The sequence below is a fragment of the Macaca thibetana genome, chromosome 4 (assembly GCF_024542745.1).
Source record: "Macaca thibetana thibetana isolate TM-01 chromosome 4, ASM2454274v1, whole genome shotgun sequence".
NCBI lineage: Eukaryota > Metazoa > Chordata > Mammalia > Primates > Cercopithecidae > Macaca > Macaca thibetana.
The window spans coordinates 30554871-30609728 of record NC_065581.1 but is presented as its reverse complement, the minus strand read 5'-3'; the positions used below and the strand labels follow the sequence as shown (position 1 = coordinate 30609728).

The window sequence follows — 54858 nt, the reverse complement described above, 5'->3', positions numbered from 1 at the left end:
TGGGATTACAGGCACTTGCCACCACTCCCAGCTAATTTTTGTATTTTCAGTAGAGACGGGGTTTCACTATGTTGCCCAGGCTGGTCTTGAACTCCTGACCTCGTGATCCGCCTGCCTTGGCCTCCCAAAGTGCTGTGATTACAGGCGTGAGCCACTGCGCCCAGCCGATTTAATAATTTTTGAGAGGATCGATACCCTGGTCCCTGACCACAGGGCAGAGCACTTCCTCATTCATGAGATTAGCTTGGACAATGAGACCCAAATTCTGGTTAGGCGTGATGGCTCATGCCTATAATCCCAGCACTTTGGGAGGTCGAGGTAGGAAGACTGCTTGAGGTCAGGAGTTCAGGACCAGCCTTAAGAAACATAGCAAGACACTGTCTCTACTAAAAAATTTTTTTCAAAACATTAGTTGAGTGTGGTGGCACATGCCTGCAGTCCCAGCTACTCAGGAGGCTGAGGCGGAAGGGCTGCTTGAGCCCAGGAGGTTGAGGGTACAGTGCACTCTAGCCTGGGCAACAGAGCAAGACCTTGTCTAAAAAAAAAAAAAAAAGTTGGGCGCAGTGGCTCACCCCTATGATCCCAGCACTTTGAGAGGTCAAGACAGGTGAATTACTTGAGGTCAAGAGTTCGAGACCAGCCTGACCTACATGGTAAAACCCTGTCTCTTTTGTGTTTTTAATAAAACACAAAAATTAGCTGGGCCTGGTAGTGTGTGCCTGTAATCCCAGCTACTCGGGAGGCTGAGGCAGGAAAATTGCTTGAACCTGGGAAGTGGAGGCTGCAGTGAGCCAAGATCGTGCCACTGCACTCCAGCCTTAGTGAAAGGACAAGATTCTGTCAAAAAAAAAAAAAAAAGAGACCCAAGTTCCAAGACGGAAGGTATGAATCACTTTGCTTTTTCCTCACGTGAAGGGTTGGGGGAAAGGAATCCCATGATCCTCAAATAGCAAACACCGTCAGCAAGACTGCAAACAAGATCCATTTAGTGGGGATGAGGGGATTATCAAAAGCTGCTAGAAAACTGAATAAAGCAAATCAAGACTGAGAACAGTTCCAACACTCCCATCAATCTCCAAACAGTGACAGGTCGGCAGCAACTCCTTTCCTTTATTTCTTCCCCTTGTAAAGGGAAATTCAAGTTCAGCAGCATTCCTTTCCTGCCCCAAGTCCTCAACCAGACAAGAGGCTGCAGGCACCAAATCTTGGGTTGGATAATGGCAAAGGCCTCAGAAGCTCACCTCCAGCTCTGAGCTTCAACAACTGTTTGTACCAGTGACTCAGCATTAAATCCACCAGAAAAGAACAGCACCACCCAAAGACCGGGGGCAGCTGGGCCTGAAGCTGTAGGGTAAACCAGAGGCAGGCTTCTGAGTGATGACAGTCTTGAGACAATAGGCCACATAAACTTGGCTGGATGGAACCTCACAATAAGGTGGTCACCTCTTGTTTGTTTAGGGGGATGCCAAGGATAAGGCCAGCTCAGTTATATGAAGAAAAGCAGAACAAACAAGTCTTTCAGAGAAATGGATGCAGTCAGAGTGGGATCAAGGTCACACTCCGCTTTCATGTGCCTGAGTGGTTGCCAGGTCCGCTGCAGGCCAGAGGCAGTCTTCAGATGAGAAGGGGAGACCACAGGGGACTTCTAGGCCACACAAGTATGTCTCTCGGGAGACTTCTAGGAAGGAAAGCTCACTCTCGGGGCCGGCTGACCATGACTTCACCCAGGGCCTCCAACACCTCCCGCTTGTAGTCTTCGAAGTCACCATCGATTTGGCTAACACTCTGCTCCTCCACCACCCACAGCTGGCAGTTGGTTTCTGTGATGAGTCGGGCATCATGGCTCACAACGATCACAGCTTTGAAGAAAGATAGTAAGAACAGAGGGCAGGAAGAAAGGAGGAAGAGGGAAATCAGAACATGAAATAAGGGAGTCCTAGGCCCTGCTGCAGTGAAGGACACTACAGCTTGGTCCCCATGGAGCAGGGAGGAGGGCATACTCTCAGCTGACTTACCACCCTTGTATTCATTGATGGCCTCCCCTAGAGCATCAATAGACTCTATGTCCAGGTTATTGGTTGGCTCATCCTACAGAGAAGGAATTCCATGACTGAGCACTGCAACTCCCATCTTCCATACTGTTACCCTTATCCCTTCTCCTACAGCCCAGCTCACTCACCAAGATGAGGACATCAGGCTCCCGACAGGCCAGCTCGGCAAACACAACTCGTGCTTTCTGACCACCTGTGGCAAAGGAAGGGGAGGGCTGTCACACCTTCTAGCACCTCACAGTCTGAAGGCAAACCCTCAAGATAAGCCAGTTTGTGAACTGAGGCTCCCTCATTCCCAGTTCCTCTAGGTAGTTTGTAGACATGAATGATACGGTGAAGTGTGCCCTCCCCAGCCCCTGCAGTGGTACCAGAGAGTTTGCAGATCTGGATGGTGTGGGCGTGACTCTCCAGGCCGAACCGGCCCAGGCACTTGCGGGCATCCTGGTAGGGCAGGTTGAAGCCCCGCTGCAGGTACTCAGTGGGCGTCTCCTCCATACGCAGCTGCTCTGCATACTGCTGGTTGAAGAAGCCAATTTTCTGCCCGAGAAGAGAAGGAGGTGGTCAGTTAAAGTCACACTTCCTCCATCAGATTACCATAAATCCCAATACCAACTTACCAGCCGGTGGTTCTTTCTCATTTCCCCATGGGTCTGCAAGGGAAGAGAAAGTAGTTAAGAGGAGGGTAAGGGGAAAAGGCACTGCAGCTCCACATACCAACTTTTTTTTTTTGAGACGGAATCTAGCTCTGTCACTCAGGCTGGAGTGCAGTGGCGCAATCTCGGCTCACTGCAACCTCCGCCTCCTGGGTTCACACCATTCTCTTGCCTCAGCCTCCCGAGTAGCTGGGACTACAGGCGCCTGCCACCATGCCTGGCTAATTTTTTGTTTTTTTAGTAGAGATGGGGTTTCACCGTGTTAGCCAGGATGGTCTCAATGTCCTGACCTCAACCATACACCAACTTTTCTGAAGGGAAGACAAACATCAGAAATGGGCCAGGGACAAGTATGCATAAGAAAAGGAATAAGGGCTGGGTACAGTGGCTCATGCCTGTAATCCCAGCACTTTGGGAGGCCAGGGAGGGCAGGTCAGGAGGCACTTGAGGTCAGGAGTTCGAGACCAGGCTGGCCAACTCTGTCTCTACTGAAAATACAATAATTAGCTGGGCACAGTGGGACATGCCTGTAATCCCAGCTACTCAGGAGGTTGAGGCACAAGAATCGTTTTAACCCAGGAGGTTGAAGTTGCTGAGATTGCACCACTGCACTCTAGTCTCGAGGACAGGACAAAACTCCATCTCAAAAAAGAAAAAAAGAAAAGGAACAGGGATGTTCCCCTAATATGACAAAGGCATGGTGAGCAAAGTAAAAGAGTAAGGGGCAAAAGGGGAGTTAAGCAAAATAGAGGGAGGACGACAGGGACAAGCAGGAGGGACTAACCACAGCCAAAGAACACCTGCTCTCCACACAGGGAGACTCACGAATGGTACGTCGTAAGGGCCTCAGGTGACAAGTTTAGTGCTTTGGGGAGGATCTAATACCTTTCTAAAGATCTAATCTCTGGATGTGAGAATATGGCCTCTCAACACTTCGCTGGAGGGAGCAGAAATGGCTACAAACTTTCTAACACACTAGATGGCAATATATTACAAAAGTTCAAATAAAACGGTAGACTTGGCCAGGCGCGGTGGCTCACGCCTGTAATCCCAGCACTTTGGCAGGCCGAGGCAGGCAGATCATGAGGTCAGGGTATCGAGACCATCCTGGCTGATCTCAGTGCACTGCAACCTCTGCCTCCTGGGTTCAAGTGATTCTCCTGCCTCAGCCTCCCAAATAACTGGGATTACAGGCATGCGCAACCACACCTGGCTAATTCTGTATTTTCAGTAGAGATGGGGTTTCTCCATGTTGGTCTCGAACTCCCCACCTCAGGTGATCCACCCGCCTCGGATTCCCAAAGTGTTGGGATTATAGGTGTGTGCCACCGCATCGGGCTTGGACTGGTTTTTAACTCCTGAGCTCAAGTGATCCGCCACCCTCAGCCTCCCCCAAAGAGTTGGGATTAGAGGTGTGAGCCACCACACCAGGCCATTTTTTTTTTTTTTGGAGATGGAGTCTCGCTCTGTTGTCCAGACTACAGTGCAATGGTGCAATCTCAGCTCACTGCAACCTCCGCCTCCCAGGTTCCAGCAATTCTGCCTCAGCCTCCTGCTGGGATGTAGGTGCGTGCCATCACCCGCCTAATTTTTGTATTTTTAGGAGAGACGGGGTTCACCACATTGGCCAGGCTGGTCTGGAACTCTTGACCTCAAGTGATCCCTGCTGGGATTACAGGCGTGAGCCACTGTGCCCAGCCCGTTTATGCAATTTTTAATTGTTCTATAAAAGACATATATTTCTTGTATAACAAAAACACGTGGGTGTGCCCCCTAGTTCGATCCCAATTCTCTTAGCTCTCCTCCCTGAACTGATCTAAGCTCTTCTCCTCCTCTACTGCTCCTCTTAGGGAAATGAATCATCTATGATGAGTTCTGTATTTAACTCTACATTCTCGAGAAGCTCCCTGATTCCAGCTTCTGGCAAGCAGCTGTGCCTTCACATTTCTCATGCTCTCCCTTCTTGGCTCCAGGACTCACCGGCGTCAGCTTGCCAGTCAACAGCAGGAGCAGTGTACTCTTCCCCACACCATTAGGGCCCACAATGCAAACTGCAAGATGGAAGACAGGTGGTCAAAGAGGTCCCCAGAGACTCTCCCTGTGGCTCCTGCCACACATCCCTGAGCCAACCCCGCCAACTCACTCCTTGAATCCATGTCGATGCCAAAATCCAGGTTTTTAAAGAGTGGTTTCTGGCCCTCGTAGCCAAATGTCACACCTGAAAGCCAGGAAAAGCAGCAATTTATATTATTTTCAGTCCCTGTAAAGTTCCTTTGATGTGCTGGCCTTGGAGAACAGGAGCAATCTCAACCTTGGTGGAGAGTTTGGGGCGCACATACATGCTTCTGGTGCTTCCTGTGGAGCAGGAGAGGCCCGCGGCACTCACCATGCAGACCCAGCACAGGAGGGCTGAGTGGTGGGGGGTCTGGAAAAGTGAAGCGCACAGTGTACTCCTTAGGGCGCTTCAGGAGCTCAGGGGCCTCCTGGGATTCCTCATCCTGGTTTTTCCGTCGGCATTTCTGCTGCTTCCGAGTCAGGGCTTCCTTCGTTTGTTTTTCCTGGAGAGGAAGACGAAAAAAGAGAAATCTGTGTCCTGCACAGCAGTCCTCGAAATGTAGGCCAGCGTTCCAGAGTCTCCCTCTTCCTCCACTGTCAGGAGAGAACAGTGGTCCCCAGCCCAGAAGTCCCTCAGGTGCTCACCGCCTGCTTGGTGGACTTCCCGCCTGCCTTCAGCTCCTTCAGCTTTTTCTCTTGCTTCTCATACTGCTTCAGCAGTTCTTTCTGCTTCTGCTGGTACATCTTTTTGAAGGTCACTGGGGCAGAAGAGGGGACTGGGCATCAGTGGTTGCTCCTCTCCCCAGCAAAGGGACAACCAGGGATTGGTGGTGACGGGGTAGGCATCACTGTCTGGAATTCTGACAGGATTCAGTTTATCTAAATAGGCCGTCCCATTCAGACCTCTTTTCAAGGTTCTATCTCTTCCCTGCATCCACACACAATCCTACTTACTGTAATTGCCCCTATAGTAGTGGAGCCGCTGGGCATCGAGGTGGATGATATCAGTGCAGACATCATCCAAGAAACCCTGGTCATGGGAGACAATCAGCAAGGTCTTCCGCCAGCCCTGGAGGTAGCTGGGTTTCAGAGAACAGGGTGTAAGTGTCACAGCGGTCAAGTGAGAGAGAAGTCAGGGGAAGCAGCCAGACAATGGGGGCTGGGAGGGAAAGGGGGGGTCTGGATAGAGCTGTCACAGGCACAGTGGAGAACAGCTAAAGGAAAACAGGGCAGGAAGGGGAAGAAAGTGCAGAATGGGAACCAATGATGCAAAGGCCGTAACGCACTTATTGAGCCAGATGACAGCGTTGAGGTCCAGGTGGTTGGTGGGCTCATCCAGCATCAGCAGTGTGGGCTCCATGAACAGTGCCCTAGAGGGTGGGGAGCAGAGGGCAGGGTCAGGGAGAGAAAGATCCTTGCTCAGACAACCCCAGAGAAAATTCAGGGAGATAGAGCCTGAGACCATGAACACTCCTTCCCAAGCTCTCCTCAGAGAAGTTCTTGGGCAGGCTATGGTTTAAGTTTTTCTGAGACAGGGCCTTGCCCTGTTGCCCAGGTTGTCATGCAATGGCACAGTCAGGGCTCACTGTAGCCTCAATCTCCCAGGTCCAAGTGAACTTCTACTTCAGCCTCCAGAGTAGCTGTGACCACAAGCGTGCACCACCAAGTCCAGCTAATTTTTAAATTTTTTGTAGAGACAGTGTCTCCCTATGTTGCCCAGGCTAGGATATGCTTTTTTTCCCTTTCTGTGAAGATAGGGTCTCGCTATATTGCCCAGACTGGTCTCAAACTCCTGGGTTCAAGATAATCCTCCTGCCTCTGCCTTCCAGGCATGAAGGCGTGACCCACTGCGCCCAGCTGCAGCGTATGTTGGTGAGAACTCACCACCAGGTAGAGAGAAACAGAAGGACCCTAAGCTCTCACAACACAGATAGTAAGGAGGGAGAGGTAAGCCTTGAGCCTCCCTATTGCCTTGGAAGAATGAGAAGGGATAGAGGGAAAGGGCCCTGGTGGTCTGAGGTTGGAAGGGAGGGCAGTGAGGTGAATGGCCCACCTGGCCAGGGAGACACGCATGCGCCAGCCCCCTGAGAACTTCTGTGTGGGTCGATTCTGCATTTCAGGGTCAAAGCCGAGGCCAGCCAGGATTCGCCGTGCTTTGGCCTCTGCAGCTGCTGCCCCAGTGGCCCGCAATTCCTCATACACCTGGGAGGAGGGAGAAGAGGACACATGTCTGAGGGTCCCAGGAACCCCCGAGTCTTAGCCCGTGTCCCCTGCGCCATCTCCTCTACCTTCTCTAGCCTCTCAGCAGCTGTGTCATCTCCTTGTTCCAGCTGTCCCTGAAGCAGCCGCTCCTCTTCCAGCAGCTTTAATCGCTTGGTGTCAGCTCGAAGAACAGCCTGGACTGCTGGTGTCTCATCTGCTACCACCTCTGGGAGGCAGAGGGAGAACAGTCAGGCAGCCTCAAGAGCCAAGAGTCTCATCCTTCTTTCCCTTCAACTGCATTTCTGTTTTGCCTGACCCTGCCCAGCTTTTTGTACTCATTCCAAATGAAACAAGTTCCTCATTAACTCTCCCCTCCTTTCGTTAGCATCCCTTTCCCAGTCCCCAGTCTCGCTCCACATCCCTTCCAACACCATGGCCACAATTTCTTCTATTCTTGGCTGGCTTTTCTACCCAACTGCCCACCCCACCAAGCCCCTTGGCCTCACCCTGCTCACACAGCAACACATCAATGTTGGGAGGGATGCTCAGGGCTCGGTTGGCAATGTGCTTGAGGAGCGTGGTCTTGCCCTTGCTGGGGAATAAAAGCTATTAGGACCTGGCCACCACTGAGAAATCTCTTCTTATCTCTCCAGGCTCCTCCCCTTTTTGGCCTCCAGCTCCCTCCTCTTCTCACCCATTGGGCCCCACCAGCCCGTAGCGGCGGCCGGCTACAATGTACAGGTCTGCATTGACGAACAGCTCCTTGCCATGAGCGGAGATGCTGAACTTCTCCAGCTGCAGCCATCAGGAAAGAGGTGGCAGAGGGAAGGGATGATCACATGAAAATTCTCCCTTTGGGACAGGAGTGGTCACTTTCTCCCTGCAGGGAAGCCTCTGACAAACCGATACCTCCAGCATAATCCCCTTCCTCTCCCCACAGCCAGTCCCTGCCCTGTCCACTGCCTGTAATGGGAGTCCCATGCGTCCTCAGCTAGTGTAGTCTGTCCCACACTATTTTCTGCCGAGGGTGGACCCTACTTCTACTGGTTTTTCTATCTTCTTGCTCAAGTTGGCAGAACCCAAGGTGTGGAAAATGCCTCCAATCTTTCTTCCCACTAAACTAAGCCATTCACACACCATGGCCACTCAGGGAAGATGAGAGAACTGGCTCTTCCCTAGGCAAGTGGACTAGAAGGGGCCCCCTGAGACCTTACCTTGATGTCAGATGCATTTTCTAACATGGCTTGGCGGGAGGACATCTCTGCCTGGGACACGGAGAAGTCATTTTCAGCTGCATTGGCTGCTTTTAATGAAGCCACTTGGCGCTCATACTCCATCTGAGAAGGAAGGAAAAACTACATTTGAAGCCACGGTCTATCAGTTTTCCATCACCATGAAACAGCCCATGCTGGCTGGGCATGCTGGCTCACGCCTGTAATCCCAGCACTCTCGGAGGCTGAGGAAGGTGGATCTCTCGAGCTCAGGAGTCTGAGACCAGCCTGGGCAACATGGCAAAATCCCGTCTCTACAAAAAATACAAAATTTAGCCGGGCATGGTGGTGCCACCCATAGTCTCATCTATTCGGGAGGCTGAGGTGGGGGGATCACTTGGGCCTGGGAGGTTGAGGCTGCAGTGAGCAGAGATCACGTTACTGCACTCCAGCCTGAGGAACAGTGTGAGACCCTGTCTCAAAAAACAAACAAAAAACCCCAAAGTGAAACACCCCATGTCATCAGACATTGAGATAAGGCTCACAGAACACAATTATTTTCCTACTCCGATTGTTTTACCTGGAGTAGCCCCCAAAGCTGTCCTTCCTATTCCCAATCGCATGTCCCCTAGTTGAAGTATTTAAAAATCCCCTACTTTTGACCGCTAAGAACCAAGGTCTTACCTGTTTTTTCAGCTTTTTCTTCTCCTTTTTGCTAAGGTGAGCATAGGGATCATCTGCCTTAGACTCTCCTCCTTCCTCCTCCTCTTCTTCCCCTTCTTCTTCCTCTGAACCCTGTGAGAACCCAGGGATGGTCAAAAGTAGGGACCCCGGCTGGGTGCGGTGGCTCACGCCCATAATCCCAGCACTTCGGGAGGCCAAGGTGGGCAGATCCTGAGGTCAGGAGATCTAAGACCATCCTGGCTAACACAGTGAAACCCCATCTGTACTAAAAATTGCAAAAAATTAGCTGGACATGGTGGTGGGCACTTGTAGTCCCAGCTACTTGGGAGGCTGAGGCAGGAGAATGGTGTGAACCTGGGAGGTGGAGCTTGCAGTGAGTCGAGATTGTGCCACTGCACTCCAGCCTGGGTGACAGAGCGAGACTCCATATCAAAAACAAACAAACGAACAAACAAAAAAACCCAGGGACTCCTTCTAGAACTCAGATTTCATGTCATCTGCATCCTGTCCCTGCCCCAGTTCCGCAGTCAGCTCTTTCCTTCACTACTCAGAGTCCTAAAATATCTTGGGATCCTCTCTCATTCTCATATCCAGCCCCTAGTCTCCCTGTAGTCCTTTACCAATTTCTGCTACCAGGAATGGTACAAAACAAATGGTACGAATATATATGTATGAAATGTGACAACGCGTATGTCCCTATAAACGTAACTCCCAATATAAAGTAACTGAAGGTGGAGTAAGTGGATTTCAAGAGTTTCATTTGCATAAAATGAGTTTCTGTGGTTTCCCTGTTAACATGCAAAGAAAAGATCAGGTAGCCAGCTGGGTGCGGTGGCTTATGTCTGTAATCCCAACACTCTGGGAGGCCAAGACGAGCAGATCACAAGGTCAGGAGATTGAGACCATCCTGGCTAACATGGTGAAATCCTGTCTCTACTAAAAACACAAAAAATTAGACGGTCATGATGGCACGTGCCTGTAGTCCCAGCTACTTAGGCGGCTGAGGCAGAATTGCTTGAACCCAGGAGGCAGAGGTTGCAGTAAGCCGAGATTATGCCACTGCACTCCAGCCTGGGCAACGGAGTGAGACTCCATCTCAAAAAAAAAAAAAAAAAAAAAAAAAAAAAAAAAAAAAAAGAAAACAAAAGAAAAGAAAACATCAGGAATCTCTAGTGTACAGTTAGAGGAACCAAGCAGAATCACAGAACTAGGAAGTGCCGGAGGCATGGGGACCCTAGAGATCTCCAGATTCCTCCTTCTATCACACAAAGGAGACAAGTGAGACCCAAAGGGATGGGAAGATGTATTTAAGGTCATAGCCAGTGAACGCAGAGCCAGGACCCAGATCATCTGAGATAAATTCCAGGCCCTTTCCTCACTGGATCAGGTGTTGCAAACCACAGCCCATGGGCCAAGGCTGACCTCACACTTGTTTTTACATAGCTCCTGAACTTTATAAAAATAGTTTTTGTATTTTCAAAGAGTTGGTAAAAAAAAAAAAAGAATATGTAATAGAGATTATATGTGGCCTGCAAAGCCAGAAACATTTACTACAAGGCCCTTTATAGAAAAAGTTTGCTGGCCGGGCGCGGTGGCTCAAGCCTGTAATCCCAGCACTTTGGGAGGCCGAGACGGGCGGATCACAAGGTCAGGAGATCGAGACCATCCTGGCTAACACGGCAAAACCCCGTCTCTACTAAAAACACAAAAAATTAGCCGGGCGAGGTGGCGGCGCCTGTAGTCCCAGCTACTCGGGAGGCTGAGGCAGGAGAATGGCGGGAACCCGGGAGGCGGAGCTTGCAGTGAGCTGAGATCCGGCCACTGCACTCCAGCCTGGGCGACAGAGCGAGACTCCGTCTAAAAAAAAAAAAAAAAAAAAAAAAAAAAGAAAAAGTTTGCTAACTGGGCACACTGGCTCACACCTGTAAGCATTTTGGGAGGCTGAGGCAGAAGGACTGCTTGAGCCCAGAAGTTTAAGACCAGCCTGGGCAACATAGTGAGACCTCGTCTCTATACTAAAAATTAAAAAATTAGCCAGGGGTAGTGGTGCACACTTCTAGTTCCAGCTACTCAGGAGGCTGAGGCAGGAGAATCTGTTGAGCCCAGGAGGTTGAGGTTTCAGTGAGCCGTGTTCACACCCCTGCACTCCAGACTGGGTGACAGAGTAAGATCCTGTGTAAATAAAAACAAAAACAAAACAACAACCCCACCATTCCCCCTAGAAAAAGAAAAGAAAAAAGGTTTGCTGGGATAGTAACTATATCCCCAGATCGTGACTCTCCCATAAGAACCCTGGAGCCCTAGTCCCTCATTCTACCTTCCCCCAACACCAAATACACACACCTGCTCTGCCTTCCTGGCCTTCTCCTTCCCTTGTTTGGGAGGCTCCTTTTCCTTTATTATTTCTTCTTCTTCATCCTCCTCTTCATTGTCCAGAGCAGCGAATTTATTTTGAGGCTAATAGGGAAAAGACAGGTGGGATGAAATGCTTTAATTCCTGGGCCCCAATACCTCCTCCTGCTAGTTACTCTCTCACCTTAGCCTTCCCTTTTGACTTCTCTTCCTTTCCCTTTTTGCCCTTGAGCACAGGCTGCTGTTCCTCAGATACGGCCTGGAGGAGACACACATACACATTAAACACATATGTACAAATTATTGTGCTACTTTGCTGTGTAATAAGCATTTCTAGAGAGTCTCCTGTGTTACCCATACAGATGCTCCTCCATTTATGATCAGGTTGCATCCTGTCCCGATAAACCCACCAGAAACTGAAAGTATCATAAATCAAAAGTGATAGTTCCAATTTACTATAGGTTTATCTGGACATAACCCCATCATGAATTGAGGAGTATCCTAAATGAGTATGACCTTCACACTATCATAAAGTAGAAAAACCGTATGCCTAAGTATAAGTTGGAGACCATCTGTACTGAGTGCTGCTGACGAAAAATGAGACCCAGAAAAACCCTACCCTCCAGCTTGAGACTAGATAGTGAAGAGACAACTAGGGAACATCAGCAAGGTTAAGGATTATAAGTCAGGCAAGTGCGCAACCGGAGTGGATGGCACTAGCACTGGAGGCTTTCTTGAGAGGGCAAATGGACATGGACTAAGATGCACACGCAGAAGAGTCACAAGTAGAAGAGCAAGGACCTGGGGCTTTGTTTCAGGTTCTGTGCTTAAAGCAACAGAATCACTGAAGATGTCTGAGTGATAAAAAGGGCTTTTTTTTTTTTTTTTGAGATGGAGTCTTGCTCTGTTGCCCAGGCTGGAGTGCAGTGCCTCAATCTCGGCTCACTGCAAATTCCGCCTCCCAAGTTCAAGTGATTCTCCTGCCTCAGCCTTCCAAGTAGCTGGGATTACAGGCGCACACCACCATGACTGGCTAATTTTTGTATTTTTAATAGAGATGAGGTTTCACCATGTTGGTCAGGCTGGTTTCGATCTCTTGACCTCGTGATTTGCCCGCCTCGGCCTCCCAAAGTGCTGGGATTACAGGTGTGACCCACTGTGCCTGGCCTGGGCATGTATTTTAAAAAGATGATTTTAACAGTATAAGTAAGACAGATCGAGGAGAGCTAGTTTAAAAGCAGGAAATTACTCCACCATGGCCAGAAGGTGCTAAATGGAGTGAGAATGACTGATCGAGCCACCACTGTCACCTTATTGATCCGATTCTTCTCTGGCTTGGCAGGCTTAGGAGGATGTTTTTCTTCCTCATCCTCTTCCTCACTCTGATCCTGAATCAGGGCTGCAAAAACATTACCACCCTAGAGAATGAAAGGGCCACAGAAGTCAGTAGGATGGTCAAGATTGCATCCTTGGGGTCTGTTTACCACACAGATGGCTTACCTTGGTTTTCTTCCCTCCGCGGGGTTTTGGGGCAGGTACTGAAATGACAAGGGGAGAACATGAGATAGGAAACAATTACAATGTCTGGCCCTCCAGTTTAATCCAACTTGAAGATCAAGGTATGAGGCATCACTCTCCATGACTCATGGATTCCAGGTACCCATTCCCCCTCAGGTCATTTACCCTCATCCTCCTCATCACTGGCTGGCACTGAGAGCTTCTTAAGACGCTCCATGAGCTCTTTCTCCTCCCCATCATCATCCACATCCTTCTTCCGCCTGCCTTTTCGGGTATCTCGCTTCTTTTTTTGCTGCTGAGAGCAAAAGAAGAATGAGAAAATGAAGCCCAGGCCCCTGCTGTATTTCTGCCTCACAGAAGGTTCCCCATCAGCTGAGTGGAGCAACATGGGCTGCAAAGGGATTGGTGGGCCCTGTGGCACTTGTACCTGCTGTTGCTGTTGTTGCTGCTGCTGCTGCTGCTGCTCCTCCTTCTCCTTGAGTACTTTCTCTTCTTCCCCAGCCTGTTTATCTTCTACTGCCAGCTCTTCAAAGAACTATCAAGGGAGTTAAGATACAGGTAAACATGGTTCCAAGAGCAATCCAATCAAGCTGTGCTCTGCCACACATGGGCCCACTGGCCCTCCACTCCATCCTCACCTTACCTCCTGTCTCTCTTTTTCTTTTAGTGGAGAATGGAGTGTGCAGGTCTCAAACTCCTGGGCTTAAGCTATCCTCCCACCTCTGCCTCCCTAAGTGCTGGGATTACAGGCGTAAGCCACCATGCCCAGCCTAACTCTTCTCTTGACAAGATCTTCTCTCCTCCCTTGGACCTCCCACCTCCTTCACATGGCCATTTATTTAGCCTGGAAACACCCATAGTCATTTCTTATCCTCGACCCTCATTTTCTCACCGTTTTTTTGATCTTCTTGTCCTTCTTCCCTTTCTTCACCACTTTGTCTAGAAAGTTAAGCAGAGATCGTGAATGCTTATCTACAAATTCCAATGCAGTCTGATCTCCCCTGCAAGATCTCTGTAGCTTCCATCCTATTTTATTATTTTTCTAGCTTAACTATCACTCCCTAAATATTTTTACTGTCTCACAACTCCAGCAGAAATAATCATTCCCATCTCTATTCATTCATCCAATAAGTATTTATTCACTACACAGCTACCACATGTCAGATACTGTGCTAGCATAGGGGATTATAACAATGAACAAGACAACCGTGGTCTCCTCTGGAGCTTACAGGCTATAGGAAGAGAGATTTTTTTTTTTTTTTTTTTTTTTTGAGACTGAGTCTCGCTCTGTCGCCCAGGCTGGAGTGCTGTGGCCGGATCTCAGCTCACTGCAAGCTCCGCCTCCCGGGTTCCCGCCATTCTCCTGCCTCAGCCTCCCGTGTAGCTGGGACTACAGGCGCCCGCCACCTCGCTCGGCTTATTTTTTTATATTTTTAGTAGAGACGGGGTTTCACCGTGTTAGCCAGGATGGTCTCGATCTCCTGACCTCGTGATCCGCCCGTCTCGGCCTCCCAAAGTGCTGGGATTACAGGCTTGAGCCACCGCGCCCGGCCAGGAAGAGAGATTTTTAAATAGGTAATTCCAGGTGTACTGAAGGTTCCAAAAGAAAAGGTAAAGCCTACTTGGTGGTTGAGGAGAGGCTGGCTTCATCTCTGGTGGCGGCCTCTCTAAAAAGATGACATTTAAGCTAATAACTGAAGTAATGAGGAGTATGAGAAGTTCGTCAGAGACATGGTGCAATTCCAGTGCTGTGCGCAGGCCCAGCTGTGAGAAAGCACACACACTGAGAGACAGGGAAAGGTTTGGTATGGCTAAGCTTACAGACTGAGGGGAGAATGGTGCAAGGGAAGGCTGGAGTGAGGGCCCTGTAGTAAGGTTAAGGATTGGGGATTTTATTGGTATGATCGCTTTCACACTTTTAAAGTTTCACTTTGGCTTCAGAGTAGAGCAAGAATGGGAGGGAATAAGCATAGTGGGAAATCTGTTGGGGAGGCTGTCAGAGCAGTCTGGGTGGTGGTGACAAGGGGAAAGAAGAATTCACAGGATGGGGCTAGAGGTGGGGAATAAAGAGCACCCAGCTGGGTGTGATGGCTCACGCCTGTAATCCCAGTGCTTTGTGAGGCCGAGGCAGGCGGATCACTAGAGGTCAGGAGTTCAAGACTAGCCTGGTGAACATGGTGAAACCCAGTCTTTACTAAAAACACAAAAAATTAACTGGGCATAGTGGCGGGCGCCTGTAATCCCAGCTACTCGGGAGGCTGGGACAGGAGAATTGCTTGAACCCAGGAGGCGGAGGTTGCAGTGAGCTGAGACTGCACTATCGCACTACAGCCTGGGTGACAGAGCAAGACTCCGTCTCAAAAAAAAAGAAAAAAAGCACTCAGAGATGACTCCTTTGTTTTTAGCCGGCAAAATTAGCTGGGCTAAGTGGTACCATTTATTAATTAAGGAGGCAGTGGAAGAGAAGATCTTATAGGAAGGAAGAAGATATTATAAATTCAATTTGGGAGATACGTATGTATACATACACATGTATACAACACACACACCACACCCTCCTTTTTTTTTTTTTTTTTTTTTTTTTTTTATAAGAGACAGGGTCTTGCTCTGTCACCCAGGCTGGAATGCAGTGGCATGATCATAACTTACTGTAACCTTAAATTCCTAGGCTCAGGTGATCCTCTCGCTTTAGCCTCCTGAGTAGCTAGGACTACAAGCAAGCATCACTATGCCTGGTTAATTAAAAAGTATATATATATTTTAGAGAGGAGGTCTCATTATGTTGCCCAGGCTAATCCCGAACCTCTGGCATCAAGCAATCCTCCTGCCTCAGCCTCCCAAACTGTTGGACTTGCAGGTCTGAGCCACTGTGCCTGGCTAGGGGGACATGTTGTTTGTAAAACCTACAGGCCATGTAAATAGAGTTATCTGGTAAGCAAATGAACACCTGGGTCTATGCCTTACTTGTTCTGCTTGAATATTATAGCACAAATCACATTGTGTCATATTAACCTGTGTGCTTTCATTCTAGAGAGTAACCTGAGAGACTGTTTAGCCTGTGTTCCCAGGAAAGCCAAAACTGATTCAACAGATTCTAGCTCTACCCCTCCGTCCATCCTTGTTTCCCTGAAGGTGGAGGACCATGTCCAACTCCCTCCCCTACTGGAGCAGCCAGCAACCTCATGATTTCCCTTCAGGCTTAGGCCTATTTATTATCTTCCCTTCCAAAACATCCCTTCCATCCACTGCTATCTAATTCTACCCATAAGCATTTCAGTATTTAACGTTAAAAAAAAAAAAATTAGCCCGGTGTGGTGGCTCACGCCTGTAATCTCAGCACATTGGGAGGCCAAGGCAGGTGGATCATGAGGTCAGGAGATTGAGACCAGCTTGGCCAACATGGTGAAATCCCATCTCTACTAAAAATACAAAAATTAGTTGGGCGTGGTAGAGCACACCTGTAGTCCCAGCTACTTGGGAGGCTAAGGCAGGAGAATCGCTTGAACCCAGGAGGTGGAAGTTGCAGTGAGCCAAGATCGCACCACTGTACTCCAGCCTGGGTGACAGAGCGAGACTCTGTCTCAAAAAAAAAAGTCTGTGGGGAGGGGGGAGGGATAGCATTAGGAGATATACCTAATGTAAATGACGAGTTAATGGGTGCAGCACACCAACATGGCACATGTATACATATGTAACAAACCTGCACGTTGTGCACATGTTCCCTAGAACTTAAAGTATAAAAAAAAAAAAAGTCAATGGTATCCGCCATCTACTACATTAAAATATTCTCAAACCAGAATTTCATGTATTCCAAAGTAATCATTTATTCAGGAAAGTTTTATGGTGCATCTACTTTTCCAAAAAACTGGAGGTAGTGAGAGACAATCCCAATAGTTAAAGGCTTCACAGACTAAAAGGGCCCTACCCTATCTTTTCTGTTTCCTGACCCACACCTATGGTCTCCATACTGGCTTCTTTCTGATCCTTTATGAAGTCCCAGGCATGCTTATGTCCGTCTGCTTAATCTGCATCCTCCATCCAGAACACATTTCAAAATTTGGGACCCTCCTCTTCCCCAAAAACCAAACCACAAAAAAGAAACAAACAAACAAAAAAATCAAAGAAAAAAACATCTGAGCCCAGTATTGGGTGACTAATGTGAGAGTTGAAAAGTTGTGTGGGATTAATAAAAGGCTTTATATGCTATTCCAAGGAGTTTAATCCTAAAGACATTAGGAGGAAGGATCCACTGAAGTACCTAAGAAGGAAAAACACGATCAGCTCACCTTATCAACACAGAGGACTGACTCATCCCAGACATGAATTTCTCCCCAAGGACTAACACAGCCATACCATCTCTCCTTCCTTTAAATCTGGCCAGGCGCAGTGGCTCATGCCTGTAATCCCAACATTTTGGGGACCAAGGTTGAGGCCAGAGGTTCAAGATTAGCCTGGGCAACATAGCAAGAACTCATCTCTACAGAAAACAAAAAACAAAAACAAACAAAAAATTAGCCCGGCACGGCAGTGTGTGCCTGTAGTCCTAGCTACGTAGGACGGCTTGAACCTGCCATTGAGGCTGCAGTGAGCTGAGATCGCGCCACTGCACTCCAGCCTGCTGACAGTGAGGCTCCGTCACAAAAAAAAAAAAAAAAAAAAAAAAAAAAAAAAAAAAAAAAAAAAAAAACCCACCAAAACCAAAAAAATCTTTTGTACTTTAATCACTCTTATCCACCTGATCATAGGGACAGGAAGAGCCTCTGAACAGGTTCATTGTGAGAAAGTATAATCCCCAAGGAACTGAAAAAGTTAAGTGTGGCTAGAGATATACTGTGTCTTCTTTCCTTTCGTGTATCATTTAAGCTGCTCCTTCAAAGCAAAAAAGAAAGCCTTCCTTACCCTTATACCCCTCTCTCCCGTTACTGTTTTGTATTCTTGTCCTCATTGGGTCTCAAAATTATAATTCACACGAACTTCACTTTCTCTCCTCCCATACCTTTTGAAACATACTGCAATCTGGTATCATCTCCGAATGAACACTACTTCTGCCAGAGTTGCCACTGATCCCTTAGCTCCTCAAACCGCAAAGTATTTTTCGGTTCTTATTTTGCCTGACTTCTCTGCAGCGTTCCATGCTGCCTACCTCCACACCTTTTTTAATTCTTTTCTATCATTATTTAACTTCCGGGATCTTGCCCACTCCTGGTTTGCCTCCAGTTTCGCTGGCTGTTTGCCTTTCTCAGTCTCATCTCTTCAGCCTCCTTCCTTACCTGCTTCTTGCAATTGCTGAAGTTCTTTAGGGTTCCCACCTTTCACCTTCTTTTCTGTTCAATCTGCAAACACTCTCTAGGAGACTTCCACATCCAGCACTTCAACTATACTTGCCTGTGTCTTTACTCCTAGTCTAGTTGTCTCTCCACAGTGACTAAACAAACTCTCTTCTTGCCATTTCCTTTTAGAAATTCCTCAGAAATACCCAACTCAGCATTCAAAAGTTGATCTTATCTCTTTTCACTTCTTACTCTCCTGCCCATTATTGCTTTCAGTTAACAGTCTACCAGTCACTGGGTTACTTAAGTGTCATCCTTAATTCTCCTCCCTTAATTTCATCAGTTCTCAGTTCCGATCAATGCCACCTCCTTAGTAACTCTTTATTCTTCAGAGCTTGGCTTATCCCCTTACCACTTCTCACCTAGATCATGGCCAGAGCCCCCTAAATGGTCTCCCTGCCTCCATCTTGACCAATTCAAGGCCATTCTCCATTGCTCAGTGCTATAGGGTGAACTGATCATAATCACTCCTTATGCAATTCAATGGGCCTTCCTTCTTAATGTCTTTAGGATTAAACTCCTCGGGATGGCATCTAAAGCCTTTCATTATCTGTCTCCTGATCATCTTTATGACTTCATCACACTAGTTACCAGGCTCTAGTGGGACCAGTCAGGCTTGCCTACATCTCTACCTTTCCACAAACTTCCTTGGCTAGGAATGCGCTTCCCCTTACTAATTCACGACGATCTTTCATGAATAAACTCTGGGGAGCAGGTGCAGTGGCTCATGCCTGTAATCCCAGCACTTTTGGAGGTCGAGGCAGGAGAATCACTTGAGCCCAGGAGTTTGAGACCAGCCTGGGCAACATAGCCAGACCTTGTGTTTACAAAAAATTTAAAAATAAGGTGTGGTGGTACATGCCAGTAGTCTCACCTACTTGGGAGACTGACGCAGGAAGATCCCTTAAACCCAGGAGGTAGTGGCTGCAGTGAGCCATGTTCATGCCATTGAACTCCAGCCTGGGTGATGGATCTAGACTGTGCGTCAAAAAAAAGTACTCAGCTATTACATATTCTTGGGAGGCTTCGCTGACACTCCCTTACCTGTCTGAGTAGATGCTCCACCTCTCTTCAGTCCCATAGCATTCTTAAGCATGTTCATCATACTCTGACAACCACTGTCTGTCTGGTTAATGCTCTCACCCTTCACTATATTGGGTTGTCCCTTGAAGGAAATTCTTATCTTTTATCTCTACATTCCCAATTCCTCCAACACAGTACCTGGTATACAGCAGACATCCAATAAGTGCTTCTAAAATTAGCTACTGTGTACCTACTGTAGTTAGTTGTGTCCATTTATCTCCCCCTTAAAAGTGACTTCAACCCTGGGAGGATATCTTAATGTTTTTTTCCTTCCTCTCTCAAAGCACAGTATATACAGTGCTTAATTACAAACAGGCGCTTAACAAACTTTCACTGCTTTTAAGTAAACCTTAACCCTCATTCCAACATCAAAAATCTACACTCTTGCTCCACTTGAGTGAGAGAGGTGTCTTAAGAAAGAAACTATGGGCCGGGCGCGGTGGCTCAAGCCTGTAATCCCAGCACTTTGGGAGGCTGAAACGGGTGGATCACGAGGTCAGGAGATCGAGACCATCCTGGCTAACATGGTGAAACCCCGTCTCTACTAAAAAATACAAAAAACTAGCCGGGCGAGGTGGCGGGCGCCTGTAGTCCCAGCTACTCGGGAGGCTGAGGCAGGAGAACGGCGTGAACCCGGGAGGCAGAGCTTGCAGTGAGCTGAGATCCGGCCACTGCACCCCAGCCTGGGCCACAGAGCGAGACTCCGTCTCAAAAAAAAAAAAAAAAAAAAAAAGAAAGAAAGAAACTATGAAGGAGTCACCCTCTCTTGAGAAACAAGTGGGATCACAGGCTCCCAAAGTGTGTGTGTGCGCGCGCAGGGGGAAGAGGAGGTCGAGGCAGAGCTCATATATTCCTGGTGGAATACAGTGTGTGGTGGGCGGATGTCCAAATTCTTTAAGCAAGGTTTTCCCATTTCTCCCCAACTCTCCCTCGGTGCCATATGCTCTTTCTTTTCTCTTGCCCAGTCTCACTTAGGTCACGTGCGACATCTGGATCTCTTTCCTTTAACCCCGATTCCAAACCCACTCCTGCCCGGCAAACTCCTCCTGGGCCCACGGCACGCATGCGCAGTAACCTCCGCACGGGCCCGGTCAGTCTCGCGCCCCATGACCCTCTCCTAAAACACGCGCAGTCTCCTCTCTCTTCCCTCTCTGCTCTTGTTTCTTCCTTGCCTACCAGCCTCACCTGATGGGCTCGTGCTCTCTCCGTCCCCGATCCACTCGGGCTCCGGCGGCTGCTGCTTGGGCGCCTTCGGCATCGCGGTGGCAGTTACAGCTGTGTGGCGGCGCCCAGTGCTATTTCCGCTTCCGGCGGCGGGGAACCCCGATGGGGCTGGTTCTCCAGGCAGCCGCGGCCAACCCCACCCCGGGCTGCGCACGTGCGAGCTTCGCCGTCATCTCGGGGGCGTGGCCCTGGTACAGTGGAGGCGTGGCCTGCAATGACGGGGCGGGGCCGGCGTCCGCCTACTCTAGTCGCGTCCACATGGCGTTTACGACGGTCTGGGAAGCCTGACGCCGTGACCTCCCGACGCCGCGAGACTCCAGGAATGACCATAATAATTTCCTACTAGTATGAAGGAGTTGAGGCATACTTTTTTTTTTTTTAAGCATATTCTAGTTTCTATCTGTAACTCTCGTTTCTAGCTCTAACTGCCACCGCGATGCCAAAGGCGCCCAAGCAGCAGCCGCCGGAGCCCGAGTGGATCGGGGACGGAGAGAACACGAGCCCATCAGGTGAGGCTGGTAGGCAAGGAAGAGACAAGAGAGGAAGGGAAAGAGAGAGGAGACTGCGCGTGTTTTAGGAGAGGGTCATGGGGCGCGAGACTGGGTCACGGGCAGAAAAGACAGCGCAGTCCAATGACTAAGGGAGAGGTCTGATCGGTCCAGTGTTGAAATGTGTCACAAAATCCCGAAGTGTACAATTGTAAACAGGGAACTGGAGCCCAACATGCAGAAGTCATGGTGCAGTGGAGCTTCGGTTCATTTTTTTTTTCTTTTTTTTCTGGTAACAGCTTTACTGAGATATAATTGACATACAATAAACTGTACACAAAATAAAATGGTACCCAAAATAAACTTCAAAGTATACATTTAAATAAGTTTTGACATGCATAAACCCAGTAAACTATCACCACAATCAAGACTTTGGTTCACTTCTTTTTTTTTTTTTTTTTTTTTTTTTTTTTTTGAGACGGAGTCTCGCTCTGTCGCCCAGGCTGGAGTGCAGTGGCCGGATCTCAGCTCACTGCAAGCTCCACCTCCCGGGTTTAGCCATTCTCCTGCCTCAGCCTCCCGAGTAGCTGGGACTACAGGCACCCGCCACCTCACCCGGCTAGTTTTTTTTTGTATTTTTTAGTAGAGACGGGGTTTCACCGTGTTAGCCAAGATGGTCTCGATCTCCTGACCTCGTGATCCGCCCGTCTCGGCCTCCCAAAGTGCTGGGATTACAGGCTTGAGCCACCGCCCCCGGCCTAAGACTTTGGTTCACTTCTCACTCTACCACTTAATACGGGAGCTTGAGTAAGGTGCCCCTGTAGTTCTGTCAGCTCTCAAATCACTACAATCATGCTTTTGTTGCCACCATTGTCTGAATTCACACTTGCCAAAGTCAACAAATCTGGGGCCATCCTACTCACTCTCCCAACAACATCTGATACACTTGGTCACTCCCTCCCTCCTTCCTTTGTTTTCTTCAGGGACACTACTCTCTACAGGTTTCCTTTGTATCTAATGGGCTTCTCCTGAAGTTTAAATGTTGAAGTGCCTCAGGGCTCAATCTTTGACCCTCTCCTTAATCTAGACTTATCACCTATTACCTCCTGACTTTAAATACCGTCTATAACCAATGAAGATTCCCAAACTTCTCTTGCTGGCCCCTAACTTCTGCCCTGAGCTCCAGGCTCATGAATTCAACTGCTTATGGGACATCTTCTCTGAGATCTTTAATAACTCTCTCTAATACGTACAAAATGGAGCTCTTGTTCTTACCCCTAAAGCCTGTCTCTTCCAGGCTTCCCCATCCAGAAATTGCACCACATGTCATTCAGTTATTTGGGCCAAAACTGAAAGGTCGTCCTCTTTCTCCATTCCTCCTCCCCAATCAATCCATCAGCAAGCTAAGTCTGCCTCATTTTTTCATTCATCTGTTCAACAAATATATTTATTGAGTGTATAGTATGTGCCAGGCACTCTTCTATGCTCTTGGGATACTACTGAATAAAATAAAGATCTCTGATTACATTTCTAGCAAGGGAGATGATACTATAGATAAAAGAAAATATAGATCAAGTTTAAAAGTATAAAAAGGACAGATTTTAGTACTAAATGAGGCCTCAGTAAAGTGAAATTCAAGCAAATCATTGAAGAAGATTAGTTTTGGCCACATGGATTTCCAGGAGATGGGCCTTTATCTAGCATAAGAAACAGCTGGAATAAAGCCCTATGGCAGGAGTGTTCTGACATACATGGGAAACAAACAGGAAGGAGGCAAGTGGGGCTGGGGTGGCATGAGTGAGCCAGAGTTGTGGGAAAGGTGAAAAGAGAAGTAAAGCAGGGTCTGGATTGGGAAAGGTCTTTTAGCTTATCTTAAAGATTTTGGCTTCTTCTGTTGATTTAAATGGAAGTCACTGCAGACTTCTAAGCACAGTGATGTGATCCAACCTACATTTTAAAAGGATGACCTGGGCCAGGTGCAGTGGCTCATGCCTGTACTCCCAGCACTTTGGGAGGCTGAGGCAGGCGGATCACGAGTTCAGGAGATCGAGATCATCCTGGCTAACATGGTGAAACCCCGTCTCTACTAAAAATACAAAAAATTTAGCCGGGCGTGGTGGCGGGTGCCTGTAGTCCCAGCTACTGGGGAGGCTGAGGCAGGAGATTGGTGTGAACCCGGGAGGCAGAGCTTGCAGTGAGCTGAGATCGCGCCACTACACTCCAGCCTGGGCGACAGAGGGAGACTCCGTCTCAAAAAAAATAAAAATAAAAATATATAAAATAAATAAAAGGATGACCTGGCCAGGTGCAGTGGCTCACACCTGTAATGCCAGTACTTTGGGAGGCTGAGGCGGGAGAATTGCCTGAGCCCAGGGGTTTGTGACCAACCTAGGCAACATAGTGAGACCCCTGGTCTGTATATAATACAATTTTTTAATATTTATTTTACTTTTTGAGACGGAGTCTTGCTCTGTCGCCCAGGCTGGAGTGCAGTGGCGTGATTTCGACCCACTGCAACCTCTGCCTCCTGGGTTCAAGCAATTCTCCTGCCTCAGTCTCCTGAGTAGCTGGAATTACAAGTGTGCACCACCACGCCTGGCTAATTTTTGTATTTTTAGTAGAGACGGGGTTTCACCATGTTTGTCAGGCTGGTCTCGGACTCCTGACCTCGTGATCCACCTGCCTTGGCCTCCCAAAGTGTTGGGATTAGAGGCGTGAGCCACCGTGCCCAGCCTATAAAATTTTTTAAGTTGTTAAAAAATAAATAAATAAAAAGGATGACTCTGGAGACTGTGCTGAGAATAACCTGGGCGGGGGGCGGGAGGGGGCGAGCAGCAGAGAATGGGCAGAAATGACAGAAGCAGGGAGATCTATTAGGAGGTGATGGTGACTCAGACTAGAGTGACAGCAGTGGAGGTGTGAAAGGGCTGGTTTCTAATATATTTTGGAAAAGAGCCAACAAGTTTTGTTAATGGATTGGAGGTCATGTTTGACAAATAGAATTAAGGATGACTCCAATGTTTCTGGCTTGAGTTAACTAGAAAGTTGTAATTGCCATCAACTGAGACTAAAACATAACCCAAATTTGACCACTTCTCTCCACCTCTACCCTGACCAAGCCGTCGTCTCTTCTCCCTGGACCACTGCACTGGCCTCCTAACTGGTCTGCCTGCTGTCATTCTCATTCTCTAGTCTATCCTTCACATCTACAGTCGGAGGTAGTTTTTATATGTAAATCCATGGGCCGATCACAGTGACTCACGCCTGTAATCCCAGCACTTTGGGAGGCTGAGGCGGGCAGATCAAAAGGTCAGGAGTTCGAGACCAGGCTGGTCAACATGGTGAAACCCTGTCTCTACTAAAAATACAAAAATTAGCCAGGCGTGGTGGTGGGTGCCTGCAGTCCCAGCTACTTGGGAGGCTGAGGCAGGAGAATCACTGGAACCTGGGAGGTGGAGGTTGCAGTGAGCCAAGATCACACCACTGCACTCCAGCCTGGGTGACACAGTGAGACTCCGTCTCAAAAAAAAAAAAAAAAATCCATTTGTTCAAAGTATAAAAGTATTAAAAAAAAAAGCATAAAATCCAGAATAAAATCCAAATGCTTTACCATAGCTTATGGGGCTCTGTACAATATGCCCTCTGTTAAACATCTTGATCCCATCTCCCACAGTCTAGCCACACTGGGCTTTTTTTTTTTTTTGAGCCGGGATCTTGGTCTGTCATTCAAGCTGGAGTGTAGTGGTATAATCATAGCTCACTGCAGCCTCAAAGGATCTTCCCACCTCAGCCTCCAACTAGCTAGGACTACAGGCACATGACACCAGGCCTGGGTACTTTTTAAACATTTTTGCAGAGACAGGGTCTCACCATGTTGCCCAGACTGGTCTCGAACTTCTGGGCTCAAGTAGTGCTCCTGCCTCAGCCTCCCAAAGTGCTGGGATTGCAGGCATGAGCCACCACGTCTGGCCTGGCCTTCTGTTTTTACTTCAAACACCCCAAAGTCATTCCTGCATCAAGGCCTTTGCCTTTGCTGTTCCCTGTGTCTGGAATGCACTTTCCCCGTGTGTTCATATGGTTTGTTCCCTCGTTTAATTTTCTCTCTCTGTGTTACCTCCTCAAAGCAGCTCTCTCTTTGTATCTACCTGTTCTCTTCCCCCTGTCACTCTCTAACCTCTTTTTTCATTTTATTTTCATTTGGAGCACTTACTATTACTTAAAATTATACTACCTATGTATATTGTCTGTCACCCTCAAAGCAATATGTAAGCTCCATATGGGCAAGGATTTTGTCCTTTTTATTGATGTCTCTCCAGCTCCTAAAACAGTGCTTGCTCTACACTAGGCACTAAAGTGTTCATTGAAAGTATGCAAAGCTTGGCCAGGTACAGTGGCTCATGCCTATAATCCCAGCACTTTGGGAGGCCGAAGCAGGTAGATCATCTAAGGTCAGGAGTTCGAGACCAGCCTGGCCAATATGGTGAAACCCCATCTCTACTAAAATACAAAAAATTAGCTGGGTGTGGTGGTGGGCACTGTAATTCCAGCTATTTGGGAGGCTGAGGCAGGAGAATCGCTTGAACGACCCGCCCCCGCCAAAAAAAAAAAAGTAAGTATATGAAGCTTAAGTAAGACAATGTCTATAAAGAGCTTAGCAGGGTACCTGGCACTGAGCAAGCAGCCAGGTGATGCCATACTCTAAGATCTCTCCCTGCCTCTCTGTCATCTCTCCTTAGTCTCCTTGTCTGGCTTATCCTTGTCCTTCTTCACTTAGCCATTCAATGTCAGAGTTCCTCAAGGCTACGTTCTGGGCCCTTCATCTACAGATTCCTCAGAGAGGTCTATCCTAGCCACCATGTCTTCTTTTTTTTTTTTGGAGATGGAGTCTCCCTCTGTCACCCAGGGTGGAGTGCAATGGTGCGATCTCGGCTAACTGCAACCTCTGCTTCCTGGGTTGAAGTCATTCTCCTGCCTCAGCCTCCCAAGTAGCTGAGATTATAGACCATCACCATGCCTAGCTAATTGTTGTATTTTAGTAGAGACAGGATTTCACCTTGTTGGCCAGGCTGGTCTCAAACTCCTGACCTCAGGTGATCTACCCGCCTCAGCCTCCCAGAGTGCTGGGATTACAGGCATAAGCCACTGCGCCCAGCCACCATGTCTTGAGTAGCTCCCCAACTACTGTTTCTATTCAGTACCCCATTTATTTCCTTCATATGATTCATCTCAACCTGTAATTATATGTTTGTTTACTTTTAAGAAAAACAGTCCCTGAGAATTGGGAATTGGCCTGACAATAACTAGCAGGCTTTGGTGTTGCTGGGAGCTGGCCTGTTGCCCATAGTTAGGCCCTGGTACTCTTGTTGAACATAAACTATCTCACAGAAAATCAGTGTCAAACAAGGTCATTCTGTGTTTGTGATGAAGTTAGACAAACTTCAAAATCTTGTCTAAGCACAAAAACACCAAACAGTTCCCTGTCAGCTAAAATGTATTGGCTTTTTTACCTTACAGCTTTAGTCATATTTCATTTCTCCCTCCTTCTAGGTAAGATTAAGAAGTAGTCATAGAACAATTTTCTGCTTTTTTTTTTTGAGACAGCGTCTTGCTCTGTCACCCAGGCTGGCGTGCAATGGCCGGATCTCAGCTCACTGCAAGCTCCACCTCCCGGGTTTGCGCCATTCTCCTGCCTCAGCCTCCCGAGTAGCTGGGACTACAGGCGCCCGCCACCTCGCCCGGCTAGTTTTTTTGTATTTTTGAGTAGAGATGGGGTTTCACCAGGTTAGCCAGGATGGTCTCGATCTCCTGACCTTGTGATCCGCCCAATCCCAAAGTGCTGGGATTACAGGCTTGAGCCACCACACCCGGCCTTTTCTGCTTCTTTTGAAATCACCAAACACAAACCCTAACCCTGTCATTCCTAACCCTCTTTTAGGGAGATAACCTCTGTAGAATTAATAAACTCAGCTTAAATGCTTGCCCATAAGTTGAGGAGCTGTAAGTTAACTTTTAAGAAGTTTCTTCTGGCTGGACGCAGTGGCTTATACCTGTAATCCTAGCACTTTGGGAGGCCGAGGTGGGCAGATCACAAGGTCAGGAGATAGAGACCATCCTGGCTAACATGGTGAAACCCCGTATCTACTAAAAACACAAAAAATTAGCCGAGCATGGTGGCGGGCACCTGTAGTCCCAGCTACTCAGGAGGCTGAGGCAGAATAGCGTGAACCTGGGAGGCGGAGCTTGCAGTGAGCTGAGATTGTGCCACTGCACTCCAGGCTGGGCGACAGGAGACTCTGTCTCAAAAAAAAAAAAAAAAAAAAAAAAAAAAAAAAAGGAAGTTTCTTCCCAGACAACTGGTGTTCTTGGCTCTTCCTCCATCCTGAGGCTTTGAACATGGATGAGGAAGCCAAAGCTTCACTTTGGACTGTGAATAGAAGTTTGTGGTTGTGAATCTAACAGTTGGGGGTTGAGGTTCTGAATACTCAGGGACCTTGTAATGGTGGCATTGTCACATATCTTGGATTGTTGATTGTCTACCTCTTGACCTGTGAGAGAAATAAACTTCTATCTTAAGACTTCTTTTTAAATGGCAGTTACATAAGCCAGAACTACCTGGAGAAATCTGATACTTTTGTTTTGACCTGTAATTTTCAAATGTCTACTTTTCTCCAACTCTCCTACCCAAGTCTATGTCATCATCATGGCTCACTTGTACTACTGAAGTAGCCAGTAGCTTTCTAACTAACTTCAGGTCCAAGGTGGGCCCTCTTCATACAAGCTGATTTTTTTGAAAAGCCAGCCTAAGCCATGATACTCCCGTCTAAAATTCTTCAAAGGCTTCTGTTCTAAGAAAAGAGCCAAATCCTCATGTTCTCCAAGGCCCTGAGTGGTCTAACTCCTCTTTCTTCTGCATCATCTCCCACTGTCCCTAGGTTTCTTAGCTCCTTTTCTCCTAGGTCTTTTAGCTAAGACCTTTGCCTTGACTCCCCTTTCCCACCCCACCTCCTGTTTATCCTTCGGAGCTTGTCTCAGTTGCATCTCCTTCCCCGACTCCCTTTATTACACAACTCCGTTTCACCCTGTCTTCTTCCCAGCACTTCTGGCAGGTTTAACTTTACATGCTATTTGTGGTTATGAGAAACCTGTCTTCCTTGTACATTTTAAATCCATTGGCTTTGGCTGTCAGTTATCTCTAGTGCTTAGTATATTGCCTGGCCCACAGGCACTCTGCAAATTGCTGCTGAAAGACTCCTTCATCATTACCACTCCATAAACACAAACTCTGCCAAGTAAAATATTTAAAAATAACTCCACAGACACCTGGCCTTTCCTTTTTCTTACAAAACTTTGCCCTTGAACATAAGGCAGCTTGGTCTGGTTGATGCCTACAGGCCAATGGAACCTCCATTGGTTTTTTCAGCCTGGAAGAACCTTAAGCTTTGTCATTCCCCATCACTAGTGTGTATGAACTAAAGAATGAGCTGACTCCACCAGGTGAGAACAGCTTCATCTGTACCTCCAGAGATGACTAGAACACAGGGATTAAAGAAAATGCTGGTTTCCACTGCATTTATTACTAATATAAAAAAATGTTTAAAAAAAAAAAAAAAAAACACCTCATTCTCAGTTCTCCAACAACTCTCATCCCTCCCTCTTGCCAATACAACTCCTGACCTGTTTCCTCAGGGCCAGTTCAAAACTGAACCTGTTCACTGCTGTTTTCACAGAAAACAACCAGTGCCAGGGATGTAGGGGAAGAGGGTTGGAAGAAGGCGACAGTACTGTCCAGGTTCCACCCAAAGATAGGCAAGGTGGAGATTCACAGAATTCAAATGAAAGGACTGGTGGTCTCACAATGACATAGTCTAAGTAAAATGGGCTGGAAGGGATCTAGGTAGGATAAAGCCATTGGAGGCTTTATAAGACATCTCATGGGCCTGTGTCAGACCCAGAGTAACCAACAGGAGAAGAATGGGGAGGGCCAGGGAGGCAGTCTGATGGAAAGTTCACAATTCTTCCATGTTGGGAAGTGGGAAAGTCCAGAGGGCGTCAAGCGCCTCACTCGTTTCGGCAGGAAAACTTATTCTAGTGCTGGGAAGTCACAAAAATGCCACAGACACTGAGAGAGGCTACAAGGGGATGCACAGTTTCACAAAGCACGGTGATCATAGACCACGGCGGTGGGGATCATGCTACTGACAGAGAAACTACGAAATCCAAAAGCAGGGAGAGTGGCCTTTTAGGAAGTAACTCTGCACCAGTCACCCAAACTTGACCCCAGGTTAGACAACCTGGCTGAGTTTCATAAGCAGCTGACAACATTGGGGGTAGGGAATGTCACATAAAAAGGACTTAAAACAAGCAGCTAAAAGAAGGGAATGGTAGGAAACCGCTCCAGGGCTCTCAGGAATTGAGGGCAGTACTGGGGAACAGGTGGACAGATGCACAAGAAACAGCACCAAAGAGGTTTCCTGTTCAGCAGTCATTTGATGATGGGAAAGAAGATCCAGGAGGCAACTTAAGGGAGCAAAGATGGGTCCCAAAGGCAAGTCTCTAAAGGCTGGATCAGAAGAAAGCGCATACACCGCGCACCAGTGACGCAACACAACTCTGGACCCCAAACTGGGGAGGTGGTGGATGGGGTGGGTGTGTCACTGACAGAGGGTGTTAGAAGAGCCTCACAGTAGCCATTACAGGGCTACAGAGAAATACATGGCCGCTAGGTCACAGAGAGCTCCTTCCAGCCTGGATGGGAAGGCACAGTCTCACAGAGGAGGTCCATTGACGCCTGGATGGTAGAAGGCACAGAGGTCCTCATATCGACAGTGACCCTTTTTGGCAAAATGTCGGCAGACAGGGCGGTCGGATTTGTCTGTGAACAAGTGAAAATTAAAGTTAAAAATTTGAGCAACAAAGAAAACAAATATGATGAAAAGCAGAGACAGAAGGAGAACTGATTTTCTACCCCCTACCATTTCCAGGTATTTTGGAATGGTAGTTTTTCTCCTGGGAGAAATAACATTCAGGTCTACTTCTGCTTCAAAAGCAAAAAGGAAAGCCCAAAGAAGATCATGAATGATCTTCTGAAAATTAGGTCACTCTGGGAGTTATGGGCGTAACAAAATGGACCTCACCTTCTATAACCTGGGGGTCATCCTTGGGCGGGCAGGTATTCTTGATAAGAGACCAGCTTTTGAGCCTTCGAGGGTTTCTCTGTTCTTTGTGAAAGCTTCCCCTGGTGGGACCCCCATGACCTGGCCCCGGAAAAGGAGGTTCAACATTGACTCCCCACCAACCACGACCATATGGGCTAGACCTGGGGCCAAGGCCTCTCCGAATTGGGCCTCTACCCCAAGGAGGAGGTGGGAGACTCAGCAGTGGTGGAATCAGTGGTCCCCTTGATCCTGGAGGACCTCTGTGAAGAGCTGGAGAGAGAGAGAGAGACAGAGAGAGAAAGAAAGACACAGAAAGGTGACCAATGGGCAGCTGAATCCTGATAAGCCCTGATTTAAAAAATTTTTTTTATTGAAGAACAGCAGTTTTAAAGACACACCAGTTTTAAGTGCACAACCCAATTATCACAAAGTAGACACACTTGAGTTTCCACCACCAGGTGAAGAGATAAAGCCTTATTAGCACCTCAAAAGATCCTCCCCTTGTGCCCCTTTTCCCATTACCCACCCTCCTCCCCAAAGGTAACCACTATCCTGACACCATAGGTTAGTTTTTGCCTGTTTTTGAACTTCACAAAAATGGAATCATACAGTCTGCATTCTTTTATGTCTGGCTCCTTTCGCTCAACATCATGTTTGTGAGATTCATCCAGGTTGCCTGTAGCAGTAGTTCATTCATTTTCGTTGCAGTGTAGTCCCATTGCATGCATACACAACAACTTATTTATCCATTCTACTGATGATGGACATGTGGGTGGTATCCAGTTTGGGGCTATAACGAGAAATGCCACTATAAACATTTTTATACATGTTGTTACACATACGTATGCATTTCTGTTGAGTATATACATAGTAGAGGTATTGCTGGGTTATAAAGTATATGTTATGCTCAAGTTTCACATATAATGCCAAATTTTTTTTCAAAGTGGTTATAGCAATTTGCACTCCCACCAGTAGTTGTCCTATAGCCTTGACAACACTTAGAATTGTTAGATTTTTAAATTTTGCCGTTCTGGTGAGTGTGAAAAGTGGTGGTTATTTTGTTTGGTTATTATTTATTTAATGAGAGATTGGGTCTTGCCACATGCCCAGGCTGGTCTTGAACTCTTGGGCTCAAGTGATCCTCCCACCTTGGTCTCCTAAAGTGCTGGGATTACAGGCATGAGTCATCATGCCTCGTTTTGTTTGCTTTTTATTGTGGTAAAAAACACATAAAATTTACCATTTTAACTATTTTTAAGTGTACAGTTCAGTAGTGTTATGTATATTCATATTGTTGTGAAACAGATCTCCAAGTTTTTGTTCGTTTGTTTTTTGAGATGGAGTTTCGCTCTGTCGCCTGGGCTGGAGTGCAGTGGCGCGATCTCGGCTCACTGCCACCTCCGGCTTCTGGGTTCAAGCGATTCTCCTGCCTCAGCCTCCTGAGTAGCTGGGATTACAGGTGCCCACCACCACACCTGGCTAATTTTTGTATTTTTAGTAGAGATAGGGTTTCATCATGTTGGCCAGGCTGGTCTCGAATTCCTGATCTCATGATCCACCTGCCTTGGCCTCCCAAAGTGCTGGGATTACAGGCATAAGCCACCATGCCCGATCTCCAAAAGTTTCTTATCTTGCAAAACTGAAACTCTGTACCCATTAAACAAAACTCCCCTTTTCTGTCTTCCTTCCCCCAGCATCTAGTAACAACCATTCTACTGTTTCTTTGAATTTGACTTTATTTTTATTTTTTGTTTTGACAATCTCACTCTGTCATTCAGGCTGGAGTGCAGTGGTGCAATCTCGACTCACTGCAACCTCTGCCTCCCAGGTTCAAGCAATTCTCATGCCTGAGCTACCTGAGTAGTTGGGATTACAGGTATGCACCACCATGCCCAGCTAGTTTTTCTATTTTTAGTAGAGATGGGGTTTCGCCATTTTGGCCAGGCTGTTCTCGAACTCCTGACCTCAAGTGATCCACCTGCCTTGGCCTCCAGTGTGCTGGGATTACAGGTGTGAAGCACCACGCCTGGCCCCTGAATTTGACTTTAGACACCTCAGATAAGCAGAATCATACACTATGTCTTTACTGAACATAAAGTCCTCAAAGTTCATCCATGTTGTAGTATGTGACAGCATTTTCTTCCTTTTAAGGCTGAATAATAATCCATTGTATGTACACGCCACATTTTGTTTATTCTTCCATCAGTGGACATGTGGGTTGCTTCCACCTCTTTGTTATTGTGAATACTGCTGCTATGAACATGAGTCTGCAAATATGTCAAGACCCTGCTTTCCATTTTTTTTTTTTTTGCTATATACCTGGAAGCAGGAGTTCTGGGGTAGTTCTATTTTTAATTTTTTTTGTCATACATACATATTTTTAATTGCTTAAGAGGAATCTCTTCATATTGTTTTATATAGTAGTTTCACCATTTTATAATCCCAGCAGCAGTACACAAGAGTTCTAATTTCAAAGTGGTATATTTTTATCTTGCATTTACTTGACGATTAATGATATTGAGTACTTGTTGATTTAGACTTTTAGTTCATTTAGAGCTCCATTTTAATAAGGTGTCCTTTTTTTTTTTTTTTTTTGGTCGATTTTTCAAATGGCTTGTCTGGAAGAATCCTTTATATATTATAGATAAAGGATCTTTATTGGTTATATTTGTTGCAAATATCTTCTATTGTATAGCTTCCTGTTAATTTCTTAATGGCGTTATTTGGCAAGTTTATATTTTCTTTTCTTTCTTTTTTTTTTTTTTTTGAGACAGTCTCACTCTGTCACCCAGGCTAGAGTGCAGTGGTGCGATCTCGGCTAACTGCAACGTCCACCTCCAGGTTCAAGCGATTCTCCTGCCTCAGCCTCCTGAGTAGCTGGGATTACAGGCGCACACCACCACATCCGGCTAATTTTTGTATTTTTTAGTAGAGATAGGGGTTTCACTATGTTGGTCAGTCCAGTCTTGAACTCCTGACCTTGTGATTCGCCCGCCTCGGCCTCCCAAAGTGCTGGGATTACAGGTGTGAGCCACTGCACCTGGCCGCAAATTTATATTTTCTAATGGAGTTCAATTTATCAATCTTTCCTTTATGGTTAGTGTGTATACCTACATTTCTTATCTGTTTAAGAACTCTTAGCTACTCTTAGAAAATACATTTACTTTCTAGAATAATTATTCTCTTACCTTTTATACTTAGATCTACAGTCCATTATACAATATGATTATGACTACAAGGTGAAATTCCATTTTTTAACATGAATATCCAATGGATCCAATATCATTTATTGAAAAGACCAACTTTCCAGTTCCATCTTCATCATAAATGAAGTGTCCACACATGTATGGGCCTGTTATTGGACTCTTCGGGACATAAGTCCTGTTGACTTATGTGTATCATTGTGTCCAAACCGCATCGTTGTAACTACTGTAGCTTTATAGTAAGTCTTTTTTCCTTCTTGTTTTTATAGACAGGATCTCACTATGTTGCCCAAGTGGCCTCAAAAACTCCTGGGCTCAAAGGATCCTCCTACCTCAGCCTCCTGAGTAGCTGGGACCACAGGCATATGCCACCATGCCCAGCTTACAAATCTTGATATTCATAGTACGCCCTCCCACTTCAAGATTGTTTTGACAGTCTCTCACCTTGATATTTTGCATTTCCCTATAATACTGTGTATTTCCACAAAAACATTATGGGTGTTCTGACTTGGAATGCATGAAGTCTATACATCAATTTGGGAAGAAGTGACATTTTTACAACATTGAGTTTTTCAGTCAGCAAATATACAACTTCTCTCCATTCATTTAGGGATGGAATCCCTGACCTTTTGATTTTTAAGTCCTTCCTGGGTTTTATCCCCTCCCTTGCCGTCTTATCCGCGACCTAATACAAGGATCAGGGCCCCTTCCTCCTCACCTGACTTAGGGTCGCCAGGTTTTCCATTGGCCATGGGGGGAGGGCCCAGAAGGCTGGGTGGTCCTAAGAGCAGACATGAAAATATGGTCATCAGAATGGATTAAAGGACTGATGATTCTGTTCTTAGGCGTTTTTCTTGTATTACTCATTTCTTAATTCAACCAGTAAAGTCAGGTATATTTTCAGCAGTCTTAGGAGTTCTCACCCCATCTATCTGCTCTTTTTTCTGCAAAGCTGTTTCAGGGTTTGCAAAAAGTAGATATTCAATCAAAGGCGATAATGCAGGAAAAGATACAACTTTTTCTTTTCCTCACCGTACCGTCGCTATCCAAAACAACCTAAGTGTCTCCAGACATAAACCAATCCCTCACCTTAACTGCTGGCCAGTCAGTTCTCTTCTCCTTTCACTCGGCCAGAGGACTAGTTTAGAGAAAGCGGCACCTGTACCTTTTCAATCAAAATCCGGATACAAACTGTCAACCCAGTCATCGCAATCTGCAACATCTCTACTGCCCCTTTCCCCTACTGTTCTGCGGCTGCGCAAAAGAGCTCTTTACTCTCTCCACCCCCGCGTTCCAGAAAGGTTTGGGGCCGTATTGAGGTTGACGGTTCCAGTAAGAGAACTCCTGGTTCAAGGCTCCATTTGGGACAGCCCTGCTGCCATCCCTACCCAGCGCGTGCGCCCTTCCTCCTTCCGTTAGAGCCCCTTCCTTCGCACCTTATTAGCCCCTAGCCCTTCGCCCGGACGGGCTTGACAGGCATGTGCACATCCCTCCCTGACCCCTCACCGATGGGACTCCCATCCTCCTCATCTCCAGTCTCTTCCCGCTCGGGCAGTGGGGGTTGCTGCTGTGTCGGTGGCTGGTGCTGATTCTGCTTCTTTCGTTTCGGCATCGTGGCTGCGGCAATGGCTGCAGCGGGATTTGGAGGGTAGTGAGGAAGGGGCACGCGGGGATTCTGTTTCCGCTTCCGGGGGGTCGGTGGGCAGCAATGCCCAAGCTCCCACCATTCCACTTCCGGAAGGTTGCGGAGAACATCTGTGGCGGCCGCATTCTGGAGTAAACTGCCTCTCTCCGTCTCTGCCAGGCATGGCGGCAACCTCACACCTTCCTTTTGCTGCGTTTCTATAAATGCTTTGAAAAAATTCCGCTCTTCTTCCCTCGCTGGAAAACACCACAACCAGCTCCTCAGAGTGTGTCACAGAGTCAACAGGCTCTCGGGCCAGAAGGCCTGAGAAGAGGACTGTCGCACCGTAAGATCGCCACATCCGGTCCTCGGTTACTATGGTAACAGCTGCAGGCACAACTTTGTGCCCTTTGACCTCCCTCCAAAAGCCCTTGTCCCGCCTGGGTTTCGCTTCTCGCCCGCTTTTGCACTTCTGATCTGTAAACCTGCTCCTTATCATCGTTCCCACAAGGAATTTGGGTCCCAGCAGGTCGGCAGCCAGGACTCTTCAGACCGCCGCCCTCCCCTAAAGACCTCTGACCGTGCCCCCGGTGTAGCCCAGCAACCTGGCTTCATTCCCGGGACGCACCGTCTCGGCTTTCCACTAAGGTCAAGCCTGGGGGTTGGGAGTGTAGCCTCAGCGTGTCCACTCCTCCTCTCCCCTAGGTAATAGGCCCCGCCCTCCGCTCCGCCGCCCCCTCCAGGTGAGTGGTAGCTTCTCCCGGGAGCGCAAGGTAGTGATGACACGCGCTCCCCCCTCCTCCGAACGCGAGTTGGTAGCGTCCGTGACGGAGTTAGCCTGGTCCTCCCACGCGCGCCTCCTTCCTCGCCGCCGGGGTGCTCTCTCGGTGCTACTGGCTCTCACGTGCCAGTAGCCCACCCCGCATCATCCTTTCGCCTCGCTCCTGGAGGGAAGTGACTGTGTATCTCCCCTGTCCGCCTTCCATCGCCGCCGCGGCGGCAATTCTGTCGGGCCCGCCCGCTGACGTCACCTGCTAGCTCCGCCTCCTCTAGGGTCCCGGGCCCCTGCGGCGGGGACTGCCCCGGGGGGCAGTCAGTTGAGGCGGCAGGAGCTCGGCGGAGGGCGGGCCAGGTGACTGGTCCGGGCCATGCCGAGGAAGAAGCCCTTTAGCGTGAAGCAGAAGAAGAAGCAGTTGCAGGACAAACGGGAGCGGAAGAGAGGTCAGTGCGGGAGCTGGAGGAGGAGGCGGGGCTCGGGCTTCCGCACAGCTGGAAGGAGGGGTGTGCCCGCTGCACCTCTGGGGGTCGTGGGAGGGTGTCGTGGGACCGCGCCAACCCTCGCGGCCTATCGCGGAGGGGATCTCCCACCCCACCCCCCCACATCTGGAAGGGGTGGGGAAGGATGGAGAGTTGGGGGAGGGGAATCCCTCCAGCTCGCACGGGGCGCCGTCCCTACTGCTCCCTGGAGGAGTGATTCCCCCCCACGCACATCCGGGAGGGTCCCGAATAGGGTGGTTGGGAGGACAGAGCGTCGGAAGAAGTTGAGTGGGATGAAGAAGAGTCAGACCGGTGGGGGAGAGGGTCTTATGGCCCCTGAGAGCTGGCCAGCACTGGCGTCACCGGCCCCTCCCCGCAGGGCTTCAAGATGGGCTGCGCTCCAGTTCCAACAGCCGCAGCGGGAGCCGGGAGCGGCGAGAGGAACAGACAGACACCTCGGACGGGGAGTCTGTGACCCATCATATCCGCAGGCTTAACCAGCAGCCTTCTCAGGGGCTGGGTCCACGAGGCTACGACCCAAATCGGTGAGGGTGGGAGGGGGCGCTGGTCCCGGCTTTCCCGCCTACCCGGAAGTCAGAGCTTTGGGGGAAAGTGGGCTGCTGCTGGTGAAGACGGTGGGCCTGCGATGCCACAGTTCTCCGCTAGCCCCTCGGCTCCCCAGTGCGGGCCACAATCTTGCTTTCCAGAGGGGCTGGAGAGAGTTGGGCTTTTAGGAGGAGGAGGCTGAGTATTGCCTGAAAGAAGGACTTGGGGGAAGGCTGACTTGAGAGAGGAGACTTGAACGACGAGAGAATGCTTTGCGAAGTTGATTGTCCAAGAGGGGAGAAAATAGGAGTTTGTGGCCACAGGATTGCGCTGGATGTCTTGGTCCCTGTTCCCTTAGATACCGACTGCATTTTGAGAGAGACAGCAGAGAGGAGGTAGAGAGGAGAAAGAGAGCAGCCCGGGAGCAAGTTCTACAGCCGGTCAGTGCTGAGGTGTTGGAGCTGGACATCCGGGAGGTCTATCAGCCTGGCTCAGGTGAGTGAGGGCAAGACAAGTATTGGGCTGGGGAAAGGAGTTTGGAAAGGTAAGAGCCTAGTGTGAGGATGGAGGGGTCTGGGATGTACTCTTGAATCCTGAAAATTCCCTCACACTTGGACTTTTTCCTGATTTCCCAGTTCTGGACTTTCCTCGACGTCCTCCTTGGAGCTATGAGATGTCCAAGGAGCAACTAATGAGCCAAGAGGAACGGAGCTTCCAAGAGTATCTTGGGAAGATTCATGGGGCTTACTCCTCTGAGAAACTCAGCTACTTTGAGCACAATCTGGAGGTGACAGTGTACTCTAGGGACAGGAGTGGGGCATAGTGACCAATGGTCAAATTGGCTTGGGATCAGGCTTGAGAGGGACTCTGTGTTCAGGTTCTCTTCCTGATCTTGTCTTTTTAGACATGGAGGCAGCTGTGGCGTGTGTTAGAGATGTCTGACATTGTCCTGCTTATCACTGATATCCGACATCCAGTGAGTACTAGGAATAAGGGTGGCCAAGGAGGAGGAGGGAGAAAGGTTTTTCAGGGGCAAAGGTCAGAGGCAAGAGTTGGGAGACAGGTATCTATTTTCCTGTCTTTCTGACCTCTGCCTAGTGCTGATGTCTGCAGTTAGGAACTCAGTTTTTTATTCTCTCTTATAGCCTGTCACTTCTCCCTTGGCCGGCTCACTCTCCTCTTCAAAACATTCATGTCCTATCCTTTTAACTCATCACAGTTAGACCAACAGAAAATCCAAGTGTGGAGCTCCAGGGATTCTATGAATGCAATTGGGGGCTTCCTCCTGCCCAGCCCAAAGATGCCCTTTCTTCCTTATCTCATTTCTCTAGTACTGCCGCATCAGTTGCTACAGAACCCACCTGGAATCGTAGAGTAGTAGTTAAGGCTGTAGACTGCTGCTGGACTGCCCTGTATGAATCCTAGCTCTGCAACTTCACTCTTGTCCTCCAGTGGGAGAAAGGGAGGTCTGTGAGGACCGTTTAGGTTGGAGGTCCTTAACAATGTGTACACACACACATGTACTGACACATACATCATGTGCACATCAATATACACAGGCATGTTTGCACACATGTTCACAGTCACATTGTTAACACACGAACATGCACACGAGTGCATGTACTTGCATGTATACACACTTATATAGTTGTGCGCACACAAAAGCAGACTAATTGTTACCCTAACACCCATCCCTATTTCCGATCCCAGCCTTTACCTCAGTGTGCTAAGTGACGCTGTTTCCTTGTCTTGTTTTGGGTTCATTTCCATCTCTAATCATGACCTATAGGAAGCCCCCTGAGACTCAGAAATATTACTAACCCCTGTTTTGTCTTCCTTTTTCAGTTTGGCTGGTTTATAGTTTTTAGCCCAGAATCTGCTACCACCAGGGCCTTGTCTCTGAGCTATGCCTGCTAAGTGGGGAGCTGGAGGCAGAGAACTCTGGGTTGACCTTTCACTGCTCCATCTTCTTATCAACCCTGTCCTAGGTTGTGAATTTCCCGCCAGCACTTTATGAGTATGTGACTGGAGAACTTGGGCTGGCCCTGGTGCTGGTTTTGAACAAGGTGGATCTGGCCCCACCAGCTCTTGTGGTTGCCTGGAAGCATTATTTCCATCAACACTATCCCCAGCTCCATGTCGTCCTTTTCACCTCTTTCCCTCGGGACCCCCGCACCCCACAGGACCCTAGTAGTGGTGAGTGGGCAATGAGAGAGGGCAGCTTGGGAGAGGTGAGTTGGCAGGGGACAAAGGGGAGAACAGAGAGGCTTGTTGACAAGGGGGCACCTGGTCTTGGGCCTAAGGGTGGTGGGAGAGATGAGAGGCCTAAGCCCGTGTGCCAATCCTTTCGTGCCTTCTGATCTCAGTCTTGAAGAAGAGTCGGAGGCGGGGGAGAGGATGGACTCGGGCCCTGGGGCCAGAGCAGTTGCTGAGAGCCTGTGAAGCCATCACTGTGGGGAAAGGTATGTGGCCCTTAGAGGAGGGCTGTAGGAGGACATGGGGAAGACCCAAGACGCAGAATCATTTTGCTCACCTTTCCTGAAGCCACCCGCTGTATGGTGGAGATATGCAAGAAGCCGGGGAAGGGATAGAGTAAGGAGCAGACTGACCTGGTGGGACGAGAGGTAGCAAGTAGTCGGGAGCCTCAGTGGCTTGCTGCCTTTAGCCTTCCTAGTACTTTTCAGAAGCTCAGAGAGATGTGCATGATTCCAGGGAGGGTGGGATCAAGTGACTTTTGGGAGATTCTCTGACCTGCTCTTGTTCAGGTTGGCACTGTACACCTCCAGAGGGTGCCAGTTACATAATCTGTGCAGGCTGCAAGGCACAGTATGTGCCATCATACACAGCAGCCCTGGGGAGGACCTCTTTAATCTTCTCCTTCTTTGAGCAGTGGACTTGAGCAGCTGGCGGGAGAAGATTGCTCGGGATGTAGCGGGGGCCACCTGGGGTAATGGCTCCGGGGAGGAGGAGGAAGAGGACGATGGCCCAGCAGTCTTGGTGGAGCAGCAGACTGATTCAGCAATGGAGCCAACCGGCCCAACCCGAGAGCGCTACAAGGATGGGGTGGTGACCATCGGCTGTGTGGGTAAGGAAGTGGCAGCTTGTGCGTGGTGGCCTCCAAGGAGGTACAGGGTTTTCATATTTGGAAAAGAGAGAGGGTGATCACGTTTCATTAGGCCCCAGGGTGTCTGAGGGGTGATCTCTGCCAGTGGTGGTGGGCAAGGCAGAAGAAGCATCTGCTGCAGTGGAGGGATCATTGACAGCCTGGGTTAAATTCAGCCTCTTCTCAGCTGTGAGGTCTTGAGCAAGTGATTTTGCTACTCTGAGTCTTAGTTACTTTGACTTTTTTTAAAAAAGGCCATTGATACCTGATTAAAAGAATGGATGTGGGCCATTTGTGAGAGCTTATGCCTATAGTCCCAGTGCTTTGGGAGGCTGAGGTGGGAGGATTGCTTGAGACCAGGAGCTCAAGACCAGTCTGGGCAATATAGTGAAACTCCATCTTTACAAAAGATAAAAAAAAAAAAATAGCCAAGTGTGGTGGTGTGTGCCTGTAGTCCATGTTACTTCAGGGGCTGAGGCAGGAGGATCACTTAGCCCAGGAGTTCAAGGCTGCAGTGAGCTGTGATTGTGCCACTGCACTCCAGCCTGGCTGACAGAGTGAGACCCTGTCTTTAAAAAGAATGGATGTGAGGAATGATGAGAATAGTGTTGAGAGAGCCTAAGAATATCTGACAAATAGTGATAACAGTAATAATTATTATTATTAAAACTTAGTGTTTATATGGTGCTTACTATGTAACAGGCACTGTTTTAAGTGGTTTATATAAACTATTTGAATTGTAGTAATTAGTCTGTAGTACAGTGATCATCAAATCGTAGTAGGAGCTCAGCAAGTATTAGTTTTCTTCTAGGTTTTAACCCTTTAAGTTTGTTGCCAAGGAGAATCTCCTCTTAAGGGCTTTGTCTCAGCTCACAGTGGAGGAAAAAGGAATGTATCATTAGGACCCAGGGCCTGTCTTCATTTAGGGTAGGAGAGGTAAGAAGAGACCTTGGACAAGTTGTGGTATCTGAGGTGATATTGGAACCAAATTAGGCCCAACCCAGAAGAAATTAGGGAATGTGGAGTAGGTAGTTGGACTCCTTGGAAGTGCCCTGACTTATCTCTTAGTGTCCTTTTTGTCTTTGGAAGAACCTGCCTCATTGCTCCTCTTTCTAGTCATTTCATCTGGCTGTCCCTTCCCTGACTTCTGATCCTAGGCTTCCCCTCACAAGGAGCCTCTGTTCCCTCTCTTAGCAGGCTCTGCTTTAGCTGGTCTCTATTCCAGGTGGTGTGAGAGGGAGTTTGCTGTGGCACAGGCACCTCTGAGTTTGGATTTCCTTCCAGCTCTCATTCATTTACCCATTCAACAAATATGTACTGAATGCTTACCAGGTGCCAGATATTCTAGGGATGAGACACACTGCTGTGAAAATGGCAGAAAGGTCTGTATATTCATGGAGCTTATTTTCTTGTGAGTAAATAGGTTTTGTGATCCGAAATCATGTAGGGGCAGTGAAGGCAATAAAGCAACGAAAGGGGCTAGAGAGTGACTGAAAGGAGAGGTGCTCAGGGAAAACCTCCCTGAGGAGAGAACTGGTTGATGAGATGAAGTGAGCCATTCAGAACTGTGGGGAAAGGGTCTTGAGGAAGGAATGGGCTTGGAGATTCTAGGACCAGCAAGAGTGCCTGAAAGATTGAAGTATGGGAGCCAGGATAGAGTATTGGGAATGAGGTCAGCAAGATCGCCAGGGCCCACATCATGTAGAGCCCTGAGGCTGTGACAGCCATTTTGGATTTTATTCCAAGTCTCATGAGAAGCCAAGGGTAGCTTCTGAACAGCAGAATGATAGATTTGATTTTGTTTCTTAAAAGTATACCTCCTGAGTAGAGAATAAATGATGGGAGGTGGGCAAGAAGGGGAGCAGAGAGAGCAGTTGAGGCTATTTCAGTAATCTAGGAGAGAAATAAGAGTTGCTTAGAGTAGGATGCTGGAGCTGGAGGTGGTGAGACAGGGCCAGAAGCATGATATATTTTGAAGGTAGAGAAAATGAGATTGCTAATGGTTTGCAGTTGGCACATGAAGGAAAGTGAGGAGAAAGAAGGACTTCCAGGTTTTTGTCTTGAGCAACTGGAAATACTGAGATGGGAAGACTAGGGGAGAAGCAGATTTGAAGGCTTTGGGGAGGAGAGGGGAATCAGAAATTAAATTTCAGATTCTTTTTAAATGTCCCTAGTGGAGATGTTGAATAGGCAGTGGGCAAGTAGTCAGCAGCTTAGGGGAGAGAAGAGGATAGAAATTTGAGTTTGGGAAAGATTTAAATTTGGGGAGCCATTGATGGATATATATGGTATTTAAAGCCATGGAATTAGGCTGGGCACAGTGGCTCACACCTATAATCCCAGCCCTTTAGGAGGCGGAGGCAGGTGAATCACCTGAGGCCAAGCATTTGAGACCAGCCTGGCCAACATGGTGAAACCCTGTCTCTACCAAAAAATACAAAAAATTAACCGTGCGTGGTGGTGCATGCCTGTAGTCCCAGCTACTCAGGAGGGTGAGACAGGATAATCGCTTGAATCCTGGAGGGGGAGGTTACAGTGAGCCAAGATCATGCCACTGCACTCCAGCTTGGGCAACAGAGCGAGACTTTGTCTCAAAAAAAAAAAAAGCCACGGAATTGGATGAGATGTAGGAGAGAAAGGAAATAGGTGGAGAAGAGGAGGTCAAGGATTGAGCCTTAGGACAAGCCAGCATTTAGCTGGGCAAAGGAGAGTGAGAAGGAGGAAAACCAAGGGAGTGTCCCAGAAGTCAAATGAAGAAGGTGTTTGAAGAGGAAAGGAGGGATTAGCTGTGTCAACTGTTGCTGACAGGCCAAGTGAGAGAACAGAGACCTGCTCAGCGGGCTTGGCAATGTGAAAATCCATAGTTTCAGTGGGGTGGAGAAGCCAAATTGGAGTAGGACCATGAGAGAAGGTGCAACAACTTCACATAAAGTTATGTGAAAGGAGCCTGACACAGTAGCATCCATACCGCACAATTTCAGTTGTATCAAGTTTGAAAGCTGCAAAATTAAGCTGCATTGTTGAGAGACACACAGATCATAAACTAAAGAGAAATGTAAGGAGTGGATTCTCTTAAAAGGATAAAGCTCACATGTGTAGAGGGAGAGGCTTATGATCAAGAAGGATGAATGGAGGCCGGGTGCGGTGGCTCATGCCTGTAATCCCAGCACTTTGGGAGGCTGACGCAGGCGGATTGCTTGAGGTCAGGAGTTTGAGACCAGCCTGGCCAACATGGCAAAACCCTACCTCTACTAAAAATACAAAAATTTAGCCGGGCGTGGAGCCGTACGCCTGTGGTCTCAGCTACTTAGGAGGTTGAGGCATGAGAATCGCTTGAACCTGGGAGGATGAGGTTACCATAAGCCAACATTGCACCATTGCACTCCAGCCTGGGCAAGGGAGTGAGACTCTGTCTCAAAAACAAAAGCAAAAACAAAAAAAGGAAAGATGGAACGTGTTGTCACACACTGAGTGGTGTCGGGTTCATCAGGCTGCACGTGTATGTTCTGTGCTTTTTTTTTTTTTTTGAGATGGAGTCTTGCTCTGTCACCCAGGCTGGAGTGCAGTGGCCGGATCTCAGCTCACTGCAAGCTCCGCCTCCCGGGTTTACACCATTCTCCTGCCTCAGCCTCCCGAGTAGCTGGGACTACAGGCGCCCGCCACCTCGCTCGGCTAGTTTTTTTTTGTATTTTTGAGTAGAGACGGGGTTTCACCATGTTAGCCAGGATGGTCTCGATCTCCTGACCTCGTGATCCCCCTGTCTCAGCCTCCCAAAGTGCTGGGATTACAGGCTTGAGCCACTGCGCCCAGCCTTCTGTGCATTTTTGTGTATATTATAGTTTACAGTTACAAAGAAGATAGCAGGAAGAAGTGGTGAAAAGTAGCTAAGTCTTTTAAGGAGTTTTCCTGCAAAGCGAACAGAGAAATGGGTCTGGTGGTGGTCGTCAAAGGAGAACTTTTCTCTCCCTCCTTCCCTCTCTCCCTCCTAGATACTTCCACGTGTTGTAAAGATTGAGCACAGTGGTACATCTTTTCTTAGCCACAGTCAGCTCCCCAGGAGCAGTGCTGAATGGGCAGAACTGGATTTTATAGGGTTGGGATTTTTGCTAGGTGAGTAAGATAGAGGGGAGAGGTGGGACCAGGGAGTTCCAGGTTTCTGAACAGGCCTGGCTGAGGAGCTGGATCATGAAATCTGAGTCAAGTAAGAAGAAAATTGAGGACACGAGTTGGATATTGCATAGTGTTACTGTGTTAAGGTCAGGGGTCAAAGACTTACTGGAATGGAGGAACCAGAGTAAGTGAGCTGGAAAGATGAGTTGTTAGGGCAGAGAGGGTTGCTTGGAATTGAGGCTTTGGAGCTGTGAAGTGACAAGATGCAGGTATTACCACGGGAATGGGCAGCTGAGGTGGGGTAAATGAGATGCTTTGTGGAAGGGAGATAAAGGCACTGAAGTCAGCCAGAAATACAAAAACTGGTAGTGGTTTTGAGCAGAGTGGCAGTGAGTCCCAAGGCTTCCAGTTTCCTCCCTGGACAAGTCATCGTAATTATTATTATTTTTTTCAAGATAAGAGTTTCCCTCTTGTTGCCCAGGCTAGAGTGCAATGGTGCAATCTCGGCTCACTGCAACCTCCGCCTCCTGGGTTCAAGTGGTTCTCCTGCCTCAGCCTCCCAAGTAGCTGCGATTACAGGTGCCCACCAGCACACTCAGCTAATTTTTGTATTTTTAGTAGAGATGGGATTTCACCATGTTGGCCAGGCTGGTCTTGAACTCCTGACCTCAGGTGATCCACCCACCTTGGCTTCCCAGAGTGCTGGGATTACAAGCGTGAGCCACTGTGCCAGGCCAAGTCATGGTAATTATGAGATGTGGATCACTTGTACTGGGTACTTACTGTACTGCAGGCACTGACCCACACAAGTTGTATTGGTTATCTCATTTAATCCTGACCACCCTAAGGTAGGGAGGTGTCTGCGCTGTAAAATGAAGAAGCAGAGACTCAGAAAGTTAGTTGCCCTGACATCACAAAGCTGGTAAGTGGAAGGGCCAGGATTTAACCCTGCGAGCCCAGAGCATGATTTGTATTCTGCAATACCATTTCCTTAATTTCTGAGCCTTAGTTCCCCTTTTACCTATAGGTATAGCACCAAGTCCCACCACAGAGTAAAAACCTGTTAAACATTAAATTTCCTTGCCTTCCTCAGGTTTCCCTAATGTGGGAAAGTCCTCGCTGATCAATGGGCTGGTGGGGCGGAAAGTTGTGAGTGTCTCCAGAACCCCAGGCCATACCCGATACTTTCAGACCTACTTTCTTACTCCCTCCGTGAAGCTCTGTGACTGCCCGGGCCTCATCTTCCCATCTCTTCTGCCTAGGCAGTTGCAGGTATGAGGGGGAGGGTGGGTAAGGGAAAGAGAGAAGGTGGGACATTGAGGAAGGTACTGAGTGCTCATTTCCCTCAGGTTCTGGCAGGGATCTACCCCATCGCCCAGATCCAGGAGCCCTATACTGCTGTGGGCTACCTGGCCTCCCGAATTCCCGTGCAGGCCCTGCTCCACTTGCGCCACCCAGAGGCTGAGGACCCCTCAGCGGAACACCCCTGGTGTGCCTGGGACATCTGTGAAGGTGAGTTCCATGTGCCTGGCTTCACCCCACCTGGTTTCAGCTCCTCTTCCTTACCTGCCTCGCCTTTTACCCTTCCCTGTCTCCTTTCCTCTCCTCAGAGATTCTGCCATTGATGAAGCTGCTGTCCACTCACCCCTAGATTTTTGTTGCGTAGCCAGTAAGATCTCTGGCCTGGAATGTTTTGGGGAAAACTAGAAGGACTGTGTTATGGGAGTGGGAATATAACTGGTATCTGGTTAATGCCTTCTCTTTCCATTATTCTTTTCTCCCTCCAGCCTGGGCAGAGAAACGTGGTTACAAGACAGCCAAGGCGGCTCGGAATGATGTGTACAGAGCAGCCAACAGTCTCTTGCGGCTGGCAGTGGACGGCCGCCTCAGCCTGTGTTTTCATCCCCCAGGCTACAGTGAACAGAAAGGTCAGAGCCCAGATATTCTTCCCTAGCCCCCTGCCATGGTATAGGTAAAAGGGTGTGGGCTTTGTGGCCAGAGAGCAAGAGGGTCAAACCTGGATTCTGTACCTGTTGGCTAGCTCTGTAACTTAACATCTGAGACGTTTTCTGATCTGCAAACTGAGGGTAATAATTGACCCTTAGCATGGTGATTGTAACTGTTGAAGTTGATGTGCACAAAGCTTCTGTTCAGCAATCTGCACATAGGAAGTTGAATGAATGGATGAATGAATGAATGCCAGCAGCTATAAAGATTATTGTTATTCCTAGTCTTTGCCTCTTCCCCATCTTTCTCTGGCTTTAGTTCCTTGCTCAAAACTCTCCTCCATTTTTTCTTGTTTTGGTTCCCCAGGCACCTGGGAGTCCCATCCAGAGACCACGGAGCTGGTGGTTTTGCAGGGCAGGGTGGGGCCAGCAGGTGACGAGGAGGAGGAGGAAGAGGAAGAGCTGAGCAGCTCCTGTGAGGAGGAGGGAGAGGAGGACCGGGATGCGGATGAGGAGGGAGAAGGGGATGAGGACACCCCAACCTCAGCTCCAGGGTCCAGTTTGGCTGGCCGAAACCCTTATGCCCTGCTGGGTGAGGATGAGTGCTGAGTTCCTCGCCCAGTGCCATCTTCCCACCCAATGTCTTTGCTTTTGGACTGACCTGGGGGTATCTCCCCTCTGCCACCCCAATTGTGAATAAAGATTGTTTGCTTTGTAGCCCCTTCCCCAGATGAACTGAGGTGAGCGGCTGTTCCAGGCTAACAGCTGTGGGAGGCTTCTCTCCTCTTCTCCCTTCTTTTTTCATGTATTCTCTTTGCAAGGGAAAGTTCTCTTAGGAGTTTGTTTAGTAGGTTCTCAGTCTCTGAAACCTGCTTCCTCTACCCACTCTCCCACTCTGCACTTTAGGAATCCCATTATCTACATGGGGAGGGGAGGTCTAAATCCAGCTCCCTTTTGGAGTTTGTGCCATTCTCCGATTTGAGCAGCAGCCCTGTGCGCCCCCTGCTGCCAGACCTAGTCATTCCAGGAGCTTCTGGGAGAAGTAACAGTAAGAGAGGAAGTGTCCCAAGCTGATGTCTCTAAATGAGATTTTTACAGAAATTGTTCAAATTCAGCAAATATTTATTGAGGGTCTGTTGTGTGTCTTGACCTGTGCTGAGCACCAAGCATATAAGGATGTACCACTGAAGCCTGGCCATGATCAAAACCCCACCTTCAGGCACCCAAGTTTTTGGATTAAGAAGGGTGAATGATGTTCCGCAAATCTTGGCTCATGCAGTATAATTCTAGGTCTTCATGTTGATATAAATTTTTAGTTAAGGCAAAACGCTTGTGAAAATGTCGATTTAATGTGTACGAGTAGAGTTTTAATTGTGAACAACTAGCGTGCACATTTATGATTTGAGCAGAACAGCCCTTTTAAGTACAGTGTTAAGTTTCATTATTTAAAAGCCTGGCAGCTGCGAGTATATGAGGTACATAGGGGTGGGCACAGAACCAGCCTCCTGAATTCCATTTACTCTGGTTTGGAGGTGGAACAAAGATGACCCAGTGCAGGGTCAGAGCTAGAACCTAGCAGGTGGCCAGAATCATTTTAGGGTTTCACCTCAGCATTGCAGCAGAGATCAACTCTCTCGTGAGTCAGGGCACCTTAGGCCTTGCTGTATATCCCTTTGTTAAGCCAGCAACTAGACTCCTAGATTTAATTCTTTAATTCTTTTCGAAATGGAAGAATGAGCTTTGTTTTACTGACTGCCAGTGTTGTCTATATTGGATGATAGCAAAAAGTGTAGTTTGACAGGTTGACCACAAGATGGAGGAGTGAAAAGTACTAGACTCCTTTTTGCTCTAAAGCAGATCCTTTCAGGATCTGAGTCACTGGGCAGTTTCTCCAATGTGAGCAGACAGACCCTGTTAACCAAGGAGCAAAGGAAAGTATATTTAAAGAGGCTGAGGTGTTTGGCCACATATTCCTTTATGTTCATCTCCATTGGTCTCAGTGAGGACATAACCCCTGGAATTCACTCCAGTGCAAAGTTTAAATACTACCAGCATGATAATGTACTTGAAGGTTTCCCAAAATGTGCTAGACAAGAGAAAAGGTCCCAGCTGAGAGAAAAATCCACCTGTCTCCCATCTGGGGCTCTATAGCCTCACTGATAGAAAAGGGAAAGGGGCCCAAGCTAAGCTTACTTTGAGGGTTCATAATGTTCAGAGATGCTCAGGGGACTTCTTTGCTTGTCCTCTGGTGAGGACATTGGATTCATTTCCTCAAAATGTGGAGAGAAAGGAGAAAAATCAGAATTCTATTTGTACCTCTGCTGCTTGTGCTGTTTATCTTTGCTTGTCTTTATCTTTTTCCACCTCAAGGGTTTCATCAGGGCATTTGGGAGAGTCTGGGGTGGGGATGAAGAGTTGATTGGGAGCTGAGGAGGGGGGTTTTTTATGCTGAAGATCTAGCAGGAGGCGACTCCTGACACCCCCACAGGGCTAGACTATAAAACCTCTTACCAGGCCTCTATCAAGTGATTTGCTGACTCTAGGATAATAGCAACAGGAAAAGAACTGAGGGACCTGCAGATCAGGATGAATAGGGTCCCAACACCAGTGCTGAGGCTGAGGTTAGAACTGACTACAAAGACACAGGAAACCAAGGGCCCAGTCTCCCCTCCACGCTGAAATACCCTTGTCCTCGCACCCTCTTGTCTGCCCTCGTGCCTGGGTCACGTCTACTATGTGAATACTTGATTATGGAGGTCTGGGGCCCTGGTGGCTTCCATAGCTGGCTAGTTTCTTGATGGAGAGAAATCAGGGCTTCTCTCATCCATGCCGGAATCTCACTTAGATGTCAACTTCCAAGTTTCCCTTTTTCCAGATGGGATTCTAGTCCTGGTTCTGGAACAGGGTAGCTGTGTGTGGTCCAGGATAGTTCAGTTATATGGGCCTTTGTTCACTTATTATAATCATTGATACAGTCAACAAAAATTGATTGAAAACAATATATGCCAGACATTTGTCCCTGAGTTCTGGGACAATAACCAAAATTGAATAAGGCAGTATCCTACCCTCAAGGAATGGAAGGTAGGAATAGAATAATAATAATAATACAATAGCTCTATAGCAGTATGTAAACTATAAAAGCATTATGTTACATGTATTTACTGAACTGTCATAACTGAATAAGGTGGTTAGTACCATAATTGCCCCAAGGATTCATTCACTCAGAACATTTGTTGAGCAATTACTATCTGCCTGTCACTTCCAAGTGGTAAGTGAGATAGAAATGGTTCTTTGTGGAGCTCACAATTTATTGGAGAATGGAAACGGACAATTACAAAAAAAAAAAAAAAAAAATGTGATAAGTTCTGGGAGAAGGGTGGTGGTACAGGATCCAGTGGGGCAGTGGTGGCTCCATATAGGAGGGACCTTGGGATAGTGATCAGGAAGGAGTGGGGGACAGGACTAGAAGCTGCATTAGTATATCAAGTTATGTCAGACTGCCAAAACAAAACAAACACTAAAAATCAGTAGTCCATGGTAAAGAATTGCTTTAGGAACAGCCAGTAGGGGGGTTAAACTGGTGTTGGTGAATCAGGGGAAGCCTCCTAGAGGAACAGATGTCTGTGCTGAGGCCAAATACTGGGCAGGAGTTATCCAGACAGAAGGAAATAGCATTCTGGGCAGAGGAGGCAGCAAAGGTCAAGGAACATGACAACTTTGGAAGACTATAACTTGTTCAGAGGCAGAGGGTGCAAAGGAGAAATGAGGAAAGGTGAAGCTGGAGAGGTGGGCTTGGTCCAGCTCTTGCTGGGCCTTTGTAGCCATGTTAAAGATTCAGGCTTTATCCAGAGGAACATTGAACTTTAAGCCTAAGACTGAAAAGGTGAGAATTGTGCCTTAGAAAGATCACTATAATTGCAGTGTGGAGACTGGTTTGGAAAGGGGAGAAATCAGAGGCTTTTACAGCCATCCCAGGGGGAGAGAATGAACACTAGCATTAGGGTAATGGAAGATGGAAAGAAGAGAAATCGTTTTATGGGTTGCTTAGGAGATAGAAATGACATGTCTTGGGATTGTTTTGCCATGTAGGGGAGAGAGACACGTCAAGAGTATACATCCTGTTTCTGACTTGGCAACTGGGTGTGTCATGGGTCTGTTTCCTGAGACAGTTGTCTACAGTCATACCACCGTGAGCGCCCTGGATCTCATCTGAGACAGTTTATGCAAATGGAGCTCAGGGAAAGAGAGGTGGCTGGAAACAGAGATTTGGGCATCATGGACATATAGGTGTGGGGAGCAGAGAAGGCTGAGGAAGAAAGCAGGAAACATATAAAAAGGAGAGCAGGGAAAGGATCCAGTGAGACAGGAAAAAGTAACATGGTGTGATGAAGCTAGAGGAGGAAGGAAGGGCGGTGTGGAATGCTGCTGATGGGTGTGATGGGTGGTGGCACGGAGAATGAAGAATATCCACCAGCAACGAGAGGGGCCTCCATGGTCTTGGGAGCATTTCTTTGGAGAGGTGGAATCAGAGGCCCCAGATGTCAGAGGGTTAAGGAATAATTTGGAGGAAAAGAGTAGAGGCAGTGGAGGTGAGGAGAGAATTTTCAAAATGGCAGTGATTGCAATGAAAGAAAAAAATGGAGGGAGTAGAGTATATGCAGTTGAAGTGTTTTAGTTTGGAGTGTGTTAACATGATGTTAGGAAGAAGGATCAAGTGGAGGAGAAAGGTGAAAATGCGGGAAGGTGGGGCTTAGTGATGGAACAAGCCTTGGGGACAGGTGGGCGTGGTACTGAGAGTCCCAGTGAGGGGAGTGCCCTCAGGCAGGCGCCCATGGCTTCTGTCACAGGAGGGAACAGCGCTGACATTCAGCTGGTTCGCACTGGTACGGCTCAACCAGTTGTTAAAACATATCTGTTCCAGTGTCAGTAATATAAGAGTAACTGCAATAAGCAGTAAAAATTATAAATTCTAATACAAACTCAGTTCAAGCTAATTAGGAGATCGCCACAACCATTGGTAAATGGACTTCCCGCTGCATTTGTGAAGCTTTGCAGCGCTATCTGCCGGTGTCGTGCATAACTGCAGGCTGAGAGGCTGCTTTGCGCCTTCATCTTGAAGCACTCTGAGGTTGCCTGTTTAAATTACCTTGGAATCATGGAGTTGCTACTGCTTCTGAATAGTTTGATTTTATTGTTAGTGCATTGTCATTCTTGTGTCAGTAGCAAGTTTCAGTGTTTTAATATTTACAAATACAAAAATTTTTAATAAAATATTAAAGCCAAACTTGAATGAAGAGACAACAAAGTTTGGATATGTTTCTTTATGTGCCTTTTGAAATATCATAAATGAGAATCTTTTGATTCCTCAGGAGAACAAAGAAGAAATATTAATGAGCTGAAGCCTGGAATGTTTTCTGTTACTGTGTAAAAATCAGAATAATATGGAAATTGTTTGCAACTTATTTTGAAAAATTTCTAACGTAGAAAAAGAACAATAAACACCCAAATACTGAAAGATTCAACACATTCTACATTTTGCCATATTCGCCTTACTAGTTTTTACCAGCTTCTGTATTCATCGATTTTTCTACTTACCAATTTTTTTGTTGTCGTTACCTTTTATTTTTAAAAATTTTAACCTTATAATTGTAAATTGGCAAATTATAGTTGTATATATTTATGGAGTACAAAGTGATGTTATGATTCATGAATTACACTGTGAGATGATTAAATAAATCTCATTAACATCTATCACTTTTTTCTTTTTTTTTTTGAGACGGAGTTTAGCTCTTGTTGCCCAGGCTGGAGTGCAATGGTGCAATCTCGGCTCACTGCAACTTCCACCTCCTGGGTTCAAGTGATTCTTCTGCCTCAGCCTCCCAAGTAGCTGGGATTACAGGCATCCGCCACCACGCCCGGCTAATTTTTTGTGTTTTTAGTAGAGGTGGGGTTTCACCATGTTGGCCAGGCTGGTCTCGAACTCCTGACCTCAGGTGGTCCACCCACCGCTGCCTCCCAAAGTGCTAGGATTACAGGTGTGAGCCACTGCGCCCGGCCCAACATCTGTCACTTTTTTTTTTTTTTTTTTTTTTGAGACGGAGTCTCGCTCTGTCACCCAGGCTGGAGTGCGGTGGCCCAGCTCACATCTGTTCACGCCATTCTCCTGCCTCAGCCTCCCGAGTAGCTGGGACTATAGGCGCCCGCCACTCGCCCTCGCCCGGCTAGTTTTTTTTTTTGTATTTTTTAGTAGAGACGGGGTTTCACCGTGTTAGCCAGGATGGTCTCGATCTCCTGACCTCGTGATCCGCCCGTCTCGGCCTCCCAAAGTGCTGGGATTACAGGCGTGAGCCACCGCGCCCGGCCTATCTGTCACTTTTAAATACTTTTTTTGTGGTGAGAATGTTTGAAATTTACTCTCTACATTCAGATAAAGGAGGGAAAAAAGTTAAAAATGTAAAGAAGATACTTACCCTCAACACTTTTGAAATGTACAAGAATTATTTACTGTATTAACTTTGCTATGCAATATATCTCAAAGAAAAAGAAAAGCTTATTTTTCCAGTCCAATGAAGCTTTGTACCCTTTGACCAACATATCCCCATTTCCCCCAGACCCCCAGTCTCTGGTAACCACTATTCTACTCTCTCTTCCTTTGAGTTCAATTGTTTTAGATTCGACTTATAAGTGAGAACATACAGATTTGTCTTTCTGTGCCTAGCTTACTTCACTTAGCATAATGTTCTCCAATTCCATTAATGCTGTCTCAAATGACAAAATTTCTTTTTAAAGACTGAATAGCATTCCACAGTATATATACCATATTTTCTTTCTTTTTTTTTTTTTTTTTTTTGAGATGGAGTCTTGCTCTGTCACCGAGGCTGGAGTGCAGTAGCGCAATCTCGGCTCACTGCAAGCTCTGCCTCCCGGGTTCACGCTGTTCTTCTGCCTCAGCTTCTCGAGTAGCTGGGACTACAGGCGCCCACCACCATACCTAGCTAATTTTTTTTGTATTTTTAGTAGAGACGGGGTTTCACCGTGTTAGCCAGGATGGTCTCAATCTCCTGACATCATGATCCACCCACCTTGACCTCCCAAAGTGCTGGGATTACAGGCATGAACCACCGCGCCTGGCCTATATACCATATTTTCTTTCTTCATTCATCTGCTGATGAACACTCGGTTTGACTATGTAACTCAACTGTTGTTAATAGTGCTGCAGTGAATATGGGAGTGCAGGTATCTCCTCGACATACTGATTTCAAATCTCTTTAGTAAATACCCAGAAGTAAGATTACTGGATCGTATGGTAATTCTTTTTTTTTTTTTTGAGACGGAATTTCACTCTTGTCACCCAGGCTGGAGTGCAATGCCGCAGTCTCGGTTCACTGCAACCTTCGCCTCCCAGGTTCAAGCGGTTCTCCTGCCTCAGCCTCCCACCACCACGCCCACCACCACGCCCAACTAATTTTTGTGTTTTTAGTAGAGATGGGGTTTCACCATATTCACCAGGCTGGTCTCGAACTCCAGACCTCAGGTGATCTGCCCACCTTGGCCTCCCAAAATACTGGGATTACAAGTGTGAGCCACTGCACCCAGCCCCATATGGTAATTTCATTTTTAGTTTTTTGAGGCACCTCCATACAATTTTCCATAATAGCTGTACTAATTTACATTCCTACCAACAGTATACAAGGCTTGTCTTTTCTCAACCTTTATTGAACTTTTTTTTTTGAGATGGAGTCTTGCTCTGTCACCCAGGTTGGAGTGCAGTGGTGCAATCTTGGTTCACTGCAACCTCTGCCTCCTGGGTTCAAGCGATTCTCTTGCCTCAGCCTCCCCAGTAGCTGGAACTACAGGTGTGCACCACCATGCCTGGCTAATTTTTGTATTTTTAGTAGAGACAAGATTACACCAAGTTTGTTGGCCAAGGTGGCCTCAAACTCCTGACCTCAGGTGATCCGCCTGCCTCGGCCTCCCAAAGTGCTGGCATTACAGGTGTGAGCCACTGCACCCAGCCCTGAACCATTTGAAAGTTGGATACATCAGCCAGGCACAGTGGCTTATGCCTGCAATCCCAGTACTCTGGGAGGCCGAGGTAGGCGGATCACCCAAGGTCAGGAGTTGGAGACCAGCCTGGCCAACATGGCGAAACTCTGTCTCTACTAAAAATAACAAAAAATTAGCCGGGCATGGTGGTACATGCCTATGATCCCAGCTACTCAGGAGACTGAGGTGGGAGAATTGCTTGAACCTGGGAGGCGGAGGTTGCAGTGAGCCAAGATAGCACCACTGCACTCTAGCCTGGGCGACACAGCAATACTCTGTCTTAAAAAAAAGAAAAGAAAAGAAAGTTGCAGACATCATGACCATTCACCCCTAACTACTTCATATACATCTCTTACACAATCACAATAGAATTATCATGTTTAATGAGTTAATAATTTTTAATATCATCTAGCATTAAACTTCTCCAATTTGAATGCCTTTTAAAGCATTTAATTTTTCCTAGCTTTATTTAAGTATAATTACCAAATAAAAATTGTATATATTTATGGTATATAGCATGATGTTTTAATATATAGCTTTTTAAAAACTCCCAGAACAGGAACCAATCAAGTTTCAACATTGCATTTGTTTAATGTCCTTTTCTCGCCCCTTTCTTTTAAATCTACCGTCATCCAGTTTTTTTCTTCTTGGAATTGGATCTTTGAGGAGACTAGAGCAGTTGTCTTTTAGGCTGTTCAATATTCTAGATGTCTTACTGTTTCTTTGATGTCACTTAATGTGTTCATCTGTCTCCCTGAGTTTTGTGGGGTTTTCCCCCCAATTTCTTGGTTAGATTCAGGTTACCCAATCTTGAGACTAATTCTTCAAACATGCTGTCTATGTCACATTGCCTCACATCAGAAGGCATGTAATATGAAGTCATCCCACAAGCAGTGATGGTAAGTGTGATTGCTTGGTTAAGGTGGACATGGTCAGATCTTTTCTATAAAGGTTATGTTTCCCTCTTTGTAATTAGCAAGTCATCTGCATGGTTCTTTGACACTGTGTGTATATGCT

The 54858-nt window shown here is 47.5% G+C and overlaps 3 protein-coding genes across 5 annotated transcripts; 1 reads left to right on the top strand and 2 right to left on the bottom strand.

Annotated features, from left to right (window-relative positions):
* Positions 1-1090: 1090 nt before the first annotated feature.
* Positions 1091-52403, bottom strand: ABCF1 (ATP binding cassette subfamily F member 1). 2 transcript variants are annotated; one of them, XM_050788383.1, is made up of 26 exons: positions 52400-52403; positions 20325-20454; positions 13619-13665; positions 13154-13261; positions 12892-13021; positions 12709-12746; positions 12519-12626; positions 11393-11467; positions 11200-11313; positions 8857-8967; positions 8176-8298; positions 7656-7756; positions 7468-7553; positions 7048-7187; positions 6813-6961; positions 6046-6129; positions 5714-5838; positions 5405-5517; positions 5091-5262; positions 4848-4922; positions 4685-4755; positions 2669-2701; positions 2420-2588; positions 2180-2244; positions 2016-2088; positions 1091-1859 (listed from the first exon to the last, which is right to left on the bottom strand). In XM_050788383.1, exons 2-26 carry the CDS (start codon positions 20395-20397, stop codon positions 1693-1695), a joined length of 2550 nt encoding a protein of 849 aa, XP_050644340.1. In that variant the 5' UTR covers positions 20398-20454; positions 52400-52403; the 3' UTR covers positions 1091-1692. The 2 variants fall into 2 exon arrangements, with proteins under 2 accessions (XP_050644340.1, XP_050644339.1); XM_050788382.1 differs by lacking the exon at positions 52400-52403 and having other exon boundaries at positions 12892-13018; positions 20325-20451.
* PRR3 (proline rich 3) lies at positions 28394-34882 on the bottom strand. Of its 2 annotated transcripts, XM_050788537.1 has the most exons (4): positions 34716-34882; positions 33928-33990; positions 29986-30276; positions 28394-29723 (listed from the first exon to the last, which is right to left on the bottom strand). In XM_050788537.1, the coding sequence occupies exons 1-4, from the start codon at positions 34819-34821 to the stop codon at positions 29617-29619; spliced, it is 567 nt and encodes a 188-aa protein (XP_050644494.1). In that variant the 5' UTR covers positions 34822-34882; the 3' UTR covers positions 28394-29616. The 2 variants fall into 2 exon arrangements, with proteins under 2 accessions (XP_050644494.1, XP_050644495.1); XM_050788538.1 differs by lacking the exon at positions 33928-33990.
* On the top strand, positions 35920-46512 carry GNL1 (G protein nucleolar 1 (putative)). The gene is made up of 12 exons (XM_050788397.1): positions 35920-36054; positions 36470-36635; positions 36995-37131; positions 37272-37423; positions 37541-37612; positions 38625-38832; positions 39003-39098; positions 39527-39721; positions 44943-45121; positions 45199-45361; positions 45637-45777; positions 46163-46512. Exons 1-12 carry the CDS (start codon positions 35982-35984, stop codon positions 46402-46404), a joined length of 1824 nt encoding a protein of 607 aa, XP_050644354.1. The 5' UTR covers positions 35920-35981; the 3' UTR covers positions 46405-46512.
* Positions 52404-54858: the final 2455 nt, after the last annotated feature.

Bases quoted from the DNA above. Each gene is read 5' to 3' on its own strand.
- GNL1 (XM_050788397.1), top strand. From the start codon at position 35,982: ATGCCGAGGAAGAAGCCCTTTAGCGTGAAGCAGAAGAAGAAGCAGTTG. The intron at 36,055-36,469 runs GTCAGTGCGGGA...CCCTCCCCGCAG, and splicing joins CAAACGGGAGCGGAAGAGAG to GGCTTCAAGATGGGCTGCGC. The intron at 45,362-45,636 runs GTGAGTTCCATG...TTCTCCCTCCAG, and splicing joins TGCCTGGGACATCTGTGAAG to CCTGGGCAGAGAAACGTGGT.
- ABCF1 (XM_050788383.1), bottom strand. From the start codon at position 20,397: ATGCCGAAGGCGCCCAAGCAGCAGCCGCCGGAGCCCGAGTGGATCGGG. The intron at 12,627-12,708 runs GTAAGCCATCTG...TTCATTCTCTAG, and splicing joins GCGGAGGGAAGAAAACCAAG to GGTGGTAATGTTTTTGCAGC. The intron at 7,188-7,467 runs GTGAGGCCAAGG...TCTGCCTCCCAG, and splicing joins TGTGTTGCTGTGTGAGCAGG to AGGTGGTAGCAGATGAGACA.
- PRR3 (XM_050788537.1), bottom strand. From the start codon at position 34,821: ATGCCGAAACGAAAGAAGCAGAATCAGCACCAGCCACCGACACAGCAG. The intron at 33,991-34,715 runs GTGAGGGGTCAG...GTCTGCTCTTAG, and splicing joins GGAGGATGGGAGTCCCATCG to GACCACCCAGCCTTCTGGGC. The intron at 29,724-29,985 runs GTGAGGTCCATT...ACTTGTTCACAG, and splicing joins TGACCCCCAGGTTATAGAAG to ACAAATCCGACCGCCCTGTC.